The sequence below is a fragment of the Ischnura elegans genome, chromosome 9 (assembly GCF_921293095.1).
Source record: "Ischnura elegans chromosome 9, ioIscEleg1.1, whole genome shotgun sequence".
Taxonomy (NCBI): domain Eukaryota; kingdom Metazoa; phylum Arthropoda; class Insecta; order Odonata; family Coenagrionidae; genus Ischnura; species Ischnura elegans.
The window spans coordinates 104069091-104141179 of record NC_060254.1 but is presented as its reverse complement, the minus strand read 5'-3'; the positions used below and the strand labels follow the sequence as shown (position 1 = coordinate 104141179).

The 72089-nt window shown below is 39.7% G+C and overlaps 2 protein-coding genes and 2 long non-coding RNA genes across 4 annotated transcripts in view; 2 read left to right on the top strand and 2 right to left on the bottom strand.

Moving 5' to 3' along the window:
* The first annotated feature begins 6060 nt into the window (after positions 1-6060).
* Positions 6061-7681, top strand: LOC124165021. Its single transcript, XM_046542259.1, has 3 exons — positions 6061-6400; positions 6492-6714; positions 6825-7681. The coding sequence occupies exons 1-3, from the start codon at positions 6113-6115 to the stop codon at positions 7679-7681; spliced, it is 1368 nt and encodes a 455-aa protein (XP_046398215.1). The 5' UTR covers positions 6061-6112.
* A 15064-nt stretch (positions 7682-22745) lies between these two features.
* LOC124165020 (branchpoint-bridging protein-like) lies at positions 22746-23237 on the top strand. The gene has a single exon (XM_046542258.1). It carries the CDS (start codon positions 22746-22748, stop codon positions 23235-23237), a length of 492 nt encoding a protein of 163 aa, XP_046398214.1.
* Positions 23238-31175: 7938 nt separating this feature from the next.
* On the bottom strand, positions 31176-37736 carry LOC124165160. The gene is made up of 4 exons (XR_006866135.1): positions 37664-37736; positions 36164-36243; positions 34454-34619; positions 31176-31507 (listed from the first exon to the last, which is right to left on the bottom strand). It is a non-coding gene; the product is annotated as an uncharacterized LOC124165160 (long non-coding RNA).
* Positions 37737-68906: 31170 nt separating this feature from the next.
* Positions 68907-72089, bottom strand: part of LOC124165159 — a 7041-nt gene continuing 3858 nt past the window's right edge. Inside the window, exon 2 of the long non-coding RNA XR_006866134.1 lies at positions 68907-69323. This is a non-coding gene — a long non-coding RNA (uncharacterized LOC124165159). The remainder of the gene's footprint in view (positions 69324-72089) is intronic.

Here is a 72089-nt window from a genome sequence, read left to right as displayed (position 1 = left end):
CTGATTCTTAAATCAATATTTCTTTATCTGAAGGTCATAATTTAAGGTAAAAGAATCACAAATTTTTGCCTCCAATATTAGAAAGAGGATGTTCTATTCGCCCTGTGTGTTGCCACCAATCGCGAATTTAAATGGGTTTCCTAAAGTCGCCACTCACGTCGCTGACGGACGTTTTTTTTGCAGTGGTTACATTTCACCTTTCTTACGCGATGCAGTGCTTTCACTCCTAATTCGGCATTTGGGATTTTTCATAAAATGAATTGATGAATGAAGGATCTGATTCTTAAATCAATATTCATTTACCCTAATGTCATAATTTAAGGTAAAAAAATCACAAATTTTTGCCTCGAATATTAGAAAGAGGATCTTCTGTTTGTCCTCTGTGTTGCCACCCATCGCCAATTTAAATGGGTTTACTAAAGTCGCCACTCACGTCGCTGACGGACATATACATTCGAGTTTGATGGGGAAATAAAGCGTAATTAGGAGCATCCACTGAGGTTTACATTCATGATGATGTGATTTATCAAATAGTGCAACTGCAGAGTGATAAACTCTTTGAAATAAAGACACTTAATTTCCATACGGTTTGCTTTGGGGGCTATATATTTTTTGAATTTATCACCATCCTCTTGTTAATAGTGCTTTATGTTTTTGCTCTACATATGCATGCGGGGTGGGATATGCATACTCTTCGTTTATCTATATATGACCCAAGATAAGAAAATAAGCATAGGATTCTATGCTGATGTTTTTTATGTGCTCATGTATTCGCATTTTTAATTGAGTTATATTTAACTAAAAATCACCGTTTGACGGACTAATGATACTTAACTTAAATTCAATCTTTGAAAGCGCTTACTATTCTATTTGAGAATAAACCTAGAAATACCTGGCGGAGTAATCTAAGTTAATAAGAGGACTGTAAATACAGCATATGTTTCGATAGAGAGGTTTTTTAATTTGCTTTTCAAAATGTTTTTAGCAGAATGTGCCTGACTTAAGCTGTTAATTTGATTGAAGAGAAGACATGGTAGTATTCTCGCGTTATAATACAACACATAATTATTAATTTCATTAAAATTCAGGTTTAAACTAAAGAAACAGAATTTTGAGCTGATCATTGGTTAGCGCTCAACTTGGTAACCCTGGAGACCTTCATAACCACTCGAGAGGTGTCTTCATAGACCGTAGGCTCCTTTCCTGCGTTCGCAGATCTAAAAATATTTCATCGCTTCTCTAAATGTTGATAACATCGATTTGTTTAACGCCAACGAGGCGCCAAATAAGGGACAAGTCGTCTCACTACGCATCCTTTTTTACCTTCTACCATCTTCCGATTTACATTATCAAAGATGAACTCCCTCCTAGCAGCGCACGTGGGATGAATTCTGCTGTATTCGAAGCGTGGGAGGAGTAGAAGCGACCGGGAAGGGGATGGGATAGGCTTGCTGCTCTTGTATCCGCGACGCTGCGTGGGCGTTGGAATATTTTCTTCGCAGGCGCGGACTCAAATTAAGCATTTTGTGGCTAAACGGTGGCAGATAGGTCAAAATGCACGAAATTTTTGTCATATAGAGCAGTAACTTGGCAAACGCTTTAGGGAATGACCATAAAATATTATATTGTTCGAATTTTGACCCTCCCCCCCTAAATTGCATTTCAGCAATGGTCAGGGGTTCACCTAGAGGTCTCAAATTTTTCAGGCCTTATTTTTGATCGGTCTCACAACTTTTTTTCATTGGGCCAGATGGATTTGAAAAAATCGATTTTTCCAATCCGCCCTACTGTGTAGTCGATCGGAATAGATACTTCCTCGATCCTTGATAGGCCGTCGGCGACCACATTCTGTTGTCCCGACACATGTCGAATATCGGTAGTAAATTGGGAGATGAAGTCCAGCTGGTTGAATTGGCGGGGTGAACACTTATCCTGACGCTGTTGAAAGGCGTAGGTAATGGGCTTATGATCTGTAAAAATGGTAAAATGTCTTGCCTCAATCATATGCCTGAAATATTTGACACCTTCGTAGATCGCCAGCAATTCCCTATCATATGGACCTTATTTGCCTTTAGCGGAATTTAATTTGCGGGAGAAAAAGCAGAGTGGTTGCCACGTGTTATTGACATACTGCTGCAGAACTGCCCCCATGGCTAGGGTGGAACAGTCGGTTACGACAGCCAACGGTGCATATGGAATGGTGTATGCGAGGAGGGTGCTCGTTGCAAGGTTGTGCTTACAATCCTCGAAGCCCTTGAGTAGCTCCGGCGTCTAGGTGACGGGCTGTGCTCCCTCGATCCTAGGGCCTGATAAGACGGCATGCAGTGGCGCTTGGTGCTCTGCTGCATTGGGCAGGAACCTGTGGTAAAAATTCAAAATGCCCAGAAATCGTCTTAGTTGCTTAATCGTTTTCGGAGGATTTTAATTCTTGATTGCTTCCACCCGGGATTCCAGCGGGCGTGTGCCTCTTCGAGTTCCGGGAGAATTCTTTTCCCCCGCACCACAGCCTCCATGCTCCAGAATTCGTCCAACAACTACGTCACTACATGGCTGAGCAACGCCCAACTACTGCATCACGGTACAGCAACCCTCGGACTTTTGTCTTTAAGGACCTCGCCACAAAAAGTCACGTCTTTCTTCGGCAAAATAGAGTCCGTGCAGCACTGCAGCCTCCTTATCCCGGTCCATTCGAGGTGCTGGAGTGTGAAGGGAAGACCTATCGAATCAACGTCCGTGGGAAACCAGTGAATGTATCCGTGGACCGCCTCAAACCAGCACACTTGCTGTCTGAACTATGTCCAACACCTACCTCTACCCACATTAATATGCAAACAGACGCGGAACAAACATCTCCACCAATCATCACTAGCCGGCCGAAGTGTCCAGCTTCTTCCGTCCGTAGCAACGGTCTCCGGGGGGTGATGAGGCGACCGTCTGGCGGCCTGTAGCAATGATATTCACGCGAAGTCAAAGGCAGCGACTGCTTGGAGGCCCAGTCGACAAGCAGCCGCTTCCCTTGAATATTGTGGAAAGTTCTAGAAGCCTCAGTAACCTTCGCCTGATGATATATAAGCGGCGAGCATTCCACACCAGACTCTCAGTCGCTCGCTCGTTCGCCGTTATTGTACGTGCATGCATAATAATTCTGTTAAGTAAGATTCTGTCATTATCGACCGACACGCTTCATACTTATTTAGGTCAACTGGGTCAATACACAATCTTAGATTTCTATTGGGCTCCTCTGTAATGACTAAGTTACAAATCCACTCCCTCCCAGTGACTTTTTTAATTTTTTCAATATTGTTTTCACAAACTAACCTTTCCAACTCCTCTTCCAGTCGAAACCTTAAGGCCGAGGGTACCCTTCTAGGGGGCCTACAGACAGGTTCGGGTATTTGGGTTGGGTAATGATTGAGCATTTTTGAGGAAAACAACCAAAACCATCAAATACACCTTTGTTTAATTTCAAGAACTCACTCTTAGGAGTTGTTCCCTTCCTTGAGCATACTCTCTTAACCAAATTTAAAGATAGACACCCCGGTAAACCCAACAGGGGTTGGGAATCACAATCTACAATCACAAAATCAAGATGTGCATCCTTCCCTCTATATTTACAACCCATCGTAGCTATTCCCATTGGCTTAACTTTGGCTCAACCGTACGCCTCGAGTAGCATGCTGCAGTCTAGTGGGCCGAACATGAACACTTTCATTCATACTTTTAAATAGCTTTTTAGGCAACAAATTAACCTGGGCCCCAGTATCGAGTTTCATCAGCATTGTTTTACCGTTCAATTCAATCTCTTCGTGCCACTCATTTTCTCTAATGCCCTTACTTTTAGATCCCACCGCACTCACACTGACACTAACAAGGTCGCAATAGATAGATGACGTATCCGAGTCACACTCGTATACATTAATTTGGCGAACCTTGTTAATTCTGCACACAACAGCAAAATAATTCTTTTTGCCCCACTTTGCACACACTTTGCCAAATGCGGGACAATCGCACGTGGCGTGTCTCGAATCACACCGTTGGCAGTGAAACACGTTATATGAGCGCTTTTTTTTTAACTACTCACAGCGTAGCCCTTAAGTGCACTTATATCACTGCTTTGATGCCTTCCTTTTTTCACAACTTCAACAGCAGTACCGCTTTATGTAGCCATTGTTGGCTACTAGATGACCTTTGCCTGGCGTCTGCTCTGCTCTACAGCTCTGCAATGAGCCGCTGCTCTATCAAGGGTCAAATCTTCAATGCGAAGGAGAGCTTCTTGAACCGCTTTATCCCTCACCCCGAAGACAATGCGGTCCCGCAACACAGACTCTTCCTGAGACTCCACCCTGATGAATCGGCAATTGAGGAGCATCCGAAAGTCGGCGAAAAAGTGTTCGAAAATCTCCCTTCCTCCTGTATCCATTGCTTGAACACCTATCGTTCAAAAGTCTCGTTATTTATCGGAGCCACATATAGTTCGAATGCCTTTTTTACTGCTGTGTAGTCTTTCCTCTCCGCTTCTGTAAGCCCGAAGGTCAAAAATAGAGATAATGCAGGCCCGCCAAGGATGTTTAGAAGAACGGCGGCTTTAATGGCATCACTTTCTCCATCTTGCTTCGTGGCAATCAGGAAATTTTCAAACTCACTCATGAAGCTTACCCAGTCTATGTAAGCCCTCGTGCCGTGGAAGCCATCAGGCTGCGGTAGTCTAACATACAAGGCCATTTTCTCCGAGTTCCGTACCTTGGGCTGGCGCGGTCTGACGCTATCTCGCATAAGTCACTAATAATATGTATCTATTACGATAGAATGATTCCACACGACTACACCATGTTGTATTTTTGGTCCAGCAGGGTGATGCGGATTAAAGGAGCAAGCCGGCACTGGATGGCTATGTATTTACTTAATAGCTCATACAAATTATCACTTTACCGTAATGGGGAATAACGGGAGTAACCACCAGTACCAACCTTGGGTCTTTCACCATTTCTCATGGACCGGAAGTCCATAGATACCAACCCAAGGCAGGGATGGGCATGATTCGTCTTCATGAATCACGAATCATGATTCGCGAATCACAAACTGTGATTTGTGATTCGTGATTCGGATCATTTTTTTTTCGTGATTCGTGAACCGTGAGTCGACTCTTTTTTTACTAGTTGAGGTGATTCGTGAGTCGAATATTTGTGATGCAGCTCACGATTCACTGACGAATCACGAATTAATTTCACTGCTGTATACGTACAAGTCAGAAGTGCAACCACTCGGATAATTCAAAAATATATTTTGCACTGTAAATTCGTTCAAATGTGACTTTCAATTGTTTTGAACAAGATGACAAGATAGAAATGAAATTTGAAAATAGCAAGACACAAGTCAAAGAAAATGTCAAGAAGGCAGTCTGGAGAAATGGCCAGTACCAGTAAGTTGTTATTGCAGTTTATGCTTACCTATAATTCTTACTCTACTTTTATTAATCATTTCACTAATTCAAATTCGTAAACACAACAAAGTGATTTTTATAATAGAATTCGTGTCATTTCAGGTGAGGTAAATCATGGTCTTAGTGATAACGTTGCTGAAGGTGGTACCAGTTACCGTGCCCCATCGAATTTAATTTTTGATGGAAAATTTTTCCAAATTGTAAGTCAATCTGAGAAATATATTTCTGCCCAATGTCAGCTTTGCTTGCCTGTAAACAAAGTGGTTGAAGGAGTGGTAGGCAGCACTTCAAATTTTACTCGGCATCTTAAAGTACGAAAAAATGATCAACTTTTTATTGACAACAGTATGATTGATTCCAAATTTATTAAAATAATGCATCATCATTGCTTTTTAGTTGGTTCACAACGCATTACAAAGTTATAACAAATATAAATCACAGAAGAATGCCAAACGGACTGGTGAAATTCAGCAGAAGAAAATTACTAACTTTGTTTCTTCCAAATGCATGAGAGTGAAAATCAATAATGAAATGCTGAACAAAGATATAATGCACTACATTATTCATAGCATGAAGCCTGTCCGCACTGTGGAAGATGAAAATTTTATGCCAATGTTTCAACGTAAGTTTTCTCAGGCCAGCAAGTGGTTAAGGGAATTTATTGATAATACGATGAACTCTGTGATGGTATTTCTCACATTTCTAATGACGTCCTACATCAACTTTTTTCTAATACACTCTGTTTTTACTTTATGTGCTGATGTATTTTATCCTTTGATAGATATTGATCCTTCGGTTCAGATCATGTCAAGGAGAACAATGGGTCGAAAATTAAACCTCATGTTTGAAAATGTAAACCAAAATTTGGCAAGCAAATTTACAGAAATTCAATTTATGACTTCTACTGCAGATATTTGGTCCACGAAACATAGAAGCTTCCTTGGTGTCACAGCTCATTGGGTAAATTGTAAAATAATATTATATAAAGCCTTTTGTGGCCTTAGCGTTATTTATTCATTGATCAAATATGCTAACTGATTTATGTTTCCAGATAAATGATGAAACATTGACTCGTGAAAGTGCTGTTTTATCATGTGTTCGATTTAAAGGTACACATGATTACAAGAATATAGCAGACACTCTACTCAATATTTTCATCAGTTTTGGGTTAAACAATGAGAAAGTTGCCACAATGATTACGGATAATGGGTCTAACTTCGTAAAGGCATTCAAAGAGTTTGGCTGCAGTGAAATAATAAATATAGACAGCGATGGTAATAACTTAAGACAATAATATGATACTATTATTGACGAATTTCTTACAGTACAATTTATGCATAAAAATTCAATGTCTTTGCTGAATCAGTTTTCGTATTGTTTGCAGATTTGCCCATGCATGAAGATGATAGCGACATTGAAGAGCTTTGCATTGATCTGAATTTTGGCTCAATAAATATGGCATGTGAAGATCTAGAAGAAGACAGGTTTTTACCCAAACATTTGCGGTGTTTTTCTCATACATTATCCTTAATTGCAACAACAGATTTAACAAAAATTCTCAAGAACTCTCAATCTTTGGTTAATCGCTTGCACAAATCTGTAATGGCAAAGTGTAGTTATATCTGGAATGCATCACGTAAGCCTAAATCTTCAGAAATTATTACTGAAATTCTTGATTGTAGTCTCGTATACCCTTGCCCTACTCGGTGGAATTCACTGTTTGATGCAGTTTCTCAAATTGTAAAATTGAGGCCAAAAATGAATGATGTGTTACGGAAACTGGACATGAAGCAATTATTCTCTGATACAGAATTTGACTATATGGAAGAATTCATTGCTTGCTTGCGACCAATTGCACAAGCCATTGATGTGCTTCAAAGTGGGAACAGCTGTTTCTATGGACAACTTCTACCCACATTATTTTCAATACGCAAGAAACTTGCGGATCAGCTGGAGAAGCCACTGCTCTATACCTTATATTTAATTCCTGAGTTGTTGACCGCTCTGAACACTCGTTTTGGCAAATATTATAATCTATCTCCAGAAGTGAATGATGCAATACTGGCAGCAGCATTCCACCCTCAGTTCAAAATGCTTTGGTTGCCAAATAATGTGAGTGATATTGATAGTAAGCGAATTACTAACCTGTGCCTAAATTGTTTGGAAGAAGTCAAGAATAATGGCACACCATCTATCCACAGTAATAGTGAAGAGGACTCAGATTTTTATGTTTTAGCGTGAGTGAGTTAGAGTTTGCTTCTTTTATGGCTGATTCAGATAAAACCTTCAAATGTTTTACTCAGGGCTATCCTAATATTCGTAAACTTTTTATTAAATACAATACCCCAATATGTTCTTCTGGTCCAGTGGAGAGACTATTTTCATGGGGTAACTTTATTTTGAAATCAGAAAGATCAAAAATGTCCGACAAGGTGTTTGAGAAGTTAATATTTCTGAAAGGCAATCAACCATATTGCTGTCTCTAATAAGTTTTTTTATATGATATTGTTTTTTCTTGGGTTTCCAGCCGAGTGAGAAAATTCGTGGCTAATGTTTTTCGTAATGTACTCGTTACTTAATGTAACACTCTTCCATCGTCCTCTGAGCAGAAATGAACTGCAGGCCTTCCCTTCTGCGCTTATATAGCTGTTCAATCCGGGGGGCATTGTTGTCATCTTCTGTCCATTATTTTTTAAATTAATGGTTTCTATGAAGAGAATGGAAACAACCATTTCCGGGCCATGTTTTTAAAATTATTTGAAGTTTTTAATTTCATATCCCGAGGCAGTATGCTGAATGCCTTGATAGCAACGTTTGTAATTTTTTTTAATAATAAAAAAATAGATGAATTGATCGCCAACCTATGATTCTAAATTCCTTTTTTCCTCTTACAATTAGGGATATTAATAGAGGTTAATATGTCCAATACGAGTGAATCAATGTATATCATAGGTAGCTCCATGTTGGTTTAAGGACGTGAAGGTAACCCAACTAACGGCATATTTTTGCATTCTTACTTTGCTAGATTTATTTTTTTAATAGTGCGGTTTAGACTAGTACATTATTGCCAACTCTTTTTCATGCATGATATGTAGTGCATGTTTGGTGAGAATTCACCCCCTACCACACACCTTTATTTTGGCTTGCAGGATGTTTATGTACAGAAATTCTGGTAATTTATGATATCCCGTTGATTCACACTGCATCTGCACAAGTTTTAATTAACAGGCGAAATAATTGGTATAGGTTCCCAATTATGGGACCAATGTTCATAATGTGACCATTACTTAGTGTTATTGTAAATCTGAAATGGCACAATGATTTTCCTTAAAATATGATTCGTGATTCGTGAACCGCACGAATCATATTTTAAGGAAAAATCACATGATTCATGATTCGAGATTTGAATCAAATTTCCAGGCGTGAATCGTGATTCGTGCGTCGAATCTAATTTCTTCCATGATTCGTGATTCGCGACTCGAATCAATATTAGGTGATTCGTGCCCAACCCTGACCCAAGGTTAGGTACTTTCTGCTACAAATACAGCCCCTTCTACTTTACTTAGCTTGTTAGGGAGGTCAGTAATATAAATTACAAAAAGAATACGACCATGAGGTACACCACAAGAAGCCTCATTAATTTTAGATCAGCATTGGATACCATAATGGGACACCACAACAGACTGATGCTTGTCTTGAAGATTTTACCCAATGGTTTGCAAATCCGCTAATACCGAGGTGATAAACATTAACTAACAAGGGGAGACCAATTACCTTAAGCTCTGCCTTTTTCAATGCCGTATTTTTTATGGCCTTCGGAATGGTGAACACATCTCTTAACTAGTAGTGGTTCTGCTGAATGGGCCTTAGTTTGGCTGTAATTAATTAATTTTCATGCAATACTTTTCACAAGTTGTAAATAATTCCAAAACATCTCACCCCTCACTGGTCAGGTGGGATAGTGGTAGGGTATGTGACTCCCACCCAGGGGGCTAGGGTTCGGGGCTTTGTTACGGCAGTATATTTTGCTGTCTTCATTGTGATCATGCGACATCATTTTCATTAATTGTAATTGCAGCAAGCATAGACGTGAGACTATTTTTTTATCATCATAATGGCATTTAGGTATTTAAGCAGTGTCATTTCAGTGATCATTCACAGGATCATGTGAGCAAAATAGAACATGTTCTTATTTCTTTCGCGATTATTTCACTTATACACGACGAATGATTTCATTTGCGTGATCATTCAGCATGTTCATTCACCGTGCATAGCAGCCTTAAGAATTTGAGCTACATGGCAGAATACAGAATATATTTAGAACTCACTCACAAATTACAACAAATTAATGGATGATGTCATCAGAAGTTGGGAGAGTTACACCGATGATCCTTATGCTAAGCTAACCACCTATGTAGTTCGTAAGCTGTACTCCCAGCATATTTCCCACAGCCTTTCGAAATCAGCTGTCAATTTAAATTTGTCAGATTCAGATAATAAGTAGAAAAATTCAGATAATAAGAGTTCATCTGATTATTATTCACGTAAAATATACATCTGCCACAATATGGTTCAAGAGTAGTTGTTACAAACACCTTATTAGATAACAAATGAACCAGAATATATATCCACTTTACACAATGTATGCAATGTGTAAAATATTTAAAAAGTGTACAATACTAGCTGATCCAACCAGTGGTGCAGTGAGGGGGCGTTTTGGGGGATAAAACCCCCGCCCAGAGGTCAGAGAAATTTTTAAGTTTAATCCGTTTTACTTAATTGGATTGATATTACCAATAAAATATAGTAGGGATTAATAAGGTACCCCTCACAAAGCCGTAAAACTCACCATTTTGAACCATTTACCTTAAAAATGCGAAATTTAGTAATCTTGCACCTACCGCTTATCCTGGAGGGTATTCCATACCCCCACACACCCCAGTATTAGTTTCACCTAAAACCTCCCCCTCCTGTCTTAATTCCTGGCTGCACCCCTGCATCTGGCAACTGGGAAAGCAAAGGTGTTAGAAGATAAAAAGCAACCTGTATGGTTTTTTTGAAGGGCTATTCGAAATGTTCACTTTAAGCGGTTTTCAGATGTCAGTGCGGTTTCAAGGAACAAATTCACTAAATAGATAATATGTATAGGAGCATCATATATTTTTAAATTTTATAAGCAGTGAAACTTTCATCTTTCATATTATTTTTCTCTTGAAATTGCTATTCTTATTAACTTTTATCCGATTTTTAAGATCCAGAATAGAATACAAATTCATTTCCCAGCATGCAATTTCCTAAATTTTTCCGGGGGAGGACTGGCCCAAGTCCACCGGTAAGGGGAGCCCTTGCCGAGGGCCCCCAACCACCCCTGACCGCCCCTACAAGGAGGGACTAGAAGAGGGGGCCTGAGGGTTACCTCCCAGCAGTAGTGGGGGGTCCGAACTGTTGTATCTAATAACAAGTCGGGATCACGGTACTAAGGGCCGTATTAATAGTCGACCCCCAGGGGTCCCCTAGCTCTAGGCATCCCCTTACAGTCCCCCACGCACGAATCTGGTATTAATAGTCGCTCCCTAGGCTGTAGGGGCCCCCTTGCAGTCCCCTACAATGGGAGCGGAGTGAGCCTCACCTTGCGACATGTGCATGAAGCGGAGAAAACAGGTACTACTGGAATTGTAAGCAGAAAACACAAAGGCCACATTATCTGGTTTTTATTCCGCTACATTACCTCCTCAGTCTCAGTTATCAGTGTTTGCTCCACAACAAATTTGTATCTTGGAGTTTTGGGTCACCAGTGCGAATTAGGTACCTTGACCTACCACTATTCAACTTTGTAGTCTATTATTTTTTTGGCTGTTGCTAGATACCAAAACTTGTTCCAAATCCATTTCCCTTAATAACAGACACCGATTTCCTTATGTTCAGCCATTATCTCATGCTTTCATGATAGGAATTAACGAGTTGAAGGAATGAATTTATATGCAAATTTAAAAAAATGTAAATATATTTTATAAAATTAAAATTTACAAATTAGGGGTCACGTTTCCCACAAAACTATTTCAGTTGTGCTTCAACCAGCTTTCTTGCGGCCACAGCTTGCCTCAGTCTATCTTTTGTTATTTTGTCCTTCTCCAGGGATCTTTTTATCTTCATTTCATACAATCTTCGTAAATAGTTCCTCTCCTCTTCCATCATTTCCAACCTGGCCCTTAACTCCCTCTCAGCAATGTCCATGGAAGTATTGGCTGAAAGCATCCAGGAAGCAATTATAAATTAACAACAATATATCATACATCATTTTGTAGGAAAAAATAAATAAACAGAGCTGAAAGCATGATCATTTTTCAATTTCCTTTAATCACAGAAAATTTAGCACTGTGACTTAAACGACATATTTTTTCGAAAACTTTTACATTAAAATGCCATTAAGATGGTTATAAATTTTATGCTACGCCCTCCCAAAGCTTCTATTTAAATAATTTTCGATAGAATTTGCACTGAGTCCAACGGCTAATATCATTTCAGTTAATAGTGCAATATTACTATCTATCAAAATAATAGCACTATATACCCCAGCTAATTTTCAAGGGATATTAAGGACTATTATTCATTGTCATTAAAATTAGCAAATTCACATCTAATCACACCAAAGAAATTAATACAGTAGTTAGCAAATAATGCAAGAGCAAAAAAAACACTCGAATTTCAGAAACACCGTTTTTCAGGCTCAATAGGCAAATAAATATGCGCCCGTCATCACGTAAAAACTCATACCGTAATACATTCCACATATTACTCCAACCCGCATTACTGGATCCTCTCAGAATGAATGCACACTTTACTTTCTTTACTTCAAATATTCTGTTGCTAAATAGGTACGCTGCAATCTCATTATGAAATCAACAGAAAATGCTGAATCCGGCAAGGCGCGGATGTACTTCAACATTGTATTACCAACTACGTAAAATCAGTTAACGTGCAGATAAATACCTGAAAGAGACATCCCAAACTTACCTTTACTTGCATAGCCTTTTTATTTACCTTTTCAGTTATTTTACATCTCTTCTAACAACATCGCGGTGACAGTTGAACTCACTCCGTACAGCTGGCCACGCCTTCTTCTCCGCCTCGCATTGAACGCTGTCCGTTCTCTTGTTTTCAATGGAACATTTACATTTTTTATCAAATCGCATAATATTTTCTTCTCCGTAGCTGAAAACGAAGCATTTCTTATCACGGCCCTTAGGGCCGTATTAATAGTCGTTCCCCTTAGGGTCCCCTAGGGGCACCCTACCCAAGGGACTCCAAGGGGAATCTTCAACATTGGTATTAATAGTCGTCCCTTTGGAGTCCCCTAGTAAGGAGACTCCGAACGTGGTAACTATGGGCCGTAACGACAACAGAGGTGTTTATTTACATTATTTTATAAGTGTTTTTGTACAAAGAACTTGAGATGGCGGCGCAAAATGCTTCGTTTTTAGCCATGGAGACGAAAATATTGTGCGATTTGATTTTAAAATATAAGGGCCGTATTAATAGTCGTTCCCCTAAGGGTCCCCTAGGGGCACCCTTCCCAAGGGACTTCAAGGGGAATCTTCAACATCGGTATTAATAGTCGTCCCCTTGGACTCCCCTGGTAAGGGGACTCCGAACATGGTAACTATGGGCCGTAACAACAACAAAGGTGTTTATTTACTTTATTTTTATAGGTGTTTTTATACAAAGAACTTGAGATGTCGGCGCGAAATGCTTCGTTTTCAGCTACGGAGAAGAAAATATTATGCGATTTGATTGAAAAATATAAATGTTCCATTGAAAACAAGAGAACGGACAGCGTTCAATGCGAGGCGGAGAAGAAGGCGTGGCCAGCTGTACGGAGTGAGTTCAACTGTCACCGCGATGTTGTTAGAATAAATGTAAAGTAACTGAAAAGGTAAATAAAAAGGCTATGCAAGTAAAGGTAAGTTTAGGATGTCTCTTTCAGGTATTTATCTGCAGTTAACTGATTTTACGTAGTTGGTAATACAATGCTGAAGTACATCCTCGCCTTGCCGGATTCAGCATTTTCTGTCGATTTCATAATGAGATTGCAGCGTACCTATTTAGCAACAGAATATTTGAAGTAATGAAAGTAAAATGTGCATTCATTCTGAGAGGATCCAGTAATGTGGGTTGGAGTAATATGTGGAATGTATTACGGTATGAGTTTTTACGTGCTGACGGGCGCATATTTATTTACCTATTGAGCCTGAAAAACAGTGTTTCTGAAATTCGAGTGTTTTTTTGCTCTTGCATTATTTGCTAACTACTGTATTAATTTCTTTGGTGTGACTAGATGTGAATTTGCAAATTTTAATGACAATTAATAATAGTCCTTAATATCCCTTGAAAATTAGCTGGGGTAAATAGTTCTAGTATTTTGTTAGCTAGTAATATTGAATTATTAACTTAAATGATATTAGCCGTTGGACTCGGTGTAAATTCTATCGAAAATTATTTAAATAGAAGCTTTGGGAGGCTGTGGGATAAAATTTATAACCATCTAAATGACATTTTAATATAAAAGTTTTCGAAAAAGTATGTCGTTTAAGTCACAATGCTACATTTTCTGTGATTTAAAAAAATTGAAAAATGATCACATTTTCAGCTCTGTTTATTTTTTTTACTACAAAATGATGTATGATATATTGTTGTTAATTATAATTACTTCCTGGATGCTTTCAGCCAATACTTCCATGGGTATTGCTGAGAGGGAGTTATGGGCCAGGTTGGAAATGACGGAAGAGGAGAGGAACTATTTACGAAGATTGTATGAAATGAAGATAAAAAGATCCCTGGAGAAGGACAAAATAACAAAAGATAGACTGAGGCAAGCTGTGGCTGCTAGAAAACTAGCGGAAGCACAACTGAAATAGTTTTGTGGGAAACATGACCCCTAATTTGTAAATTTTATTTTTATAAAATATATATTTACATTTTCAAAATTTGCATATAAATTTATTCCTTCAACTCGTTAATTCCTATCATGAAAGCATGAGATAATGGCTGAACATGAGGAAATTGGTGCCTTTATTAAGGGAAATGGATTTGGAACAAGTTTTGGTATGTAGCAACAGCCAACAAACATAATAGACTACAAAGTTGAATAGTGGTAGGTCAAGGTATCTAATTCGCACTGGTGACCAAAAGCTCCAAGATACAAATTTGTTGTCGAGTAAACACTGATAACTGAGACTGAGGAGGTAATGTTGCGGAATAAAAACCAGATAATGTGGCCTTTGTGTTTTAAAGGGTTAAGTAATTGCATTCCCAAAATCGAATAATACAACTAGTACGTAGTTGGATAGATTTCCTGGTTCCGTCTACGCTGTCATTTTGATGGCGACGTTTTAATAACTGTGCTGTAGATGTCCTCAAGCCAGGCTGATATGGAGAGTGCTTCTGATTGCCCGATGTTTATACGGTGGCGCCAGATTGAGGGAGCGCTTGCCCGTCGCTGATTGGTCCCCATACGGAGCAGGGGGGTCCTTCTGGGGTCCAGAAAAAAGCGTTTCCAGGTGCTGGAAAGGGTGTAACCGTCATTCCGATTCATATTTTATGGTCTTTTGGTAATTTACACCGATTCTCTGATTATTCTACTACGATATATTGTACTTCTTTGGCCAAGATTTTTGCTTTATCAAAATTGATTTCATGACCTGTCTCTGACAAGACATGTTGAACAATTTCTGATTTCTCTTCTTGTATATTGTTCAGTGTTCGAGCATGTTCTTTTATTCAGCATTGCATGGCCCTTTTAGTTTGTCCTACGCATGATTTCACACCGATGTATTGAACCTCGTATACACTCTCTAACCTGAGATTCACTAAGGACCGACAAAATGAGGTCGCACCATCTCAAGCAGAGGCCCTCTCACGGCTTCCTTAGGAAACCGGCACCGCTGCAGGAACTCTGTATCTCTAAAAAAATCGAATGGATTTTGCGCATCACGGACGTAAAACTTCTTCAATCTCAGATGTTGGTTCGCCAATCTATCGAGACGACGAACAAAGGCCTCCAGGCTGTCCAATGGACATGTGGACGAGGATGGACACTGTCCATTGGACAGTGTCCATCCTCGTCAAAGATAACCCAAATCACGGGTAAATGGGAAAATATGAACGTATATTCAGCGAAGTGATACACAAGAAAAGGTTGAGATGAAAGGGATATGGTGAAACTAATGAAAATGGGTGAAAACGAAACGATTTTTGGGATGGGCGAAAGAGCAATGTGACAGGGTGAATAAATGGTATGGTATGAATTGATATGGAGGCTAATAAAGGCATAAATGAGTAACTTTTTAACGAGAGCACAACAGCAATGAACGATATGGAATAATCAACAACATGAGGTCAATAAAATACAAAAGCAACTAAAGCTTTCAGTTTACAATTCTAGTAGTACCTGTTTTCTCCGCTTAATACACATGTCGCAAGGTAAGGCTCACTCCGCTCCCATTGTAGGGGACTGCAAGGGGGCCCCTACAGCCTAGGGGACGACTATTAATACCAGATTTGTACGTAGGGGACTGTAAGGGGATACCTAGAGCTAGGGGACCCCAGGGGGCTGACTATTAATACGGCCCTTAGTGTTTCATTTTCATGTATTGATCATGGTGTTGTGGTGTTTCTGTTCTGAGGCACTTGCTGTTTTTTTCCTTTTATGTGTGTCTTTTTCATTGCATTATTTACCCAAAAAAATGTTGGTTAAAAGTTACTCAGTTTTTGTTGTAGTGAAATCTCCATCTTCAAATTGACACTTTCTGGTAGAATCGCCCATATATTTGATTCGTTATGCCGCTCTGTTAAAATGTTATGTTGCATCTAAAGATTTAATAAGTTTGATTTTATCTGCAATATATTATACAGTTAGTCAAAACAAAACCTGTGTTATGACTGACTGTCGATATTTATATTAATATTTTGTTGTGATTTCAACTTTGACCCGATGTCATAATTTTGTTTGTTTTATGAATTAAGGATTCCACAGCCATACAAAAGTATTTGAGTGGTTAATGTATACCTACTTAGATTATGTCATTATGATATATTTTGTGCCTTTTTGAATAAATTTAGAAAAGATTCGTATTTCTATTCTTTTCATTTATATTTCTTCCATTTTAAGGCCTGTAACTCCATAGTGGCTGTTTCATGTGTGATTCATTACACGAATAACAGCTCTATAATCGCTGTGGTAAAAAAGATATTATGTACTTGTGATTGCACAGATTGTTCATTTTGAGTAGCTGTACGCATTCGTAATCCCCAATCTTTATATTTTTGCACTCCCAAGTTTTTCAACAAAGAAATGAACTGTTTTTCAGACGTATGCCACCTAAATATTGACAATAATTCCATCTCAGAACAATTTGGGGATAAGAGGTAGCGTAGCAATGGATACGAATGTGGCGCTACGCTACTGGCAATACGAGTTAGTTATGCAAATGGAAAATAGATGGCGATACGGTGCGACAAAAATCCCCGAAAGAATACCGTTCAGTTGCTTCCCAGTGACTGAAACTCTGATGCCATTCTCCCTTGCAAGTCCAATGCATTTGAACTCCTTCTCCCTTGCTGCATGTGTGCCCCACTGATACTGAACTGGACAATAGGCTCAGGCCAGGCCGAATTTATGACACCACTGCATCTCTCTTGCCGCATGCCTTTACTTCCTTGCCACAGAGCTGCTGCAGCATTGGGCTATCCCCTCTCCCTCATGAATTTGAACTGCTTCTCCCTTGCTGCAAGTGTGCTACCCATCGTAAGTTTTGCCAACATACGGAACCCATGTACCGGACATGTACGCGACCCCTGTTTTCAGCGGCAATGTATTTTTTTGAATTTAGCTTTTGGCAACACGTATACATATCTTTTCCCACGTGTCAAGCTGTCGGTTGCCGTTATTTCTCTCAAGTTGCTAGGAGCGAAAGACGAGTGGTGAGCGTGGGTTTTGGCATAAAAAGATTGATGGCATAAATGTTTTCCCAGTATTTCGACGGTTGTTAACAGCAAGAATTAATCGAAATTAAGGTGAAGGGGAGAATGAGGTCGGTGGTGGTGACTGCAGCCAAAATTGGAGGTAAGCGTTTTAACTTCTCTGATAGCATGTTTAGCCACGAGAAAGTTGACATTGAATTCATGTTTTAATCCAGGCACGTTTAAGGATTTCGAGCTCATTTTTCGGGGGCCATGCAGCCAATAACGAATTCTTCTTTCAATGCCTTGGTGACTGCCCATACGAAAAAATCTGTGCTGCGACTGCACTAAATCTGCACTGTAACTGGACTAAACTCTGTGTTTAGCACAGTCACAGTACACTTTTCTGTACTAGACTGTACTATGGCAGCTAGAATTTGAGAAGAACTGTACTGTAACAGTGCTGGATCACTGTGCTTGAACTGTGCTAGAGCTCAGACTGCACTTTGACTGGGCCGGGTAACATGACTGGAGCTGTACTATGGCTCAAACTGGACTGTGACTGGGTTGGGTAACTGGACTGGAACTGTACTATAGCTCAAACTGGACTGTGACAGGGCTAGAAAACATGACTGGAAGTGTACTGCGGCTAAAAGTGGACTGTGACTGGGCTGGGTAACATGACTGGATCTGTACTATGGCTCAAACCACTGCGACAGGGCTGGACTTAAACTAGTCATTGACAGGAGAAAGTATTTCCTATATTATTTCATATTACGATCAACTATCATTTCCATGAGAATATGAATGCGTAAATTATATAAAAATTTATGCTGACATTACAGCGGCAATGCATAGCTCCAGCTTGCTTATTATTTTGGTAAAGTATGGTCAAAAGAACAAATTCCGCCGATACTCAGCCATCTTTGTTAGACAGCATTGGTGTTTAACTGGTGGTAACATTACTTGTTTACGTGCTCTGAATTCTACGCTGTACGATGGATGCGTCGATGTAAGATCGACGCTAAGAACATGAAGAAGTGAACTTTACTTCAATTACATCAAAATTAGCTACTTAGCCGGGAATTTTTCTTGCGGGTGAAGTGATATCGTCGATTTTGCTGAAATCCGTGTGGTTCGCGATGAATCAACTTTCCACGATTGAATTCGACGACTCGCAATCTACTCCTTGCGAAGCACGAGAGAGTTGAAAAAAGACATATCTTTATTTATACTCTGCTGCTGGAGGTAAGTACTCAACTTCTCTAAAATTAAATTCAGACAAACTTAAACAGTCAAATTTTGAAGTAACACTTTATTAGATATCAGTATGTAATGTTTTTTCCTTTTAATTTCAGGAAGGAAGCCAAAGAGGCAAATGAATTGAGCGGCCATGCCTTAACAAGACTTTCATTTTTATGTTTATAATCATGAGTATATTTGTATTTAATAAATTTCTTTTATTTTCATATCTTATTGTCATTTATTGTGCTCCACGGCGTTAGGACTGAAACTTCATCAACAAAAACTATCGAGGTGGGCATATTTGTGGCAACTAGACAAATAGCACTGAAGTAAATTGTGGTGGTTTTTATGTTGAGTGCCCGTTGATGTGCAGAATAGGATTTGTCAATTTTTCTCATAGAACCTAAGGGCTTCGATAGCAATATTTTTAGTACCATAAACTTTGTTCATATTAAGGAAGTGGAACGTAACAAATTCAGTGAGTGTCTGTTAGGAATATGGTTTATCTTTCCTTTGACTAGTCAACATTCGAATGAGGGTAGTCGTTTTGGCCACTGTTATCTCTTTGCGGTTTTCTGATTGGATCAGGCAACCAATCTTCAAACACCTAAAAAGGGAACTATATATCTCTGCTAATTGGCCTATCTTGATTTAATTCTGCTTCTTGTTTTCAATAAGATATACAGGGAATGCAATAGCCTCATCAAGACTCAATTATTGATTCATGGACAGAGTATTACAGTAAAAACAGTGCTATGGCAGCTGCACTGTGGCTGTGCTATGGCAACTGCACTATGACTGTGCTAAGGCAACTGTACTATGGCAACTCCACTGTGACTGTGCTATGACAACTCCACTGTGACTGTGCTATGGCAACTGCACTCTGACCGTGCTATAACTGTACTGCGATGTTTCAATTCAAGTGCAGTTTAAGAAGAGTCACAGTACAGCCCTTTTAGCACAGTTACAGTGCAGCCTTAGTACAGCCACAGCACAGATTTTTTTGTATGGGTGCCGTCCACTTTTCCTGTCTCATGGATACCCAGGACGAGGAGAATACACCGACCAGTCATCAATGCCGCGGATGCCACGCCATCCGTTAGTCATCCTGCGGAGGACTAATGGACTAACGGTGAGCTCGAGCGGGCTTTCGAGGAAATAAGGAATGCGGGTGGGTATCGCTATAGTGCAATGTATGTATACTGCTTATACTTATTAGTTACTGCTGATAGTTTTGTAAGCTTGCGTGGGTTTCGTTTGGAGTTCACATATAGCCTAAGTAATGAGTCATCACTTCACTTTTCATTGAACTATGTTGCAAAGCGCATGCTTCCTCAGTGATAATTTAAGTTTTGCTTTCTATAATTTGAATGCTTCACATTAATGCACCATATAACTAATAAGCCAAGTAAAGGAGAATTTTTTTATGGGCAATTTGATTTTGAGTTAAGTCGTTTGTGACTCTCATCAGTCATGATTCTTCTCTATTGCAGGAGCATCTAACTTCCATTTATAATATTTTTGTATTTGATTTTAGCAGCTTTTAATTTATTGATGTATTTTCATGTTCTAATAAATTATGCCTTGAAAAATGTTGTGGTCATTGCAGTTACAACTATTGTTTATCGCAATCACCTGTCCACCCTTTATCTTATATCATGCATGCAAAATTGTGGGAGAAACCTGTTATGTGATCCACTGTTGGCTGGGTTACGCAAGTTTTTAATTTACTGTGTTTCATATGATTTCACAAGGGAATTTTAATGGATTGGGTAGAGGAAATGTATTCAGCAAAACAAGGGAGTTTCAGCCTGGCATACAAGGGAGTTTCAGTCTAGCCAGCCAATGGAGTTTCAGTCTAGCTGGTAACCAAGGGAGTTTCAGTCTAGTCTGTAGCCAAGGGAGTTTCAGTGTAGCTAGCCAAGGGAGTTTGTTTAGTCGGCCAAGGCAGTTTCATTGGAGTAGCTGGAGTTCTTAATTGCACTGCTACTGCACTGCCATCCCTCTTCCAAACTCCACTGGTTTGTTTCAATTTCAATGCAGTTTCAGCATAGAAGCAACGCAGTGAGTTTCAAGGTTGTTTCAGCCCAGTTTCAGTCAAGTTTCAAGGGAGAAATTTTTACTTGAGCAGCTAGCACGGTACTCTGCTACCTGCTAGCAGCCTGCGTCATAGCATGTATTGGGCATAGTCCAATACATGGTCTGGAGTGCTCCCGCTTCGGATGCTACTGATTCGTGGTCCACTTTCGCTCCTATTGCTCCCTGAGCTACCCCACTGGATCATAGCTGGAGCGATTGTAGCATTTGTTAGTCGTTTGTTTTACTAGTATCATCTGCACAGATATTAGGTCGTCTGAATAAGGGATTGATATAGCCCCTTCTACTTTACTTAGCTTCTTAGGGAGGTCAGTAATATGAATAACACAAAGAATATGACCATGAGGTACACCGCAAGAAACCTCATTAATTTTAGATCTGCATTAGATACACTAATGGGACACCACAACAGACTGGTGCTTGTCTTGAAGATTTTACCCACTGGTTTGCAAATCCTCTAACACCAAGGTGATAAACTTTAACTAACAAGGGGAGACCACGCACCTTAAGCTCCACCGTTTTCTATGCCTTTATTTAATGGCCTTTGGAATGGTGAACATATCTCTGAACTAGTAGTGTTTCTGTTGAATGGGCCTTAGTTGAGTCCATCCTTGGAACCGAGTATCGAGAACCAAGAAGCGATGGGGGAGAACTGGACCAGTACCAATCACTGAAAAAATTTAAGAACCGACTCATCCTTATAAAATATGGTTTCATTATTGATGAGGATGAATTTATTTCCAAGTATTTACTTTGATTTACAAGTGTTTATAACTTTTCCATTAACTTGAATCAGAGGATTTGGAATTCGTTGAAGGAAACAAATGAAACATGAGCTACAACCTTTTTTTTCCGATTAATAATCACATAAAATATGCATCTGCCACAATATGGTTCAAGAGTAGTTGTTACCAACACCTTATAAGATAACACATGAACCAGAATATATATCTACTGTACACAATGTGTGAAATATTTACAAAGTATACAATACTAGCTGATCCAACCAGTGGGGCAGAGAGGGGGGGGGGGGGGGGTTTGGGGGATAAACCCCCCCCCCCCCCAGAGCTCAGAGAAATTTTTAAGTTTAATCCGTTATACTTGATTGGATTGATAGTACTGTAGGAGACCGGATGCTGGCTCTTCATATTGAAGGAACCTACCTAAGCATCCCACGCTCTCTCCGTTCTTTTCCTCTGCTTGCACCTTACCTGCACATCCCTCTGGTTTCCGGTCGCTCCTTTCCCACCAATAGGTACTGCAACATCAGCGACCTACGAGCCTCACACGCCACGGCGATGGCAACGAATCGGAGAGGTGAATACCGATCACGTGGGGACGCCTAAGGTGGACTTGGGAGTCTAAGCAGCTTGGCAGCAGGGAGTCAAGTGCGAGATGTAGAGAGAGCAACATCAAGTTGGGGATCAATAAAAGAATGGTCTTTATCTCACAAAATCTTTCAATTCTGTTCCCTGTACTTCCTCTGACGGACCAGTAGCGGTCGTAAATCTTACATTGGTGTCAGAAGTGTCGGATTTTAGTCAGAGGAGGATACATATCAGAAGATAAGACCATGTCTTCTCGAATCAGTTTAGGTGGACGAGAGGTGGAGCTCCAGCAGGCCATGAACGAACTGTGCGAACGACTCCGCGTGGTCGAAACGGAAAATAAGAGGCTGAAGAATAACAGCGCGGCAACCGCGACAGAAACTTGACCACAGCTCGCATATTTCACGGCGGTTGGCGAGTTTTCGGGAAAAGTCGAGGAGGATGTCGACGCCTTCTTTTCAAAGTTGGAGGGAATCGCAGATCTCGGTGGATGGTCCGATGCCGATAGATTGCGAGTCGCTAAGCTGCGTATGCTCGGAGACGCTAATATTTTCATTCGTAGTAAAGACGAATGCCGCGAGGCAGACTCGTACGAAGTTTTTAAGGCTCTCGTTACGGCGCGATACCGCTCCAAAAAGAGCGCGCGGTTTTTCCGGGAGGTGTTGTCGAACCTCCGCATGTCACCGGGCGAAGGCATTGAGGCATTCGCTGACCGAGTGCGGGCGATAAATGCGCGAACCTACTCCACTGAGGGCCCAGCAGAACGAGTGGCGGAGCGACGTGTCGAGGCGGATCAGCGGGCGCTCGACACGTTCCTACGTGGGCTAACTGGGGAGGTTGGCCATCAGTGTCGACTGACTGCCCCTGAGACCTTCGATGCTGCCATCGCTAACGCCATCCGGATCCAGGAGACTGAGAGGAGGCCGGCGGAGGGACTTAGGGATGGACCACCCGCCCGCCGAGTATTCCATGCCCCTAGCCAGCGCGTCTGTTTCAACTGCGGGCAGCCCGGTCACCTTTCCAAGCAGTGCAGCCGAGGAAGGCGCTGTTTTATCTGCGGAGGGGGAGATCATCTGGCCCGTGATTGTAGGAGCCGCAGCGGGGTCCAACAGGCGGGAGATTTAAACGGCGCTGGGGCCGGAAGAGCCGCCGAATCCGGCCCCTGGTAAGTGTAATCCTACCTCGTGTGGGCAGTAGGGGGGATTCATGCGATTTGGTGGCAGTAGTTAATATTTTAGGAAGAAAATGTAAAATGCTTATAGACACGGGGGCTCAGATTTCCCTAATCAGGCGCGCTGTATGTGGAACAGACAAAATCAGAGCACCTGCGGTCAGAATTTTGGGTATTGCTGGGGGAAAAATGTGGAATTACGGGGAGAAAGAAGTGACCTTTTTTGTGGGGGCAGTGAAGTATGATGTAAATATGCAAGTGGTTGAGCGAGTTGCAGAATTTGACGGGATTTTAGGCTTGGATTTTCTTAAGAAATATGGGGCATCAATTGATGTGAGTGGGAGTAAACTTTTTGTTGGCAAAAATAGTTGGCCATTAACAGGGGAACTAGTAGAGAAGAAACAGGACCTGAAGGACGAGATTAGCCCTAATAAGAAGGACAGTAGTTCTAAAAGACACGAAAAAACTATTAAAAATGTAGAGTTGAGGTTAGCAAATCCTATATCTGTGCCGCCGCGTAGCGAAAAAATAATTAGAACAACAATTGTAAGTGAAACCTCCTTTCAGGGTCGCGAAGTTATTGTGGAACCCATAATTCCGGATGTTGAGGGGTGTGCCGTGGCTCGTAGTTTGAGCAGCGTAGGCGAAGATAACTCTGTTATCTTTCAAGTGGCGAATTTTGGGACAGAGGAATTAAATTTCCCAAAGGGGACGTTATTGGCTACGGTAGACGAGCTAGTTACAGGGTTGGCGGGCGAAAGTGATGTGGTAAGAGTTGGCCAATTAGGGACGATAGAAAATGTCACCGATAAATTAAATTTTGCTGACAAGCTAAGTCACCTATCGCCTGATGAGGTGAATGTGTTGAGGCCTGTTCTGGAGGAGTTTTGTGACCTTTTTAGTCATAAGGAAAATCTACCTGCGACAGATATCGCGTACCACCACATACCTACTAATGAGGTAAAGCCCATATATCGTCGCCCATACCGCACTCCGTACCATCAGAAGCCATTGGTAGAGAAATTTGTGCAAGAGCAACTTGAGGCTGGGATAATTACTCCTAGTGAAAGCCCATGGGCATCACCAGTCGTTATCGTGCCCAAGAAATCCACAGATGGGAAGCCGGATTTTAGATTTTGTGTAGATTTTCGGCAATTGAACTCCATCACAACACCCGATGTCTATCCGATTCCAAATATCGTCGATACTCTTGATTATTTGGGGGGGTGTAAATATTTCACGACCTTAGACATGACCAGCGGGTATCATCAAATACCCATGCACCCTGAATCGCAGCCTAAAACCGGTTTCGTTGTCGAGAGTGGGCACTACGAATACACTAGAATGCCATTTGGTTTGCGAAATGCCCCTGCTACCTTTCAGCGAATGATGGACGGAGTGCTCCGCGGATTAAAACCCTTACAGTGTTTAGTATATTTAGATGATGTTATTGTATTCAGTAGCGGAATTAAAGAACACTCCGAGAGATTGAGACGAGTTTTCGAAAAATTGAGGGAATCAAAACTTTCATTAAAATTTGAAAAATGCCACTTTGCCTTAGAACAGGTAAATTATCTCGGCCATATTATTTCGAAAAAGGGTGTGCGGCCCGACCCGGGAAAGATTGATGCGGTGAAAAACTTCCCAACCCCAACGAATGTGAAAGAGTTGCAATCTTTTCTCGGTCTAGCCAACTATTACCGACGCTTTGTCGATCGATACGCCGAGCTGGCCAGGCCCCTTACAAGGCTTTTGAAGAAGGGGACAGCGTTTATCTGGGGACCGGAGTGTCAACACGCAATGGGTGTTTTGAAGGATGCACTGACTTGTAGCCCTGTGCTTGTATACCCTGATTTTAACAAACCCTTTATTCTCTCCACGGATGCAAGTAATTTTGCGCTTGGGGCCGTCTTATCACAAGAGGTCGCGGGAGAGGAGCATCCAATAGCCTATGCATCTCGGCAACTAAATACCGCGGAAATCAATTATTCCACGACTGAAAAAGAATTGCTGGCGATCATTTGGAGTGTTCAGCATTGGAGGCCTTATTTATTTGGGAAAAATTTTAAAATTGTGACAGATCACGCAGCATTGAAATGGCTTTTCAGTATGAAGGACCCCTCTAGTAGGTTGATGCGATGGACGTTAAAGCTCGGCGAATATAACTATTCCGTTGTTCACAAACCGGGGAAGAAACATTTGAACGCGGATTGTTTGAGTCGTAAAGTGAGGCTCGTCGACACCATATTTGATGATGACGTAGCAAAAATGCAAGTAAGGGATATGCAGTGTAAACAGTGGCGTTCATCACAAGGTTTCGAAGAAAAGGGAGGGTTTTTATACAAAGATACGCGTAATGGATTGAAACTAGTGGTTCCGGAGATAATGAGATTAGATGTTTTCAGACAGTATCATGAGCACCCTTTGTTTGGCCACGCAGGTGCGCAGTCAACATTCAATAGAATAGAATCTCTCTATTGGTGGCCTAAAATGCGAGCGCATGTTGAAAGGTTGGTGAAAGAGTGTGTGTCATGCAATCGCCGTAGCCCGTATGGTAGAACGAGAGCGCCTTTGCAGAAGCTACCTGAAGCCGAAGCCCCTTTTGATTTCGTAGCGGTCGATGTGGTAGGACCCCTACCCGTGACGGAGAGTGGAAACAGATACATTCTCTCCATATTAGATCATTTTTCGCGGTATTTGGTCATGGTCCCCTTGGCGGATCAGTCGGCAGTGACTGTAGCTGAGGCTTTCGTGAATAGGTGGGTTTTGAAATTTGGAGTGCCAAGTAAGCTTTTGAGCGATCAGGGATCTAATTTTATGTCTGAACTGTTTACAAATATGTGTAAATTACTGAAGATTACGAAGTTACGCACAACACCCTTCCATCCGGAATGCAATGGGAGAATTGAGAGGGTTCATCGAACAATTGCGGTTATGATTAGCCATTACGTAAACTCTAAAAACAATAGCTGGCATGTATTACTCCAATATGCAACTACAGCATATAATAGTAGCACGCATAGTAGTACAACATGTTCGCCACATGAAGTTGTATTCGGGTTTCCAATGAAAACCCCTTTCGAGTGTTTGGACAGAGAGAGTAAAAAGATTGTCGGCGATTATGTTACGGGTCTTCGGAAAATCCTGATGGATCTGAGGTCGAACTGCCGCAATAGTTGTAGGAGTGCGCAGAGAACACGAGAGATTCAGTACAATAAAAAATGCAGGGATGTGAAGTACATGTGTGGGCAGTATGTGTATTTGAGTGATGCCCAAATTAAGTCAGGCCGAGTTAAGAAGTTTCATTGCCCATGGAGGGGGCCATACGAAGTGATTGAAGTTCTCTCGGACACAAATGTGCGGCTGAAGCTTCCCTTTCGAAATGTTGTTGTACACAAAAATAGGCTTAAACCATATCATGGTACTTCCCCTCCCACTTCAACTAGCAGATTCCAGGAGCGACGTCGAGGGCGCCCACGGAAAACCCAGACGATGGAGGACGAAGGAGCCAGCTGTGCGCCCTGTCCAAGTGTGGAAGACCCCCCCTGTTTTCCCCTTCCCAGTGTTGTTTATCCCTCCACCTCATCAGTGCCCCCAGCGAGTCCCCTGACCAGCGAGAGTGGTAATCTGGAAGAGTACGCACATCCCAGAGAAGACCGCGAAGAGGATACCAACGTCCTTGCTTCCCCATTCCGTGCGCAAGCACATTCCGCGGAAGGCCGCGGAGACTGCGGGAGCACCGACGCAGACGACAATTCCCTTATCTCACCAACCCTCCCCGCGCGCTCTCCCTACCCTTTGAGGTCGCGAGCGGCTGGCCAAGCCGGACCACGCTCAGAGAACGAGGACGTTAGTGTAAATGTGCCAGCAGAAAGTGTGGTGAACGAGGAGAGAGCCGAAGGTGCATATAACCTACGACCACGTAATAATAAAAAATAAATTGTGTCTTGTGAGATTGAACATTGTTTAATGAAATTTTGTTGATGCTGGGTTTATTAGTATTTAATCTTTGTATTGTTGATCAAGGGTCGGAATGATTATGTATTACGGGATTGTATGATTTTTACAGACGTTTTATTGAGTATTGGGTTTATTGTGGTATTTCATCTTGAATGTCTTCTAAAAAAAAAAATTGTCCACTGTGTGTCCAATTTTGTTTTGCGGGAAGGCGATGTAGGAGACCGGATGCTGGCTCTTCATATTGAAGGAACCTACCTAAGCATCCCACGCTCTCTCCGTTCTTTTCCTCTGCTTGCACCTTACCTGCACATCCCTCTGGTTTCCGGTCGCTCCTTTCCCACCAATAGGTACTGCAACATCAGCGACCTACGAGCCTCACATGCCACGGCGATGGCAACGAATCGGAGAGGTGAATACCGATCACGTGGGGACGCCTAAGGTGGACTTGGGAGTCTAAGCAGCTTGGCAGCAGGGAGTCAAGTGCGAGATGTAGAGAGAGCAACATCAAGTTGGGGATCAATAAAAGAATGGTCTTTATCTCACAAAATCTTTCAATTCTGTTCCCTGTACTTCCTCTGACGGACCAGTAGCGGTCGTAAATCTTACAGTACCAATAAAATAGCGTAGAGATTAATAAGGTAACCCCTCACAAAGCCGTAAAACTCACCATTTTAAACCATTTATCTTAAAATTCCGCAATTTACTAATCTTGCCTCTACCGCTTATCCTGGTGGGTATACCACACACCCCGGTTTTTGTTGCACCTAAACCTCCCCCGGCCTTAATTCCTGGCTGCACCCCTGCATCTGGCAACAGGGCAAGCAAAGGTGTTAGAAGATGAAAAGCAACCTGTATGGTTTTTTTGAAGGATTATTCGAAATGGTTGCTTTACGTGGTTTTCAGATGTCAGTGCGGTCTCATGGAACAAATTCACTAAATAGATAATATAGGAGAATCATATATTTTTAAATTTTATAAGCAGTGAAAATTTCATCTTCCATGTTATTTTTCTTACAAAATTGCTATTTTTATTTTATTTTTATCCGATTTTTTAGATCCAGAATAGAATCAAAATCCATTTCCCAGCATGCAATTTCCTAAATTTTTCCGGGGGAGGACTGGCCTGAGTCCACCGGTAAGGAAAGCCCTTGCCAAAGGCCCCCAACCACCCCTGACCGCCCCTACAAGGAGGGACTAGAAGAGGGGGTAACCTCCCAGCAGTAGTGGGGGGTCGGAACAAAATTATAATTCATCTAGTGTAAAATTGATACCTCTGTACCACAGTTGGGGTCTATATCCTATCTACACCCTGGATCCGCCGCTGACTGTCATCCCCTCTTACGTTCATCTGCCCTTCTCTGCAAAAGCTAATAGTTTCAAGAAGTGCATGTGAAAGTCTTGGAATGGGGTACGATAGAATCATCTATTTCGGGGTGGGGAGATTGTTTCGGAGGCTCTCCTTGAAAGTTACAGCCGTGAAAGTGGAAACCATTGGTTGTAGCCAGTGCTGAGGAAGGGTAACAAGGTCCAAGCTGCCCCCTTATGCAGTGGCGCAGCGAGGGGGGGTTTTGTAGGATAAAGCCCCCCCCCCCCAGAGCTCACACAAATATTTAATTTTAATCCATTTTACGTAATTAGATTAGGATTACTTATAGGATAGTGTCAGGATTAATCAAATATCCCTCAGAAAACTGTAAAACTCACCATTTTGAACCATTATTCTTAAAAATTTTCTGGAGGAGGGCCCCGGCTAATCCCGCTTACCGTGGCAGGTTGTGCAATACCCCCACACCCATAAGTATTATTTGTGCCTAAACCCCCCCCCCCCCCAGCCTTAATTCTTAGCAGCGACCCTGCCTTTATTAACTTCTGAGATATCAAGTGAATCCTTTCACCAAGAAAACTCCGAATAAAAACCATCAAATTAGGATTTAAAGAATTTAAAAATAGTTCTGCTACGGCCTTAGAGAATGATTTTTTTCTCTTGAAAGTGTGGCAGCTTTTTAAATTATTTGATATCTTGGTAAATTCATTATTATGAAGATTGTCTTATTTCAATAGCCGCTTAAAATTTCTATCAGATGCAGCAACTGTGACGTAACATTTGGGTTTCACATACCCTTGGTCATGATGTAGTAATCCTGGTTTTTCTATGATATGTGAACATAAAAACTGAAATCGCAGGTTGCCTGTAATGATTTGCAGTCATAGGCGGATCCAGTGGGGGGCACGTGCCCCCCCACCCCTTAAGGCCCCTCAAAAATATGCAAGATTTTTAATACGGTCCCATTGTCATGTGATCGTTTTGTTTTACGAGGTATCCTGGTGTCCTCTCCCCCAGAGAGAAATCCTGGATCCACCCCTGTTTGGAGTTAATTAGAACTGCATGGTGCTCTCCAGCGCTTGGAATTCTGACCTCGAGATAGTCTACGACCGAATTTAACATCATACATATGTTGGTGTTATTTTTTGGCACTTTGCCTCAACTTTCAATTGGTAGTATCGAAAGTAGTAATACAACGACCACTAGCACGATTAAGAATGACCTTCGATTTATATTTCAGTATGTTTGAAAAATCGGCGAGGAGAAAAACCTGGTTTATCGTAAACTTAGACCATATAAGCAAGTACACCTGCCGTTCGGGCGGAATGCTGTGGCCAACATCGCACGGTGGGGAAGTGAGGGGGATGAGGGAGCGTGTGACGTGCTTGAGATTTAACGCTCATCCGCTGCAAAGTCGCTGAAAAGTGAAGATATTGGGCGTGCAAAATGATTATAGACTTAAAAAAGATATTTTTGCAATGAACTAAGGCATCTTATAGCCTTGACTGTGTGCAAAAAGTCACTTAAAACCAGATTAAGCAAGAATCGATTGTATTAAACACATTGATTAAGAATGTCATATGTAAACATGTGCGTACCCAGTGAGGGGCAGCTGCCCCCCCTAGAAGCAAAAATTGCAAAAGTCTTTAAGCAAAATCTACTGAAATTGAAACGAAAGTATTCAACAAAATAATATTCAAATTCCAAATTCGAGTTCAAGAAATCTGCTATTCGACCCATTTCTAATAGTAACGCCAGAAATATACGACTTTACGTTTCTGACCATGGAGACAAATGATGGAATTATCTATCAGAGATTTTTCTATGCCAACAAATGAATGCCATAAATGTATATCTGGCACCTTGCTCCTTGGGAGAAGAACATCCCTCTACCCCTCCTCATACATTACGTCTCTTTATGGCAATCGAAAGCAAACCAATGCCCCCAGGATCAGGGTTTTAAACCAGGGAGCCCAAATAACCTTGGAGTCCTAGATAATGTGGAATCCCTGCTGAGAGGGTCCCTTGGGACTAAGTCCAGCAGTCATTCTAAGGAGAGAACTCAGCCCTCCCGAAAAGTTTAAATTCTCCCAATAAATCAGGCTTATTTCATTGTGAAAGTTTATTTGTTACTCATTTATATTTACTTCATTTGTGGAACTTATCATAATGGAAGCTAGATTTTATAATTTAATCACTGATTTCTTTGAATATATGGAACAAATTGGAATAGTGTTGTAGTAACTATGAGTTGCATAATTTTAAAAGAAGTAATTTATATTATTTCATCTTAATTTGAAGCGATTCCATGGTGCCTTACTGTCATGTCTTGTAAATTTTACTCTATTTATGTTAATAAAATTTTTTCATGTTATCTACCATCATTCTTTACCATTATGATATCGGTACACATTTAAATGCGTCTTTGGAAACGTATAAGAGAGAATTCGGCCACCTCTCTCCTCCTCCCTGGGTTCCTCCCTCTCTCTCCCATGGCTCAGCCAAGAGTGTGCAGATGCAGCAGTGAGTTCATTCAGCTGAGGGAGAAGCTTCAGATATGCTCAATGGAAGATTTTGAAGCTGTCTCTCTCTCTCTCTCTCATGCAATCACTGTTTTTTAAGAATGTGAAAAGTGGCCGTGTAGTGTAGACACGCAGGCAGAAATTTGCTTGGGATAGTTGGTGCTTTTGTGGTAAGGGGGTAGCCTATACTGATATTTGTCGATGACAATTATGCACTCTCAAATCAAACCACCACAAACAATCTTTTTCTGTGCCAGACTGGAACCTGGGAGGAAGACTTCTTGCCACTCATCACCTTCTCCATGATCCTCATTGGGAAAAAGTGACAATGCCATTCACAGAAGACATTCTTGCTTGATGCACTGTTGTAAGCACAGACAATCTTCATTGATTCAGCCATGAGTATGTACTTCCAACTGATTCACAGGCGTAAATGGATCATTCATCTGAGTTTCAGTCATTCTACGAGAAAATTAAATGGAGAAATAAGATCTCTCTCACTTATTTCTATGACTAATACAATTTGAACACAAGCGTACCCAGCAAAGGGCAGGGTGGGGCAGCTCCCCCCCCCCCCCCCTTCCACTTAGAAACAAGAGTCGCAGAAGTCTTTGAGCAAAATCAGTGCTGAATTGAAACAAAAGCATTCAAAAAATTTTCTTTAAACCCACGAAAAATGATATATATTAGTTTAAGATGTGTTACTAAAATAAAACTATTTTTTCAAGGAAATAATTTCATAAATCCCATTGCTGCTCCCCCCTCAGACCTCGGCTTGTCCCCCCCTAGTTATGATCCTGGGTACTCGCTTGAATTTTAATGTGTACCTAAACAAATAAAAACAAAATTGTAATGGATGTTTTACAATGGCACTTTTATTAACCCTTTAACGGTCAAAAGGCTTGCGATTTGAAAAAAGTTACAAAATTTGGCGGGGTGCATAATGTATATTTTATATGATTGAATCAAAATTTTTTTTCCATATTTTTATTCCAAAATGTTTTTTTTACAATAAACTTTTACAAATTATGATATTTTGTAAGCGTAATATGTCCTCTATATTTTTATCTACAGCCTTCATCTTTTGCTGAATGATTTTTTATTATTTTATAAATAAATAACTGCCAACAATTTTTTCTTCCTTAGTTTTTTGTTGCAAATTTAACATTGAAATTATCGCAGTATCACGCGTTGAGGGTTACATTTCGTTCAAGGGGCAATCATTACTCCACCTTATACATTATGGTGCAATGATAAGCCTTTCTGTGCTGATTCTTTCTGATAAAAATATAAACGAATTATTTTAGATAAAATGTTCTATTGGGGGGAGTGAAGGAACTATTATATCCTGCATTTACAAAATTCTTTACAATAAAAAAAAAATGAATTTTCACTCCTGAAAATTATATAATTTTGCACATCATGACTTGTGAAATTGACTGAAACAGTCCTTACACAGTGCCACATTGCATTCTTTACATATTACGTTGCTCCTTTTCTCTTTCTTTTTAGTACTACAACTTTCACATCTTCGATATGTTTCAATTTTTTCAGGCATATGCAAACCTACATTCATAAGTTGAATTGTGTTTTTTACTGTTGCAGCACCGGTTGAGCTTCTTCGCTTTTTCGCGTAGCCTTTCAATGGCATATAATCTGACTTTTTCTTAGAAAAATAGTTGCCAATTAGTCCATTCACCAATTTTGACCTATAATTTAGATGACTCAAGTGTTTTTGCCCCTTATTCTTCAGTATTTCTGTATTGTTATATACAATAAAGTTATTCACTATGGCACAGTCAAAAAATAGTGAAAAAATTTGACCCACCATCGACGTGATTTTTTCCCGATACAATATGTTGATAGGTATTGATCAAACCTATCTACTCCACCCATATACTTATTGTAATCCACAATAGCCTCTGTGCATGGCACTTCTTCATGGTTGCCAATTCTATGTCTCCTCAGAATTTTAGTAGGATGTACTGGATTGTGCATTGTACTATGTACTACATTATATGCCTAATCATCTCTGATTTCCAGTAGTGCAAGCTCTATTTCTCTTGCCGATAAATTTTCCATGGCTAAAATTTGAGGATTCATTTCTTCATAATACGAAACAAAGTAATGTAGAACTGCGTGTCAACAACAAAATTATGAAAAGACTTTGGCTATTGACATGTAAAAAACATGAACGTACCTCTTTGAAAACAATCCCCTATTTTCTAATATCTCTATTCCAACTGTGCAGCAGAGGTTTTGCTCTTTGTGAGTTTCTGAAAAATGCTACTGCAAAATGAGCCTACTGAGAAATGTCCTTTTCGTAGCTACGATCTCAGAAGAACACAAACTAGACAAATTTAGTGTTTGAATGATAATTAGCAGAGCCTGAATATTCTTCAAGTCGACCACTGTTGAGTGCAAGCGATACAATGTAAATAATTGGAGTTTCATTTCACCCCCTCGTATATAGTTACGATTTCCTCTCCAGCTCTACATTTGTCAACAGCTGGTAACGAGTAAGCGGTTCACCTAGCTGAAAAAAGAGCCCGTCTCGCCTGCTGGTCTAGTCTATCACATGAAAAAAAAACTGGCGTCACAATTTGACGGAGTCCGGGAAGGAGAGACTACCCAAGAGCTGCGCTAATCGCAATAGTTACGTAATAGTTGCAACAATTGTTATTTGAGCTATTGCACATTATAATAGAATAATTGAAAAGGATGAAATAACTTGAGTTGTGATACAATGACAATAACTACAACTTGTAAATATTCGTAAAAATATTTATAAAATAAACTAATAATTATTATAAATAAAAAATATAAAATGAATAAAAGAAAACGTAATTGAATGGGATTCATTTTATAAGTGACAATTACTAAAACAGTGGAATATATAAATACCAATTTTATCGCGCAAAAAAACTCAGAAATAGGATTTTGAGGAAAAAAGATGAGAATAAGGGATTTTAAATACTTGCAAGATGCTCCTGTCTAATTAATAACTTTTAAAATACATTTAAATGAATTTTACAAAGACAGAGAGACAAACAAAGGATAACAATCAGTGCTTACATGAGGAAGCAAAGAAATCATATACTGTAGCAGGGGGTAGGAAATTATTATCCCAATGACCTATAAAGGGTTAAACAGATTATTTGAAACCAAAAATTGTATATAGTAATTGTAATTTACAAAAAAGAAATAACAAATACGTATCATAAAACAAAAGAGAGCCAAAAAGATCTCGCCATGACCTTAGGGTAAAGAGAAGGGAGAGCCTTGAAAGTGAGCAAAGATTATATCATGCGTATTACTCTATACAAATTATTTTCATAATATAAAATAAAGTTTAACCTTGGACTTTGATTCTGAAATTTGTCCGTTTTATTTGATTTTCACACTCACCCCTTTGCTTATCCTCATTTCTCAAAAGACTTCTTTGCTTCAACATGTTTCTATTCCATGGTCCAAGATCCTCATCCACCACACTTTCCAGGGGCAGTCTGGCCGGGTCGGCTGATAGGTGACAGCCAAGGGCCCTGAGCTAATGGGCCCATCACAATGCTCGCGTCTGTTGTGAAGCGTACGTGAATGGTGTAATAGAAAACTCAGATTACTCAAACATAAGATTTTTTGTAAAATTTATAATTCTAGGTTTTCATTAGTTGCTTTATTTATAAAGTAATGACAAAAATTATATAAAAAACAAATGAAGGTGTCAGAAGATTAAAGATAACTTGATGCTTATTTGAAAGGATTATTCCAAGGGTTATTTTATAGGTTTCTTTAAGATTTCAGTGCAGTTTTAAGGAAAAAATACTCTTAATACATAATAGAACCATAAAAAGGTTTTAATTTTTGTAAGCAGTGGACTTCTCACTTTTTGTGCTGCTTTCGGTATGAAATTGCTATTTTTCATTATCGTTTATATTATTTTTTAGAGCCAGAATAGCATGGACATGCATTTTCCTAAAATTTTCTGAAGTAGGACCCCTGAATCCTCCAGGAGAAGGGCCCCATAGTGAACCCTAGCCGAGGGCCCCCAGTCACACTAAACTGCCCCTGGCACTTTCTCCCTTTAGGATCAACCTTGCTGGTCTATTCCATGTGTCATACAGTTCATCAATGTATTCTTTCCACTTATTCTGCATCATTCTATTATTTGGACAAATTGCTTCATTCTTAAACCTAATTTGCAGCATAGCCAGTCCTCCTTTAATACCAGATAGTGACACAGACTGGCTTATGATTCCCCTAACTCTTCTTCCCTCTCCAAGCTAAATCATTAATCTACCCAAACCTTCTCCTGTCTTTTCTCATCTACCCACCCATCCTTTGCTCTTAAATTATCTTAATGATATCTTCAGCAATCCACAGTTTCCTTGTCCTATGCCTTTCCATGTTCTCAATAAATATTTTTCAGTTGCATTTATTATTCCTTTTAATATTTTGCTACTGATGCCATAAATATCTGACAGTACGTTTCTTGACCCAGGAGATGAAAGCCAGAAATATTCAATGGAGAATTTCCTAATCAGATGAATAAATGCCGTAAGTATCCAGCTCCTTAATCTCTCCCTTTTTTTAAAGAAAGCACCAATAAGAATTCCACCAATGGATTCAAACCCCAATTCAGGAAACGTGGGTAAGCTCAATGCAAATAATAGAGACTTTGAAATGGATAGCTTGAGGCATCACTAGGTGACATAGCTTCAAGTTGAATCAAAAAAACCTTGTAGATTTCAAATAAATGATTTCAATATTGACCAGTTTCATCGCTGTTCGTCAGTGTGTGTTACAAAGACTGGATACAGTAAGATTAAGACCTTATATGCACGTACAATGATATAGTAGACGAAGAAGGGTGGTCAAGGTGGGTAATGCTAGAGGGAGAGATTGGTGGTCCTTAAGTTATTCAGAGTTACAAAAACCTCTTACTAGAAACTCTTTCCAGCAAACAAAAGCTATCATAGCACAAATCAGCTACTGGGGGAATTTGTCTACCACAGAAGTGTATGATTTTGAATGTGTATGTATTTTTTTATGGTTGGTAGTGAGGCTGACGTATGAAAAATGTATATCTAGAAAAAAGAATTATAAAAACAGATCCCATACCATTTTGATGATCTGTTGAAGGCCAGGGGCAGGTGTCATTCCCCGAATGTCGCCTTTAGACGCATAGTCAGCTATTATGGCTGAAAAACAATTTAAATGATATTCATTAGGAGCCAGCTTACATATGATCTACCCTTATTATCATGTATGTTAATGCTCCTTGCATGTATAATAGTATGATAAATTGTATATGCCATTGGCCCTTAATCTGGCCTGTGTTGGGCCGCCAAGACACCCTCCTATTCCGAAATTGACGAATTTTACAGTCAGAATACCAATATTGACCAGTCGCTTGATGTCAATCATGTCCCATTCAACAGCATAATTAACACTGTCTTGAGTAAAAAAAAAAAATTTAATTTAATATGATTCAATCTCGTAAGATTCAATTCAATCTCAAGAGGATGAGGATATAAATTTCAAAATTAATTATTGTATTCCACACCCCCAGACTCCCCTGCAGTCCTCCCCCTGAATACTCCTGGCACCCTCTGGCCATGGCCAACCACTGTCGTAAGATGGCGCCCAGCACAGGCCTGCCTTTAACCCTTTCGCACCAGACATCATGTGTGGCCGACGGGCATTTTCATACGCAGAAGACCTGACGTCAGGTATAGCTATCACAGATTTTTCAATGCAGACGACCGGATATATTGGCTCTGGCCGATGCGAGGGAAGGGAAGTGACCACTGAGGTAGCCATTGTTGGATGCATTCAGGCCCAGCCTGAGACCCAGCTTAGCGAGTCCTTAGGGCCACTCCTTAGCAACTATAAGCCGGACCCTTCAACTCATTTATGATCATCCTCTCTGTAGGAATCCGTTGCGAGGTGGTCATATTGTCAATAGTTTTTTCAATGGTATATTTTGTGCATACTACATCTTTTTTAATGCTTTGAAATGAATTCTTCGTTTTGATCCGAGGTTAAGTAATTTGTAAACAAAATTTAAGCGTTAAAAATGACAGACTTACATACCTACTTAAAGCCTTATTACCTTAAAATTATTTACAAACTTTGTTTTTATTAACTCAAGAAACCCGTTTAAAATTCCACAATGCTTAAAAAATACTAGTTATTCTTTTAGAAGAGTAAATTATTGAAAATCAAATACAGTGTTTGGTTGAAAAAACACTGGTAACGCAGTAAGTTGACCATGGATTCGTGCTATGATAGGGATAGAGGGTGTGGTCCAGTGGGTGGGGTAAGGGACGGACGCTAATCGCTGGGCTTTGAGCTGGGTGCCAAAACAGAGGGACAAAAATACCCAGGCAACTCACCCCCAAAACAGAGCTCAATACAGAGAGGTTTGAAATATTCTAATGCTACTTGTAGCACGAAAATGTTTTCCTATTCTAGCCGCCAGTGCGAAAGGGTTAAATGAAGATAATAGGTATTCTTGGAAATTAACATGTGCATTGAGGAAATGTTTTTTGAATGAAATGACACTAGTACATAAAAAATTTATATTCAGAAAAATCAAAACAAAAATAGATCTCATACCATTTTGATGATCATCTGGAGGCTAGGGGCAGCTGTCTTTGCCCAAAATTCACACATAGTCAGGTGTTATGGCTGAAAATCAATTTACATGATATTCATTAGGAACCATCTTAAAATGTTATTTGAATGATCCACCCTTATCATTATGTATGTTGTTGCTCCTGGAATTTGTTATAATAAGTATGATAAATTGCAAGTGCCAATTGTAGCAGAAAGTACCTAACCTTGGGTTGGTATCTAAGGACTTTCCGTCGATGGGAAATGGTTAAAGACCCAAGGTTGGTACTGGTGGTTACTTCCGGTATTCCCCATTACGGGAAAGTGATATGTAATGTCAAATTAATGCCTCGTATGGTATGAACTATCAAATAAATACATAGCCATCCAGTGCCAGCTTGCTCATTTAATCTCTATCACCCTCCTGGGCTAAAAATACAACAACAATGACCCTTAAATAAAGACAATAGGTACCTACTCTTGGACATTAATGTGTGCCTTGAGGAAACATTTTTCATGAAAGCATTTGTGTTGTTGTTTTTCTTTTCAATTCCATGTATTGAATCATTTTTTATTTCAAATTTTCGTAAATTAAAATCAATGGTGATGCAATCAAGAAATTCCCTGCAGATATTATTAGTGTTATTTTAAAGCACATCAGAAAAAATATGCTTTGTTAATGACAATATTTAGGGCTATTTTTACTGCATTCAAATCAAATGTTCCTCCAAACAAAACAGCATGTATGTATTTCCTTGTTAGTGTTTCTCATATTAGCATTGGCGGATCTAAGGGGCTGGGGGTAGGGTATGTGTACCCTATGAGCCTTAAAAAATATGCAAGATTTTTAATAATGTCCCATTACCATTGAATTCCTTTTGTATTACGAGGTATCCTAGTGCCCCACCCCCAAAAATAAAATCCTGGGTACGGCCTTTCTTGTGCACCCCAGAAAGAAAAATCTGGATCTGCCCCTTCATACTTAGTACATATTTACACTATTATCCAACTAGACCATGTAAAATTACTTTTGATAGGTTCTCAAAGTATTCAGAAATATTTTAATAAGAATATCTTTTTTTTGTTCAGATTTCAAAATTCATTATCATCTCGAAATTCAAAATCATTCATTACTTGTCCCAAAAGTTTCTTGGTACATATCTTGGCTGAAATGTCTTTTTAATGTTAAATCACAGGTTTGACAAACATACATATATTTAAAGATGAAACATTGAAATGTCTTGGCTGTTGTTTAAATTAAGTTTTCATTAAAAATTTGAGTGTACCAATATATTTTCTAACGCTCACAGGGCATGGTTGCACGTAATTTGTTGCAGTAAAGAAAAAAAATCATTAACATCCTGCCCTGCAATCTATGACATTACTGTGATACGACATCTGCTGTCATCTCAAAAAAGGTAAAAATGAGTGATTGGTCAAATCCAAAATTTTAAGAAATCCGAATGCAAAAAGAATCTTTCACCAATTTGAATCAAATCTTGAATCCATAATCACAAAATCTATATAAAAAATTTAAAGTCAACATGCATGCATATTCTACTCCAGTAGAAATTTTTCATGAGCCACCAACAGTGAAGTGAGCAAATTCACTCCCAGGTCCCTCATTTGCCCACAAAGAGCACTTTTGCGGCTCTTATCAAATAAACTGTTATAAAAAAATCCAGAAAGCACAACTAAGGTCAGGACACCTAGGTAAAATATATGTAAATAAAAGAGAAAGTGCATCATTGTGAGTTATAAATACAGGAAGACCTTGGCCTTATGTATACAATGAGTTATTAGAGGAAGAAAGCTGGCCATGGCAGGTAAGCTAAGAAGGGGTGTGACCATGGTGGTCATCAAGTTATTCAGAGTTACAAAACCTCTTACTAGAAACTCTTTCTAGTAAACAAAAGCTATCATAGCATATCTCAGTTTCTGGAGGAAGTAGTCTGCCACAGAAGTATATGATTTTCAATATTTATGTATGTATTTGTTTGTGGTCAGTAGAGAGGCTAATGTAGAAAAAATTTATATCTAGAAAAAAGGAAACAGAAACAGATCCCATACCATTTTGATGATCTGCTGGAGGCCAGGGGCAGGTGTCATTCCCCACATTTGGCGATAAGACGCATAGTCAGGTGTTATGGCTGAAAAACAATTCAAATGATATTCATTAGGAGCCAGCTTAATCCTTCCAAGATGGTGGAGTTCTCTCCTTAGCATGAGTGCTTGACTGAGCCTCAAGCAAATCTTCCATCCCCTCTGTACGGAGCATGTACGCAGGGCATTCATTAAGAAGGGTCTCGCAGATAATCACACACACTCAGCACCAACCTTTTTCGAACCTTCCTAGTGCGGACTCTGCATTATCTCACCGTGCGTAGTTGATCTCCCTCTTTTCGGGGTTTATAACCATACCAGCGACATTGGTTTGTGGTCAACTCATGCTTTGTTTATATGATTTAGCTACATGGATAATTGCTGCATGCTTGTAAATTGCAAACTTTGAATCGAATTCCTCATTTTATTCTGAGATTTGTCTAATTTAAAACGGAATTCTACTGTCAATACTGACGGATTCAATGATTCAACAATTTCCATCTTGATGCTTCTACTGAAATCCAGATATAAGTTAATATTAAAGCTAGACTTTTGTTTAAAAGTTGTAAATGCTGCTCCAAAGACAAACTTCAATTCTTAGTTTATATTTTTTGAGAAATGAACAAATATTTATTTCGAAAATGGATGGAAGGAACAATTGCATGACCTAAGTCCCTTACCACGAAGGTGGGTAATATAAGACGAGGGATCCGGGTACCTGCTCCAGGATTTCGAGGGTATGGCCTAAGTCCAGCTGTGTTGGGTCCTGAAATTAAGACTTTGCAAACCTTTGTCTGTCATAAAAGGCGGAGTACAAGGAATCGTGTAATTTCGGCATTTGGCCTGTTTAGGAAAATCTCTGACAAAAATTTTTGGCTTTCATCTCCTAGGCCAAGAAACGTCCTCCTGCATATTTTTGTCATAAGTAGCGATCAAAGAGTTAAAATGTATTTTGGATGATCTACCCTTATTATTATACATATATGATATTGCTCCTGGTATTTTTCATATAAAGTATGATACATTTTATGTGCCATTCACCTTTAAAGGAAGGAAAAAGGTATTCTTGGAAATTAAATGGTGCATTGAGTAAGTTACAAAAACCTCTTACTAGAAACTCTTTCTAGCAAAAAATAGCTATCATGGCATAAATCAGTTTGTGGAGGAATTCGTCTACCACAGAAGTGTATGATTTTAAATGGGTATGTATTTGTTTTTTTTGCATGAAATGAGACCAATATACAAAAAATATGTACCTAGAAAAATGAAAGCAAAACAGATCTCATACCATTTTGACGATCTGCCAGAGGCTGGGGGCAGTGGCAGCGCGTGCGTATACGCATGTTAGCAAGTGCACACCCAAAGATGAATGAATTATAAAAGAAAACTATTCCTTTGCAACGAGAAGGATAAAAATCCTGTTTGCATATGCAAGAAACATGAAGCTCCGAACGCTACAGCTATCTCCTTTTCGAATTCACCGCTCTACAAGGGTGAGATCCCGTGGCATCGCGTCGGGCGCATATTCGGTTTATGCGATCGCTTGCAGGTGCTCGGGCGGGACGAAGTATGCGGGGGGGTATGTGCAGTTCAAATGGATGATGGGAGCAGACTCAAAACGATGCGAGTGCGCAAGCGCATATTTTTGGTGAGTGACTCGCAGGTAGTGTAGTGGTGTAGCCGCCACCTACACTACCTGCTCACAGGATCCTAGTCCGTCTACAGAGCCATCTGTATGGCCGTTTTCTACACTACTTCCTCATAGGGTGTAAGGAAAGGAGAATGAATTTCACCTACCGTCACTTGTAAAGGTGTGTTTAGAATAATTATTTTCATGCATGCTAATATTATTTCTGTTCATGCAATTTTAAGGGTAGAATATACCAGTGATATATTTTGCTTGCTATGTGTTCTATTACGACGAAATATGATGCTCATGGATTAGTATTAACATAATATAATTAAAACATCCTATATCTGCTCTAATGCACACCCTAGATAAATTACCAGCAGCCGCCACTGGGCTAGGGGCAGGGGTCATTCCCCAAATTATACATTGGACTCTTTCCAGTCATGTGTTATGGCTGGAAAATCAATTTACATGATATTATTTAGAAATCAGCTTAACACGTTCCCTGCCACGCGCCGCCATAGGGCGTCTCACATAACTTCAAATTCGAGTTAGTGAGACGCCATATGGCGTCTCGCATAGCTGCTGGACGCTACTAGTGAGACGCCAATGGGCGTCAAAGTAGCGTTTTCCTTGAATCATCAAGCGATGTATAGAACTTGAAATTTAAGCTACATTTCCTTATGCACTGACGAGACAATGTTATCTTCTGTGAAGGGAGGGTATTGGTAACACATTTCAGCTCGAATTTCATTTTTTTTTCGTCTTCGGTTTCTCATGTTTTTTTCGAGAGTGCCATTTTTCAATGGCTATATCATTCTATGCTTCAAGTGGAAGCTCGAGGTATTATATCTCCACACAATGTTTCAAATTACATTTGCAGAGCTTTTTTCGTTTTTTTTTCCTTCCCTCACTTGTCCCTCGTACCTAACCGAGTTTGGAGCGTATCAGTATACCAAATGTATTCTCTGTGTCTGTGCCTTCGATACGGAAGTGATAACCAGTTTAGTGAATATATCATGTGTACTCCGTCACGCATTATTGGGGGAAAAAGACGTTTTAACGAAGAAGAAATTGAGCATATGTTTCATTCTGACAATTCGGCTTCCACCAACGACCTTGAAGGATTTTCTGAAGGAGACACCGCTAATTCAGGGTGTCTGAGGAGTCGTATGAATCCTCAGAGTCAGGTAATCTTTCTTCTTCTAATACAGGTATGATTCCTTATTCCATTTTTTTATTCACAATCTAATAACTCCTGCTCAGTGGCGCCGACTCCATGGGGCCTGAGGGGGACCGAGCCCCCCCAAAAATTCGTTACAGATGTGAGGAAAAAATGTTCATGCTTGTCAATTTTCCCCGGAGTGTCCAGATATAGCGATTCGAGTGATCAGGGTTCTAATGTCGATCATATGACTATTCTAAAATGCTTAAAAAACATAAAATTCACTACTTATAAAATTTACAGAGACAGGGTCCCCGGTTTGGGCCCCCCCAATATTTTTTGTAAGTCGGCACCCCTACTCCTGCTGTAATGTTTAGATACTTCTAGTGATTTGATTCATCCCACGCTTATGGAAAGAAATGTTGTGAGATAAGTCTCATTTTGTGGGTACCATTAGGAAAAATAGGAAAGGGCTGTTAAGAGAAATAACGACTGCTAACTTAAAGAAAGGCATTTCAGTGCTATGAAAAACTTGTGGAGCAACGGTAAAGAAATGAAAAGATCAGCGTGACGTATTCATGATCTCCACCACCATCAGATAGGAAATAATCCCAACGGGGAAAGAAACCGAAGAGGGCCATGGTTACTAAGCCAAAGATGGTGTTTGAGTACATTAAAATAAAGGGAGGAATTGACATTGCTGAGACCCTTTCGTTGTATCACTGCACCCATCGAAGAAAAGTAAGGTGGTACCACAAGGTGGCCGATGATGCTCTTTTTGGGACTTGCATTGTTAATGCTTTTATACTGTGGAATGAAACACGGAATCCAGGTGCCCACATGATCTCTCTCCAGTAGTTAAGACGATAAATTATAGAAGAATGGCTGCATATTCTTCGGGATTCCGTTGATAGGGTCTAAAAAAATTGACGCACTACCTGGTAAATACAAATAACACTGAAGGAAGCCTTCGAAGTCTGGTAATTTAGAGGATAAAATTATCATAATATAAAATCAAGAATTAGTATTTTTCGCACTATTAGATATTAGCGCTGTTTCTTCATTTTAGAAAAGCCCGTGTTGGCTGTCGTGGATGTTACAAATCATTCTTGCAGACGATGAGTCGCAAAGTTGCCCTCAGTAAAGCCAAACGTGTTTCTACAAAATTTATGATCTCTCCGGATCAGCCGTACCCAAGCCTCCCAAGTATAAATCATTGCACTAATCATCTCCAGATACGATAGCAAATATTATTAAAAGCATAATCAACAATTAAAATTTGTTTTAACAGTATTTTCAACCATAGCTTTTGAGTGTACACTAAAACGTTGGAACGAAGATCCAATGGCCTGAGCCGCCAAATGGCGTCTCATCAAATTTTAGGCATTGTCAAAAGTGGGGAGACGCCCTATGGCGTCGCACGTGACTAAAGTTACAATCGATAGCGCATCACATAATGAGTCCAAATATACCGAGAAATATTAGTAACACCCGGAGATAGGCTCAATATCGTTATTGCCGTTTGGTAATAGGTTCGAAAATATTCGCCTGGCACACGCGGAATGACAGTAGAATTCGGGCCCGGCAGCGAACGTGTTAAATTGAACTATGGATGATCTACCCTTATTATTACTTATATTATTGCTCCTGGAATTTTTTATAAATAGTATGATAAATTGCTTATGCCAAATGGCCTATAAATAGATGTCGGTGAAAGTGGTTATATTTTTTGCTAAAATTCGTTTTAGAACCATATGATTTCGGTGATATAAAAAATCTTGGCAGTGTAATGTGTACCTAGAAAATGCTAAAAAAATTTCATGTTTATAGGCCTTTATTTTATGTACACGTTGTTTATAGGCCTTTATTTATTGTACACGTTTCATGAGTACTTATACTTTAATCAAGCATTCTGCATAACATTTAACACAATTTCGTTATTACAAAATTTCTGATAAAACTAAATGAAGGATACGGTTCAAGTTGTATTGGTTCAAGGTAAATGAATAGTTCAAGTATGTAGTCTTGGCAAATACGATCAGCAATTGGCAAATCCCCACTCCCTAATATATGTATATACGTAGAGTGCCATTCCAGAATGTTTGGATTGTCAAGTTTCTCTACAATAATTTAAGCCTTAAAAAATGCTTCAGCAGTAGCAACAACAAGCTCCTCCTCCGCTTTCTTTTACTGAGTGACTATGTGTTTAAATTCATTAATTGCAAACTTTGCAAAGTAATACTCTGTCTTTCGCATAAAATCCTTCTGAGCTAAATTCACTTGGCCTGGAATCAGCAGTATCACTAACTTTTGGAATTTTAAAATTCCTTTCCTGAGAGAGGGATCTGCTTTTCCCGTACAAAGGGTTCCAAGCAGTGATATTTTCTGAGTCAGTGTGCGAATCCTGGTCGCTCTGAGTGCAGCTGTTTGTCTGTGGGATTTTTTCGGTTAATCAACTTTTTCCGATGTAGCGAAAAAGTGTAATGGCTGACTGCCGGGAGCAACGTGCAGTTGTGAAGTTTTTTTTTTTTTGTGGGGGAAAACTCCCGCAGAAACTCTAGTGATGCTTAAAACTGCTATTGGGAATAGTATTCTAAGTAAAACACTTGTCTACGACCGGTTTTCGCATTTCTAGAACGGATAGATGTCGATTGATGACCATCCTCGTTCAGAGCACCCGTCAACATCAAGAACGGACGGCAATGTTGCAAAATCCACTCCCTCATTCAAGAAGATCGTTGCCGAACCATAGAAGAACTTTATAGGTATTTTGCAGAGGTTAAGGGAAACTATCCGGAGAAAAAGGGCTGATCTTTGGCACACAGGTGATTGGTTCTTCCACCATGACAACGTACCCGCCCACACCGCAATGTCCATGAAGTGGTTTTTGACAAAAAAAGGCATCACGCCAATCGTTCACCCCCACTTTTCACCAGATATTGCCACCTGTTACTCTCTCTACTTCCTAGACTGAAAAGGGATATGAACGGAAAACGTTTTGGGACGGTAGGTGAAGTAAAACAAAAATCGGTGAAAGGCTTAAAGAACATTGATTTAAGTGAATTAAAAAATTGTTTTGAAGTGTCAAAGTAACGATTAGATGAATGAATGTGTTGCAGTCAATGAGGATTTCTTAGAAGGTGATAAAAATTTGTTGAGAAAATATTAATTAATGAAAAAGTTATAGCGAACTTCACGATATTTTTGGCTCCCCCCTCCAACTAGACCATGCACAATTACATTATGATGGGAACTCTTAAGTTTGCAGAAAATTTTTCATTATGAGTGCCTACTTTAGGTCATATTTCAAAACTCATTATCATCTTGAATTTCAAAACTATTCATTTCTTATCCCTAAAAGGTGTCTTAGTATGTGGGCTGGAATGTCTTTTTGAATGTCACATTATGGGTTTTACAGACATATGTATCTAATAATGAAGCATTGAAAACTCCAAGTAAATTTTTAAATAAAGTTCACTTTAAAACTTCATTGCACTAACATGCTATTATACTAATATGTTTTCTAACGCTCACAGGGAATGGTTGCATGTAACTGGCTCTCCTAGATTTTAGTGACAAGGAGAAACAGTGGCATTAACCAGGACCTACGTCACCCTGGACTTCCCAGGCAACTGCCCAGGGTGAACGTAGCTAGTGGGCAACCAAACGCCCAAACAGCAAAATTAAATTGTTTTCCAATTTTAAAATTAAATTTTTTGTATGCTACCTCCTTGTGTGAATTTATTATTATACATACTTGCAGAAGGAAAGCTAGACTTAGTGAAAAAAAAGTTTCATGGTTATTATCCATGTATATAATAAGAACATATCACTGCAGCTCATATTATGTTGGTTCTTGTAAAATATAAGTCTATTAAACTATTTGGATTAAAATGTTCATATTACCTCAAAAAATCCTCTTAGGTATTTCTTTTTAACAAAAAAAGTACACTGCATTATACACAAAAGAGGTGATGCTACACAATGGCTCAGGGAGGGGTCAGGCTTTGGAGGATAAATGCCCTTCACCCAGAATTCAGAGAAATTTTTTAATTCAATTCATTTTACTTAATTGGATTGATATTAATTATGGAAAAGTGTAAGGATTGATAGAATATCCCTCAGAAAGCCGTAAACCTCACCATTTTGAACCATTTATCATAAAATTTTTTGGGGGAGGACCCAGCACCACCCATTTATAATGGCAGGCATTCCATACCCTCCAGATCCCCCAGTATTGATCGACCCCTCTAAAATTCCCCTATCCTTAATTCCAAGCTGCACCCCTTTCCCTGGACCACTTAATTGGTATAATTGAGGGGTATTCCATACCAATTCCCCCTTAGTAAAGCGACACAACAGCAGTTTGCTCTGTGTTTTCCCTTGAGCTGGCCCTGGCATTGATGTACAAATCATTCATATTTTGACCATAACAAAGAGTGTTATCCACAAGCATTCTTATTCTTTTCCAAATCCAATCAAATCCCCATTACGATATTCGAGTCCTCGAATTTTGAGGATTTCATGGATTTTAGGGAGTTGGCAGATTTTAAAGCATACAAGCCTAAAAAGTCTCTAAGTCTGGATTTGCAGACTTTATAGTTGTGTTCACTAGAGTTTCCTCGTGTTCACCCATCCCTATTTCCTTTGATGCCAAACGCCGGGTGGAATCAATGAGCATTTTCACATGCAAACGACCTGATGCCAGCTATAGCTGACATGGGGGAAGGACGGTGACTGGTGAGATAGCTGTGGTCGTATGCATTCTGGCCCTGCCAGAGACCCAACTTAGGGAGACCTTAGGGCCACTGCACCGTAATTAAGCCCGACCCTCCCCTTATGGGATCTGCTTTTATCCCACTCCACAATGTTGATTGTAATGCATTTACGTACATGAGTAGGCAAAAAATGTCTTGTGAACGCATAACTCAGCTAAAAGGTTTGCGCCGAGTGCATTTAAATGGGTTTATTATAGTATCCTTTGTGTTATGTTTTCACTTAGGGCGTGTCAAGAGGTGTGCCTACGCGGCAGGATGACCAGCCACAGAAATTGCATGATGTCGTACATGTGACATAAAACAAGCTAATGCAAAAACAACAAGAAAAAGGACAGGTGGGATACAACAAGAAGAGGAACTAAGGCGTTTTGGTAGGATGAGAAGTACTTGTGCACTAACTTGGGTAGCAATCTGTGCAGCCATGGTAATGCGCATAGCAGACAGACAAATAGACATCCACTTCTAAATATATGTAGAAGATGGTTAGCTAGATTTATAAAATCCCTTCTTACCTTTTATAGGAGGAATAGGGCAGGGGCGCAGCTAAGGACAAAGGCTGGGGGGTGGGTTTAGGCGCAACTATAATACTTTGGGGTGTGGGGGTATTGCATAACCGCCTTAAGATTAATGGTGTAAAATGGCGACCATTACGGTTTTCTGAGGGATATGTGATTAATCCTAATACTATTCCATAAGTAATACAAATCCATTAAGTAAAATGGATTAAACTTAAAAATTTCTCTGAGCTCTGGAGGGGTTTTATCCCCCACGCTGCGCCTCTGGAATAGGGGATGCTCAATTGAGTATTGAGTTTAATTCTCAATTGAATTGCGGTGGAATGATTAGAATGGTAGAATGTATTTCAATCTTGTTACAATCTAAGAGTGAGGGATCGATACTTATTCTAGGAATTAAGGTACAGCAATTCCAATGGAAAACCTTGAAAATGTCATATACCTCTGGGTGGTTGGCCGCCGACATGCCAGGGAGTTGGCCTTGATGTTATGGCCCTGAAATAGTGAAGGCATATAATTGTAGATAAACCTCATTTATTGATGAAAATTAGAACTGTGTGACATCTTAAGATAACAGAAAAAATGTTACTCTAGACCTAATGCTGTGCGTTTTGAATGTAATTACAACTATTATCCTAAGTTATTACAAGCTTTTCCAAGAAAACTTTACTTTTTTTTAGAATAATGGTGTTTTTAGGGAGGGTACTTGCATTCAGAAATGTACTATACTTGTTTGTGCAGAATATCACTTATGTTTGAATGGTGGTAGGAATGGATCCAGATTGCAGGGGGAGGCCCTCCTTTACATTGGGAGGGATCAAAAGATCTGGGATTCTACCATTTCAATTCTTTTGGCATTTGCATGAGGTGGAAATCTCTCTAGTTCACGTCCACACCAATACTTCTAGGCATACAAACATGTGATACATTCACTTACCTCTTGAGGTGGGACTTTGGGCCTCGCCGCGGGTCGCAGGTGGTTTCAATGGTCGTAAAACCTCCCATCCCCATCAGGATGGTTCCGCGACGTTCTCAGTTCCAGGGCCTGGCGGACAAGATCTTCCATCCTTCGCTCTATGACCCCCACCATCCAGTCAATTTCGTTTATGATAGACGCTATATCCAGAATTATGATGCTATAGCGTTGCATGAATTCTTCAATTGATGGACGGTGGAGGTCGGGCCCTGGAAACTCTTCCACCTCTGCCAGCTCCCTGGCAGGGCCCTGTCGTTCAACGTCGAGCTCTTCTACTAGGCCTTCTTCTCCCGGAGGAGGAGAGGCGGGCGTTGATGGTCGGCCCGCCTCCAGGGGTGATGGAGCTGTGTCTATTGGCATCTCTGCTGTTGGCTGTAATACCACGTCAGCCCCTGGAGTCTCCAACTCCTCCGGGATAGGGCCCTCGGCGGCCAATTCCTCCACCTCTTTGCGTCCTAGGCATCTGCCTATTATAGAGAGGAATCCTTCTTGATCACACATAAATTTGGGCCCATTTCATTCCCACCCCATAGATTTTGCTATCAAAATGGATTTGTTAATGACACTTGTAGACTATGCAGGATAGAGAAATATCGTTTAATTTGATTGTATAATTAGAAGAATTGGAGAAGAAGCATTCACCTGGGTTCTTCATGGGGAATATAAGTGAACAGGTCAACACTTGGGCATTAGGGACCCAAAGTGTCTTATATGTGTAACACCTAGTGAGGTTATCAAGGCTCTATATCACCCTTGCAATGCCAAGGACCCATCTACTTCACTTGGGAATCAATTCAGTTAAGATCCCGTACTAACTTACAAAAATTCCATAGCTCTAAAATAAAAATTTTCATTTCAAATATTAAAATATTTGCTTCACTGTTTTTTTCTTTTTGGACAAACTTTCAGTGAACTGTGCTGAGAGTACTACTTCAGTGTTTTCCTATAAAGGGGCTAATATGGCTTATTGTCAGTGTTTAAAAAATTATTTGTATCCGTTATTCTTGCTAGTCGTTCATTAATATCCCTTCACTTAGAAATTATTGGGAAGATTTTTGCAAAGGAATGTGTTTATCTAGATATCTCATCGACCGGAGAAAAAATTCCCAGCAAACGCCACAAAAAATCATCATGTGCATCGTTAATGTTCGATTCATGATAAATATGATCTTCATGTCCGGTTTTTGACTTTGAAGGAGTAATACAATGCAACGGAATTGCTGGAGACTTACCGGAAAGGAAATCGATTAAATAATTCATGACTACGATAAATTTCCGCCAGGAAAATTGAGGCTGGGAAATAACACCTTCATACGGGGCTCTAGCAATCTCTTCCTTGAGTAAATTTACCCGAAAACCAAGGAAAATGCGAATTTCCTGGACATAAAATTATTTTTGAGAGAACCAGATCCTGGTTGCTAAGCAGCTATCTCTGTGGGATGTATTTGAACAAAAAATGGGAAAAATATATATTCTTAAGGGCGTATTACACGATATAATAAAGTTTAGAAGTTGTTTTGTTACTCACGTATGGTATTACCCATATTGAAAACTGTTTCCTCAAAAAACTGGCGTTTTTATGCGTATGCACTGTTGCTACGAGTACCTTTTACAAGGATTACAGGCATATTAACGCACTCCTAGCAACGTGCGGCTATCGTATTCTGAGGGCATTGTTGTGCGGAAAAGCATGCGGCTGTGCATATATATATATATATTATAATTCATTTCATTCCAAATATGTATACTGTTCTAAGAATCAATAAAGTGCCGTATTTTCAAATTAGTACAAGTATTTTCGCTGAAATTATCTACATGGAGTGGCGGTGGCCGGTAATTTTCATGCGGGTATTTTTTTTCTGCGTGAATTTTTATCGCCACGGACTAGAGTTGATTTTTTCGATCTTTTTTGATTTAGTGGGGTTAATTTATACACATATAATTTTCCGTCGTCTAAATATTAGTGCGCTGCCAGTTTTGGCTGCATTAATTTTCGGATTTCCAATTTGTTTGTTCACGCCCTCTACTTAGTTCACCCCTTCAATAGTTCAAGGAGGATATTGTACGCGGAAGAAAAGAAAAACATGGAAAATTTATGCGTGTAACTTAAAAAAAATTAAATTTGGAGCATAGAAATCATGACAATTCATCTCGATAAAGGTGAATATAAGCTATTTATTCTGATTAAATATGAAAATGTTTGTAACCGAATAAAATCTTCATTTGCAGGTTATATCGGCGTGTTTAAGTGTCCAATAATACCCTTTTCACACGGGTAAATTGACGTCGTATTTGTCTTCAATCTTTTCAATCAGTGTCGCCGTTTCGTCATTAATATGAACAATCGTGCCCGTCAAATAAATTTCTTCCGCTGTCTTTTTCGGCTTCATACCGAAGAACAACGAAGGTAGTGTTGGTAGGGTTTCTCAGCCATACGATAACGAGGAATAATATTGCATTAGAAAATGGATAAATAGGAAACTAAAGAAGTGAGTAGGATCTTCATGAAACTGAGGCATTTCATCAAGTAAGCACTGTTTATTTCCTCCAGAAAAAGGAGTTAATAACGTTTACTCGCTTTATTGACCTATAAATATTATCACCACGACTAATTCTACAGAAAATAGGATTTGTTAAAAATATCAACCGGTTTGATAGGGAGTAGTTTTGTTGAATGAACTTAATATTTGATGCAAATAATGAAGCCCTTGTTCTAATATATCAAGCGTTCTTGGTAAATTTAATAAAAAATTACGATATTTCATAATTTGGTCAATTTTACGAAAGAGTTTGATAAAAATAACTGCCTAAAAATTAAAATAAAGTCACATATGCCGCGTGTCGTAATGGAGATTGCGCCGACGTTTCGCGACCGACTGCCGGTCACTTCTTCAAGGGAATGATGCTGGGATATATGTTTTTGCTGCCTTTTTTATTTCGGGTGAGAGGGGAGGGCGGAGGGTGTGAAGAGTGGGGACTGGAGGGGGAAGATAACGAAATATTGCGGATGACTGGATTCCAAGTACTGCCGATTCTCAATCCGGCATCTCTGTGTTAGTTGCTCTTGTTCTTCTTTATTTCTAATGCGGATGAGTCGGGCTTTAAAATTAGTGATGAGCGGAACTGTGATTTTCGGATCACTTCGTTACCTGTGACTGCTACTCATCAGTAACGGTGATTCTTAACTGTGATTGCGATCACCGAGGTGAATCACTCTTAAAAGTCATCGTTGATTTGTGGCGCTGCTATTCCTGCTACTTTGTCCAATTCCAAGTAATGAGCTCTCCTATATAGGAACAAATAAACTTATAGAAAATTGTAAAATTAGGCAAAATATTTTTTTTTGAGGAAATAGTTCTGATTCCGAGTTTATATTACAATAATTAAGTAAATTTGATGTGGTAAAAGAATTGATAAGGGGCAATCATTTTTTAATACATATTTATAAACAAACCATCATAATTCAAAGCTTTAGCTGTATATTTCGCACAGAATGTCTTATTTATCATACAAGATGAATAAGACATCCTTATTTTACTGTTGGTAGCATCATGGTAGCTGCCGAAGCTAACTTCACCGTATTCACAGTCGCAGTGATAGCGAGTATTTGTTGATTTAGTCAGCGGCAGTGATCGGCTACTTCTCTTCAATCACAGGTTGCGATATATCGCGTATCACTTGGTAGCAGCCAGAGCTATCTTCACCGATTCCAGTGATTGAATCACCGATCACAGTGATTTCGAATATTGAATCACCGACAGTGACTGCTACTTTTCAGTAACGGTGATTCATTCACAGTTAGCGATATATCGCTCATCACTATTTAAAATGTTTTACCCTCGCGATGACTCTTGATTTTTCGAAGTTGATCGCATTTCTGGTGGTCCGTTGTCGTAACCACTTAAGACGTAGGATAGATTTCAGCTTAATAGTTTCTGAAGATAGATTCTTCGGGGCACTCAGCCGGATCGAACGTCCAATTAGAGAGGTCATCACTGCGTGTTATAGGGTGGTTTCCTATTATTTTTTATTGCATTAATCGAAAGATTTTTACTCCTGGAGTACGCATTTCACGCTTTTAGATTTTTGAATGACGAAATCTTTTTTTCCGCGATTAAACGAAAAGTGAAAAATTTTTAAGCGCGCGAAAACGCGACGGCTAAGTAGGAATGATGGGAAAAGTCCGTGTGACGTATTTCTGGTTCCAGCTGTCGGCGTGTGAGGTGACCTTTGGGCGAGGCTTGAGCGCTGATACTGCGCAGGCTGCTATTAGGTACCTGAGCACCCTGCTAGCAGGTAGCGCTTGGATTAAATAATGATTTTTAATACCTTATCAAACGAAGGAAACTTTCCGACCATAGCCAGTTTTAACAGTTGATTATTAAGACATGTTTCCCTGAGCTCTGTGCCTCATGCATGCGTTAGTAATCTCAGACAATGTAAAACTCCTACCTATTCGTATAGAAACTAGGTCCCTGTGAAGTCACGTGGAGTGGAATCGAATGGGCGCCAATCTGGCCTTTTTCAAATGAGGTTAAAATTGATCGTTGCCATTCGTCTAAACTGGGATTTCTAAAACCAAATGCTTTGTATTTGATGAATACACAAATGGTGGGTAAGGAATCGCAATCAATGCATTTCGTTTTCCTTGCTGAAAGAAACTACCCAATTGAGCAGGGTGGTGATGAGAACTGGCATGGAGATACCGAAGTGTTGTCATCGGTTTTCTATACACGGCGTGGCCTAGGCTTCCATTGTCATGCTTCTTCACCAAGACGTCGAGAAATGGCAGTTTTCCTGATTTTTCTATCTCCATGGTGAATTTAATGTTGTTATTAAGGGTATTTAAATATTCAAAAAATTCTTCTAACTTCCATCGACCATGCGTCCAAATGAAGAAAGTGTCGTCTATGTACTGTAGCCAAATTTTGGGTATATGCGCTGCATTTTTGAATGCCACTGTTTCCAAGTGTTCCATATAAATATTCACCACCGCGGTGCTCCCATCTCTCCAGCGGTGCACCGCTGGAGAGATGGGAGATCCCATCGCCGCCCCTAAAACTTGTTCGTAAAAATTGTTTCGCCATCGGAAGAATGTGCTGTGCAGGCAAATTGATGTCAGAGAAGCGATGCTCTTGTCTAACTTTTCTTCTATTAATGAAATCTTCTCGGGAAATCAGCCGGGTGATGATGGCCATTGCTGCCAACGTTTCGATGGCCTTCTCTGCCATCGTCTTCAGGGCGAATTCGTCCATTCGCCCTGAAGACGATGGCAGAGAAGGCCATCGAAACGTTGGCAGCAATGGTTATCATCACCCGGCTGATTTCCCGAGAAGATTTCATCAACAGCATCCGCCGGGAAAGAACCAAATCTTTCTTTCTTCTATTAGTTTGACCGCCTCTTTTCCAGGTATATTCGTGAAGAGTGACGTGACGTCAAAGCTGACGAGAATGTCCTCCGGGTTCACCCGTACGTCCATAATGATTTGTAGGAAATGCTGTGAGTTCTTTACGTACGATTGGGCTTCCTCTACTTTAGGTATTAGAATTTTTGCTAAATATTTGGCCAGCTTGTACGGTGGGGCGTCTATGGCGCTAACGATAGGTCTTAGCGGTAGGTATATCTTCCTTATGTATTTTGGGTAACCCATAAATACGCTTCTGAGGTGATTTTCATCGAAGATATGCCTAATTTCACGGAAGTACTTGCTTGTTTGGTAGCAGTCGTGCTTCCCGAAGGAGTGTTTTTTCTCCACTTTTTTATTCCTTTCACTGAAACTTACGTTTAACTTCTAATTTTATGATTTTCAATGAGGACAATGTAATCTGAGAGGAAATATTTCATATGCGCACTCTACGCCGTTTCTACCATCCATTAGTTAGTAGTTTTTTATTTAGTAATTTTTATCGAATTGCTGTGATCATTTTGAAAAAAAATTTTCAACTGTTTTGATCATTGGTCATCATCACCGAAATATACAGTGCTCCATATGAGCCGAAAAGTTTTAATAATTTAATCAGAATTTGATATTCCTGACTAATTTTTTTTCAGTTTAGTCGTAACGAGGAATATTTGTTGATTTTCGTAAAATTCCTTTAGCCCACGACAACAGCAGACAATTTGGTGTTTGGCAGGGGGTGATCACTCAATATCATGAAGCATGAAAGAGGATTTCCACATGAACACCACACGATCATAAAAACGTTACGCATACTAACAAATTATGCTACCATATCCATGGAAAGGTAAAACTTGACAACTATTTGTGGACGTTGTCAGCTAGATCACGCAAAACATACTGTGAGAGTTACGAGACAATTTCAGAAACATGCATTAAGAATAGATATGTTAGTAGGCTACATTACAAATAACCTATTAGTAAGTTCTAACGCTGCCATTATAGTCTCTTATCGATCGTGTAAAAAACAACATTCTGAATCTAACTGTTGTACATTCCATATCTCTTCATTTTTTTATGATCTGATCTATCGTAGTACCCGCACAGACCACTGAAGAGCCTCGCAGGGTACTATACCGACGTATCATCATTCAAACCAGGCTAAAGTCTAAAAACCTATCAATAAGTCCTAACTCTGCCGTTATTGTCTCTATCAGGCTCTCTAGTGTCTATCTGTTCTACACACTATCTCTTATTTTACTCTTGAGATCAAATTTGTTGCAGGGGAAGTGACATTTATTAGTGAACAATGTAGACTACGTAGGTATGTGACATCTCGATAGGTATGTAGGGCCCTTTGTCTCTTCTCCCTCTCCCCTCCCGACTTCGCCGACGCTCTTGAATACCTCCCCCTAACCACAGCTCCACCCAACGACGCGCAAACCGAACCTGTCCCGACCGCCTTCATGACGCACTCGGACTCAAATCCAGGAAAAATATTTTACTCTTCTTTGGGATATTTGTGCTAGGCAACCTTTTCTGCGGTCCTTAGTGTTTCCTCACCCTCCATTACCCCTCCTGTGCTGTAAGTAAGAAGCAGTGGATCACTTCGGCTTTATCCCCACATTCCTCATTATGTTATGCGAAGTTTTAGTCTCACAGTAGTTCGGTTAGCGTCGAGAGATGGACGCTATGTCGCTTAAGAGTACTGGTAAGTTAAATACTGGTTACTAACCTAATAGTCCATGCTATTTAATATTTTGTATTAAATAATAGTTTTTGACTTGGTTCAAACTTTTCGTGTTTTGTTAACTATTTTCAAAATCTGGCTCCAGGGGCAAGGTCCGATTACATGATATGTTATCACGAACAAGTTTGGACGCACGAATTTGTTCACGCATTTACATGTTTTTCGTTCAATTAGAACGTGCGGAAATTTACATGAGCTTGTACCAGTTAGAGTGAAATGAAATTAGGTCTTTAAAATTGGCCTAAGGAGGTGCGCATTGCATGCATTTCCGCTGTCACATTTCCTTCTTGTCATATGAATAAAGGTATAATGTCCTTAATATAATTTTTTATGCTATAGTTTAAAGGGTATTTCTTCATTTTCTTTATTTTATTGCTTACAAACGGTGCAGTAAATAATTCAATCCGTTAAATGAAAGTACAAGTCTAACATAAAGGTTTCAACGATCCCTTTCAAGCTTTTGTCTTGAACTTTGGAGTATTATCATCGGTCATACTGCGCAAAGTATGCATGCCTCGTGGAAATAATGAGAAACTTCGTGCTATGTTACTCAACGCCAGTAGCAAGTGATCATCCAGCTGTGCAGTGAAGTGAAAGTGTCAATAGTTCATAAAAAATCATTGTAATTGCGTGTTGTATGTGAAGTGTTGGTGAATATAAGTATTTTGGAGAATCGCTGTTGTAAAGCTGAGCTCTGCCGCCCATGGACCCGGGAGCAAATAAAAGTTAGGGAGTATTCTCGCAGTTTCATCGATATATAGATTAAACATTTTTGCTGAAAATTATTTAAAACAAATAAGTTTTAGCCCCCACTTTTATGTTGAATAGATGAATTTATTGATGTAGGGTGGCGTCTTTTTGAAAATCCAATGTTTTCTTTGCATGCTGGTTCTAGCGTTATTCGTAATATCACAGGATCAATTAAAAAAATCGATTTTCAGATTAGGTCAATAGATATTAAATGCAATTATTGACCATTTACTATGGTGTAACACTCCTACCAATTTTAATAAGCTCGATTTAGGCATTATTGGAATACTTTTAATTTGACAGCTCACACGGTTAAGCAATCATGCGTCATTCAGTTTAAACTCCAATAAAATGTGTGTATGTTAAATCCACATGTAACAGGTACCGTACAAGCCACCACTAGGGTGAGTGGCACGGGGTGATTTCATACCAATAATATTGAACGAAAAGTTAGCTTAATAAAAGAGTCGTGTATGAATTGTAACGTGCCAGGAAATGCATTCAGATAGCTAATATTGAGAATTATTAGAAATTGTTATCTCAGATACGGAGCCTATTTCATGCAGTCCACGTCAATGTATCATAGAGCTAAACTAGCGCAGGTATTACGCGGAAAAACGATATCTTAAATCTATCGGTTCCGTAATCTCTGTACCTAATCTTATCCTAGTGATCGCTTCTACTATAATAATTAGGCTTTCTCGAAATATCTCTAACAACAGGCAAATAGTATTCTACCTGAAATTATCGCAAATCATTTGATCTTAGGTTTGCCCTTCAATCGCTTTGACTTTCTGAATTGACGTGCTGGCAAAATTATTCAGGCAGTATGTATTTAGCGAAATTAGGTAGAGAGAGAGAAATATGAAAATGACTGAGTCACCACGTGGAAGAAGTGGGTCGGAGTGAGAAACGCATTTGGTCTTCGGCAGTAGATAAGCTTTTTCCCCTTCCCACTGCGATGTTGACACATGGACGTTCAAACCTACGCGAAGCAATGATAGCGGCGAGCAGGACCCTATTTGACCGCAACTATTATCTATCTCTCTCCTGAATTACATGACTTGCGAGGGCGTTCCACTAACGCTCGTCCGAATATATGTATTATAGATTATGGTTAGAGATACGTGAAAATCGCACTTTTATTTTTATTTTATCGCACTTTCAATAACAGTTTATCGCATTTTCTAGCGTCTATTTTTTATTTTCAATTTTCATAATTTTCAAGGTAGATGAGGATAAATGTAGTGAAACATAATTATATGAAAAATACAGAATATTTTATATAATTATGTTGTAGAACAATAATAAATAGAGGAATAAGACATAAATAGCTTGTCCGCGCCCACTTGTAGTTCGCGGCCACGCAGAGTCCCAGCCAACTAGCAGATGTCCAGTCGCTCACATGCGTCAAGCGGTGAGTGTCGGCGGAGCATTTAAGCTGCGCTCGGCACAAGATGTACGAATTTTGCCGGTACGCTTATAACGAGTTTAGATTTTAGGGGGTACGCCGTACCGGCCCAACTACAGCACTGGTTTTAATAGGGGTTGTACCTATTTTCCGACATATTACTAGCTAGAATCTGAAGCTTTTCTTTTGCTAGGTATGATGTAAAGTTCATTTATACTTTTCCACATAAATATTTATCTGAAATTGAGTCAACATAATTCATTGGACCCATGATAACTGATGATGTTGCAGTGCATTGAAACATGTTGACTCATTTTTAAATAAATATTTATTTGGAAAAATGCAAGGTTCCTTAACTTCATATCCTACAATATATTTCCACAAGTATCAGCCTTCACCATTCATATCAAGTATTCCCTTGAATTGGAATTTACCCTTGATAGATCCTTTGTATACAGTCAACCGTATACCGGCAACACAAGCCATACATTACGTTAATTCAAGATTCCTGCCCGGTCCCAGACTTATAAAAAAGTGTAAATGTTAATAGAATATCCCTCAGAAGGCCGTAAAACTCACCATTTTGAACCATTTATCTGAATAAATTTCTTAGGGAGGGCCCCCGCACCTCCCACTAACCCTGGCGGATATTCCACCCCCTCGGACCCCCCATTGTTTTGCCCCCCCCCCCTAGCCTTAATTCCTCGCTGCGCCCCTGGATCCAGCAAACTCCACACTGCCGTTATCGTCATTGAGCAGTTTACATACGCTACGTGCTAATGAAAAGCGGCTGTGGTGATTTTAATAATTTTTGAGCACATTATTATAAAATAAGAAGAAGAAATCGATAAGACTACAAAAGTTAGTAATAGAATGGCTTGTGAGAAAAATATTTTTTAAATTTAACTTACATATTGTAGATTGTTAGACCAGGGCACATATACGCGGATTTAAAAAAATGAATTTTCCAATGTTTAACATAAGAAATTTTAGACATCGTGGTCTTATAAAGCATTTCGCCGGCCTCGGTAACTTCCTCGCCTGCCAAACAAGAGGTCGCCGGTTGAGTCCCGCCTGGTAACGGTTTCCCCTGTCTAGGGCATGGTTGTTCGTGTACGTTTACTTGTTAAATTAGTGGTATTCCTCTGATTTTTGTGTTTTTAACCATAAAAAATTTGTTTAGGTCCAAGTCTATTGCGTAAACTTGCCCCGTTCTTGGGGCTAGTTTACACAACGCTAGACCAATGCTTGACTGATGCTCAAAAGCTTGTTAGAACAGCCACAAAAGAGCACCATTAACACTCTCAGCCCGAAGGTAACAATTTTAACTTTGCTGTGGTCCAATTTTTTTTCATCATTTAGACTTAGAAGTGTTACATTTTATCAAAAGTCATTGCGCACAAAAGTTTTTGTTATTTAAGATTTTTTTGGCGTCATCTATAGATGACACTCAGATTTGGCGAAGGGAAAATGCTGCGGCGCTCACAGTATTTTTACGTTAATCGCCCGTGGCCAACTTTTTTAAGAATTTTTTTCAAACCATTTCACATTTTTTTTCTGTAGAGTTGATTTAAAAGGTTATCGATCATACATTTGGGCCTCTTTTGTTTTTAGTATGGCATTTTTTTATGTTCCATGCTTCTATTATTATTTTTTATTAAAATATTTTATTCATATGATGATTCATGTTTTACCTATCTCTGGTGAGATTAAGCAGCATTAATTTCTCGCTGCTTCCTATCCAAGACTATGCATTGCGTCTTAGTAGTGTTTATAAATAAATTGCATTCATTCTATCAAGAGGGAACTCGCCGTGCTTTTGTCAAGTCAGCGGTGACTCGGATGAGCGGTTTCTGACTTGTGGAGCCGCAGATCGTGCTATTTATGCCCCAATGTTCATTTGGGAACGGAAAAATATAGTTAGTACGAACACATGTCCTATTTGTACCAACTCCGTACCTTCCAAAGAGAGGACATAATCTACAAGTCCCCCGTCACGCACTTGAGAACTTGGTTCATTTACGGTCTTGTCCACCCTAATCCATCGGGCCAAAACAATTTGTGATTCGTAGACTCTCCCCAAGGAGTTAGCTTTATCTAAAGAAGACCTTCCGGCAGAATGGCCACGACGAAAGGGAAATTTCCAGGGAAATTTCCATTTTCGCCCACCTTCAAAACTTAGAAACCAACTCGTGACGGCCAAGGATCCCTGCGACCTTATGACACCAGGGGTCTACCAGATTCCATGTGAATGCGGCCAGGTACTTACATGTCGGTTAGACAGGCAGGACTATATCACGCTCCGAAGTATCATGCGATCATGTAAGCCACCGTCATCGCGCGTATCACATATGTACGAGTGCGCGAGGGTGGTATCATTGAGAAATCTGAAGAGCCAATGAAATCTTTCGACACATCCCTGCCCGAGAATTCTAAAGGCGTCTTCCACCTCCGCCATTAACCTATTCTCTTGTGGCGTACCGAGATACAGGAATAACTTCAAGCCCTTCTGCCATTACCTCTTGTTTCTGCCTCTGGTACAGAAAGTGCATAGTGCGATTGACTGGGACCGTGAAAAAGATGCCATGAGCTATTATATCATTTGTCTCACAGTTTTTTTCCCCATCACTTGAGGAATCGATGGAAAAATCAATTCGAGGTAATTTTTAAGCAACTGTTTCTTTTATCGTGACATAATAATTTATTTTAAATAAATGGAACTACTGCTTTATTGAAGGCACATTTGATAGTCAATCTGATAGGAAACACTTAAGTGGATTTCATTCCTTTTCTTGTTTGGGATTTGGAAATTAAGATTGGTGTAGAGTAAGTTCTGTTAATAGATGTCACTAGGATATTTTTAGTAACACAATCAGTTATTGCTAAGTTATCCCTTTGTTAGGTAGTCAAAATAAGTTTTCTTTTTCTTGAAATTAATTATCACATTCCCCGTTAAAAAAAACTTAATGACAGTCTTAAAAAACATGGTACCACACTAAGAATGATATGCAAAAATTAAAAAATATTAGAATTACCTTCTTTTGATTTAATCATCAAAATATATCCAATATTGAAACAGTCCTCGATCGCCTAGGCGAAAGAAGGTGGTTTTTTCTGTTTGATCTGGCTCTGTCGGAGGGGCGGTGCCATCAGGCTTTGTTGGAGGTGCGGTGTTTTCAGGCTCCGGGGGAGGGCCTGCACCCTAATTATGTAACTGTGAGAAGGGTGAGAGCGATGTCGTTGCCAGGGGCAACGCGATTCCCACGACGGAAGGTGATATTGTAACTTGTAAGCACCCCTGCTGGAATAGCAATTCCATCAACGCTGTCGGTAGGAAATTATACTCAAACATCCGCAATAAACAATTTTCAATTTTTGCCCAGGCCCAAGCAACTCATTACGCTCTCCACGTTCATGCGTTGTAATTGACTTTGGCCTCTCTTTCAATCTTATTACAAAAGTTCCCTTCTTTTTCTCGCCTTCGATTGTCCATTCCTTTACCTCTCTTCATTTACCCCTCAGGTTCGGTTTCTCTCTTCCTATCTCGCCCCGACCGCTAGGGAGGGAAAGGGGAGTGGGGTAGAAAAAGGCAACTCCCCTCCCAACTTCACCAGCGACGACTCCTAGGAGAAATTTGATACTCATGATAAATTAGATACGGGTCGCTGGAACAGAGGACGCAGTCGGAGTTGATATGTGACACCTAAGTGACGGCGTGCCAATTAAATAGTAGAAGCTGGTAGAAGCCAACTTCTGGGGGCCGTGTTCCTCTCTCATGCGCTGAAAAAATAGGCCTGTGAATTGGGGCGGATCGGAAAAAAATCGATCTTTTTCAAATCCATCTGGCCCATTGAAAAAAAGTTGTGGGACCGATCAAAAATAAGGCCTGAAAATTTTGAGACCTGTAGGTGAACCCCCGGCCCTCGCTCAAATGCCATTTAGGGGGGGCAGGGTGTCTAATCAAAAAAATTAATATTTTATGATCGATTCCTTTTATTATGATTTTGCATAGTTACGCTCCTTCAGGATAAATTTCGTGCATTTTGGCGTATCTGTCACCGTCAAGCCACAAAATGCCAAATTTGAGTGCGCGCCCGCGAAGAAAATATTCCAACGCCCACGCACCGCGGCGGGACCTGCTAGCAGGGTACTCTACGCTACCGCCATGCTCGGCAGGAAGCAGCTTGCATCGTAGCGGCGTTCATAGCCTTGCACCCAGGTGGCCTTACATAGCAGCAACCAGACGTCACACGGGCTTCTCCCAGGATTGATACTTAGCCGTCGCGTTTTCGCGCGCTTGAAAATTTTCACTTTTCATTTAATCGCGAAAAATAGATATCGTCATTTAAAAATATAAAAGTGTGAAATACGTACTCCAGGAGTAATAATCTTTCGATTTTGGCAATAAAAAAATAAAAGGAAACCACCCTATTGAACGGTACATTTGAATACTTTTCAATTGAAAAAATTTACATATATTCAAATTCATGGGGGATGAGTTTTTGGGTTTCCAGCCGGTTCCAAGGGTTTATCAGATCATTCACCCTGAAGATGATTGCAGACTTCGCCTTCGAAACGACGGTGCTGAAAAACCCTTGGACCCGGACAGGGGTGCCGACTTACAAAAATATTGTGGGGGCCCAAAACGGGGATATTGCCCCAGGAAATTTTATAAGTAGCGAGTTCTTAGTTTTTTAAGCATTTTAGAAGAGTCATATGATCAGCATTAGAACCCTGATAACTCGAATCCTGATATCTGGACACTCCGGGGAAAATCAACAAGCCTGGCACATTTTTTCTTCACACCCATTACCAATTTTTGAGGGGGTTCGGCCCCCTCAGGCCCCATGGAGTCGGCGCCACTGGACCCGGGTGGAAACCCGAGAACTCATCCTCCAGTCTATTACCCGGGAAAACCTTAGGTCCTTCATACAAATTCATCTTATATGGTTAACTTATTACTAGGTCTTTTATGTATAAATATTTTTATATTATGTCTATTAAAATTAAATTCTAAATTTCACGAATCCTGAATCTCTTTCAATAAGTAAAATATGCAAACAGAAATTAAAGATAAAATCTTTTTAGAAGCAGTGTTGTAAAAACTTTAAATGGGCTTTTCCACACCTTCCATCACTTCTAGCACTCATGAATAGTTATCGAAAAGCTGTATTTTATTGCCATGATTATCAGAACAACAGCTGTACCATGAGAGCCACATCTTTTATCACTTCCAAAAATTTTAAATAGTCATATTAACGTCACTGATTAACAGAACCACAAATTTCACCAGTTCAACAACGTTGAATAGTTAACGAAAAGAAAAAAAACTTTTCCGTGATTAGCGATACCAATTTCAACAACAAATATCTCAAACGTCTTCATTTAAGAAAGACTTCTTGAACATACTAATTAATATAATTCTGGTTTTGCATTAAGCCAACATAAAACGTGTTTTTCACAACAGAAACATGTCACTCATGTTTATACAAGAACACGGGGATTCCACTTCACACAAACAAACCTGCGTGATACACACTGTCCCGACAATGCTTGTAGTTTCTTGTCGGCGATGCACAGCGGGCTGAAATCGAAAAAAGCTGGAAAAAAACTCAAAATCGATTAGTGCATTTTTTTGACGCAAACCGTTTTTCATAGGTAAATTTTTTTGTTGAAGTTGAACAAATTACGCAAAAATTGCCCTCATCGAATTTTTTCCGAAATTCAGCGTGTTAAAACTAATGCCATACTTTTGTATTAATTTAATAGAAACCAAAATTTACAATGTCATCATGCGGTTTAATATTGTTAATTTTTGGCAATTTTCACGACCCAGTTGTATTATTTGTGGCCGATAGGATACAAATTGAAGGACTCTGTTTTTCGTCGAAGTTTTGTGTTCGTGTAGGATTATAAAAAAAGGATCACCAAGTTACCTCGAGATATTTACACCGCATATACAACAAAACATATAGAGTATGATACCAAAAGGAGAATTGCGACCACCTGCGACGCCGAAATAAAGATCGATTTTCGATCGTGCGGCACAGCTCGCAGCTCGCTGTTGGCCACGGGGAATATCGTGCTCGACAGATGTTGGACTTTGAATCTTTTAAAGCAGATTAATTGTATAAAAGCTATAATATTTTAGTACCACACTTCATTTCCATTTCATACAACCTAATTTCTTCGCTGTCTTGCGATATTTATCGTTGGTACGATACAAAATGGCGGACCGTGTTTTTCGTCGAAATTTTGTGTTCATGTAGATTATAAAAAAAAGGATCACCGAGTTACCTCGAGATATTTACGTTGAATTACATCAAACGTTTTAGAGTGTCCATCCAAAAAAATCAACTACGACCGTTAGCATCAAACAAAATGAAAATCGATGTTTTGCCCCGCACGTAGTCTGCGGTAGCTCCGCGATGGTATGGCGAAACAAAGAATCGTTCACCAGTGTGTCAAATACAACGAAAAACCATGCATAAATTCGTGAGGCGCATTCAAGTTTTTAAACCTCAAGTTTAAATGGGATTTATCATTGCAAACAATAAATTATAATACCTATTAGCCCTATAATTATAGATATTTTGGGCAGCATGAAATATACGTTTTCATTTTCTCAATAACGAATACTACAAAGAGTTCTTTCCTCCCGTCGGTCTCTAAATGTGTTTCACACACTTCGCATAAAAGGGGTTTAGAAAAGTCGCCACTCGACTAGCTAACGAACAAATTGATCCGAGTTTCAGGGGTAAATAAGATGTAATTAGGGTATTAACATTCATGATTATACGATATGTCAAATTAATAACTTTTCAATGCTATTCCCCATAATTACAAACATTATACTACATATTATTAAGAAAAAAAATGATCGCATTCCACTCATCCCCGGGCCGCGGACATTTTTGAAAACCGATTAAAATGCTACCGAAGTGGTAACAGCAATCAGCCTCCTATGCGATGGAATTGGGCCTCCTCTATGCAGTGTCCTTGGTCTCCATAATTCAATCGAGGTTCATCTCAGGGCTCTGACATTCGCCCATTCAGGGAAGGGGGTGGGAATTGCTATCCCTAGGACACCTTCTGCTCCGAGCATTGTTGTTAGCGGGGGGTGGTGTCCGCAAGCTTCACTCTTTATTGAAACCCCGGACTCTTCGAATAGATTTCCAATGCTCCACCCTCTGGCACTCCAAGCCTCCCTTTAGTCACGCAATAAAGTAATCTTTAGTTTTCAATTTTTACCTTGTCCGATTTTGTTAGTTCTCTTAACCCTTAAACAGCGGAGTTTTTTTTCGGAGTTTTATTTTGTTTTTCCGTTAAAAACTGCTTAATTACCTCCCAAGGATTCAGATAAACACTTAGTTGTAAAATTCTGTCGATTCGTTCTTGCTAGAGGGGGTGTGCCCATATGGGCACGCTAGCCGTTCCGGCCACCGGTCTGCATTCTGCAGAAGAATCGCTAGAACCATCATAATTCTTATTTTTACTGCGTGATACGCCATATATTTTCGCACTTACCTATAAAACTTCTTTTGTTTGGCAATTTGAAGTAATTTCAAATCATTATACTATATTTTTTCGGTTTAAACATTTTTTGGCTGTCCAAAGATCTTAGCAGTATAAAACTCAGATTTGAAAACAGTTATTCAATAAAAAAACACGTTATCGATGAGTTTATTTGCAAAATTAGTCTTATATTGCTGGTAGAGTCTTTGAATAATATATATTGGGTTTTCAATTGCCGAGTATGATAGTTAGAATTTCATTGAAGGCAAAGACCTGGGCACTTAGCCTGAGTCTGAGCGCGCGCGGGAAGAATATTCTTCATAAGAACATCGGCGTCTGATGAAACGGGACAAATTGGTTATCCCTGCCATCATACCTTATGTCATCAGACTTTCTATTATTAGTTGCCTTTGATAGGGAATATTAAATACGACCACCAGGTCTGGGAAAGGTACATCTTCGTTACAAAAACACTTGTGCAATCTCTCGCCTAAAGGTTTACTGCGGTATATTTGAACCAGAATTTTTCATATAAATGCAGGCATTTACGATGACGGCATCAAGGAAATAGCTTGATGTGGACCATCACCATTTTTTCCTCTGATAACATTCCTGTACCTGTTGATATTTTGATCCGTGAGATCAGTTCCGCCTATCTAAACATTGTAGCTAGAGACCACTGCTGGCTGCCTAACTTGTGCCATTTTTGAGGTAACACGCGGGAATATCGTGACCTTTCTGCGTGGGTGTACACATTGGCAAGGTGACTTGACAGTCACTACCGAAAAGTCACTATCTAATAACAACAATATTTCCTTTTTTCACCCGTGCGAAAGCATGGGAGCAGCGGGGCTGCTTAGCTAGCTTATTTTTCGACCTTTGAGTATCCTTTTTCTCAGAACTGTTCCAGTACCCTCACATCCTTGAGATTTTAACTGACTTATAAGAGGAAAGCTAGTAAACCAATTCTCAAAATAAACGGAAAAGATTTATCGCTTACTCTAGTAAATTGTCCAACATGATAAGCTAATACGAAGAGCATTTACCTACGAATTTATGGTAGTTATTTTTTCTTCAGCACTCAGTCCCTGCTATATGCTGAATTCCACCAAGTAATCTTGAGGATCATTCAAGCACTATATTTTAAAGCCGAAACTCATAGGTTCACCCCGCATAAACTGTTTGCAGCCATGATTGCCAAAATATTTTATCATGGATTCATCAAGTTTTAGCGTTCTCATCCACCCTTCCACCATGCCCATGATTGTTGGGTATGTATACCAGTGGTAGAAAATAGCCGTATCATTCTTCATACTAGATAGTTGAGCAAAGTATAGCGCAAGCACCATGAATAAAAGGTTGAATAATATAAAACGTATTTTTTGTACTAAAAATTAATGGAAATATTCCAAAAAAATACAGAAACAAATATTGAAGTCGTTAAAATCGAGTGACATAAGAAAAAAATGAAAGATTGACAGCAACTTAGCGTTTTACATCGAAATTATTTGATAACAGACCCAATAATGACGGTTGTAGTGAAGGACACCAGCCAAAAAAGACACCCCCGGCTACCGGCTAGCGTGCCCATATGGGATCACCCAAAAATAAATTCAAATTCCTTGTTTCATACGAAAGATATCACAATGCTGGCAAAAGAAACTGAAGTTGACAACATTCATTATGAGGATAAGATTAAATACTTAGCCGAGTATAAAAATAAAAAGGAAAAAAAATCGCATTTTCTGAAGACACTTCGCCATTTTTCCTCTTTTGTCACCTCGAACAGAGTGAGTAAGAATACCTATCCTGCCACAGTCAGCTGCTGGTATAAATGCTGGCCGTAAGCACACGAACCGAATAAAGTGATACATTGTAATCATTTTTGGCGAAAACAGCATGTTCTATAATGTTTGGGTCGGAATTTATACGAAATTATTTAGACCAATGCAGCTGTGCCCATATGGGCACGCTAGCCGTTCAAGGGTTAAGGGGGATTTGTCATAAATACTAAAACGATTAAATTTCATTTTAAAATCCAAATTCAAACTGCATCGAAAGAGCCTGCCTGAAATAACCTGGCAACCTACTTATCTCGGTTAATGCATTTGACCCTCAGGTGTTATGGAGCTTTATGGTTTGGATCAAACGATAATAGCTTTCCAGGAAAAGATAAGTGATTTCAATGCTATAATTGGAGAAAATACCTTTGATTCGATGGTTCAACCTCATGTGCACTCACGATGGACATGTTGTTCGTGTTAATTTCATCTTTTCAATGCTTCTTCTTGAAGGTCACTTTCCTTCACAATTCTGATTTAAAATGTGATGACATTTTAAAATATGATAGCTTTGCTGCTCTTTTATTATAATTGAAGATCATGAAATTGTCTCACATAGTTGTCATTTACACAGAACATAAGCCTTCTTTGCTGACAAAAATTATAGAGTGGCATAAAAAAGGATATTGTTAGCCTTATATGTTTCATTTGTGGCACTTATTGGGTGATACGGTTTTTACCCGGGAATTCCTAGATAATTTCCTCGGTTGCTGTCTGCGGGGATTACCCTACTCAACGGGTGTTAGAGAGTGAATCTGTTAAAGTAAACGATTGATATAAAACCTATAACTAGATACAAACCCTTTTTTGTGAGCTACGTTTTTAAACAAATTTCACAATTAGAAACCTACTACACTAAAGGCGGGGTTCTCAAACAATTGTACGACATGCATTGAGTTTATGAGTTTTACTAGGGCGAAGAGGATGTTTATAATTTATTCTTAAGGTAACACTCTGGGGTCTGGCTGATGTGATAACTATAGTGGCTTCATACTCTGTGTTACCGGATACAGAACTAGTTATACACAGTTATATTACCGGATGCTATAATATAGTTATATGTTCTACCGGATACAAGTACTGGGAGGCGGAGATTTTTCAAAGATTGCATCTTGCCTGCCGTAGCACTTTGGGGAGGGCGTTTGGAACACATCACTCTGTTCTTGGGATGGTATGTCAAGCCGCCATTACAAGGCCTATCTCTAATGTTCTATAACGTTACCATAAAGGCTAATAGGATAGAAAAACTTTATCCTTACCTCTTAAATCTCTCTGCTGCTGCGGCTCCATAGACGCTGATGTTTTGTCTTTATTTATTAATAAATTATTGTTATACATTTAATGTGCTAAAATCAAATAAGTAATTCTGATGGATGGTTAAAAAATGCTAATGGTACAAATTTTGGCATCGACATAAATTATTGCATTACAATATTTTACAGCAAAGTTGGGCATTGCCCCAAAATTAAGCCATGAACCTCATTTAATAAGTTATAATAGATAAGTACATCAAGATCCTCGCTACAGTATCTATTCGTCGTCAAGCCTTGTCAATAAGTCATAACTATTTAATACATGCATTAATGACCATGTGGCAGACATAGTTAAATAAAAATCATCTGGAACTCTCTTCATCCGTGATGCCTTGTGATCTCGTATTCGTCCGAAACTTTAGGGAAGCCGATAAAACCTCCAAAGAGACCACCGTGTCCTCATCAGGGCTGGTGAATAGATGACGTAGAGTGTCCGTTGTGTTGTATTGCGAAGCTGTCTAGTTGTCCTTTGCATTGTTGGTACAGCGGATTTCATGGTGATGCTGTTTGTGAGGTGCTGTGTTTTAAATAAATCGGAATTAGTCCACTACAATATAGCATAACAAATTTACCGCTTTACGGGAAAATTGCAAGCGTTACACCGAATTTTAAAAAGGGAAACAGACATAACCCAGGCATCTACCGTCCAATTTCATTAACGTCGAATATAGGCAATAGACTTGATCATACCGTCTTGAGAAATATCATGACTTTCTTGGACAGAGGTAAATTCCTCCATTTTTGTCAGCACGGATTCCGAGAAGATGGATTATGCGAAACACAGCTCGCGCTCTTTCTTCATTATTTCCTAAAATCTGGTGAATCGAAAAGACAAGTTGACGCAATATTTATAGATTTTATGAAAGCTTTCGACACGGTACCTCACTACAAACTTTTATAAAATTACAGTCAGGCCGATTACACGAAACACTGCAAACTGGATGCGCGACTTTCTCAGTGATTGTAAACAAAAAGTAGTTCTTGACGTAATAAGCTCTGATGCAGTAAAAGTTACATCATGTGTTCCACAAGGAAGCGTAATCGGCACCCTTTTATTCATTGTATACGTTAATGATCTCTGCTCCCGCATTAGCAATAAAATAAGGTTATCTGCTGGCGACGTTGTCATCTATCGCGAAATTAGTGATCACTCTGACTATGAAATTCTATCATCGGACTTAAACAACGTTCATTTGTGGAGCCAAGAGTGGGAGCTCGAAGGAAACCTGAGCAAATGCATGACGGTACATTTCTTGCGGAATTCGTCCAACTATAACCATGTTCATGCAGTGGATGGTATTAACATAAAGGCATTAGACGAAGTGAAGTACCTGGGAGTTACGTCCAACCTCTCGTGGGGAACAAATATAAGGAATATTCGCGGCATAGCCATGAAGAATATAGGATTCGTAGAGCGTATTGTGGGAAGATTTTCGGATGACAAAGTGAAAGAAAGGTGCTATTTCGCTCTCGTCCGACCGCACCTTGAATATGCAGCGAGCGTATGGGATTCGGTGCAGAATGTGTTGAGGTTCCGTAATGAAAGATCGACTTATCTCAACATGAATTTATTTGTTGCTTCTTCGCAGCGCAGAACAAGACAAGGCTCATACAGGGAATAATCACGATAAAAACCCAGTCAGCCAAAAAAAAAAGAGCAATGAAAAACGTAAAACAAGTCAAATCAGCAATTGAAAACTTTTACATTTTCTACAACACTCCCCCAAAAAGTTTACATCGCTGTAACAAAAGAAATACATCAAATATCAATAACATCTCTTTTGCTCAAAATGACTCTTACTTCATCAGTAGCAAAATTAAAAGAAAACCCTTACATTCCAAATAAATAATTCACATTCAACTTCAAATTAAAGTTCACACATGCCCAATAAAGAACGCAAATTTTTAAATGGTACTCTTGGAACAGGCTTAGTAAAAACATCTGCAACTTGATTTTTACTTGGAACATACTCAATTGATAATTGTCCTTTTTGGAGTTGTTCACGAACAAAATGATAACGTACCTCAATGTGCTTCGACCTCTTGTGAAATTCAGGGTTTTTAGCAAGCTTAATAGAACTAATGTTATCACAGAACAACACCGGGGGACACTTTAATGGGGAAATTTCGTCAAAGAGTCTCTTCAACCAGACAGCATCTTTTGCGGCTTCACTAGCAGCAATGTACTCAGCCTCTGTGGTTGACAGCGACACACACTGTTGCCGCCTGCTGGCCCAGGTGATGGCACCACCACTATGCATAAACACAATGCCACTGACTGACCGCCGCGTAGTGGGGTCGCTGGCATAATCAGCATCACTGTAACCAACTAGTTCCCCACCATTCTCAGATGAACTGTAGAGAATCCCCTGTGACATTGAACCCTGCAAATACTTCAAAATCCGTTTAACTAAACCCCAATGTCTTACCTCTGGGTTATCAAGGAATTGGGATGCATAGTTCACCGAGAATGCTATATCTGGCCTAGTAGCAACAGCCAGATACAACAGGCAGCCCACAGCCTCTCGATAAGGTGCACTTGTTTTCTCAGCATCCTTCCTTTCCTCTTCTTTCAAATACTGTTCAATTGGTGTAGAAACTGGATTTGCTTCAGCCATATTGAACCGCTGCAGCACCTCTTTCACATAAGAACTTTGGTTTATGAAGATTGAACCATCTGTTTTTTGAGTTATGTGTAAGTTCAAGAAGTATCCCACTGGTTCACTAGTGATTTTAAACTCCATTTCTAAACGTTGCATAAATTCAGTAATTTTATGTTTATTTGATGCTACCACAAGTCCATCATCAACGTAAATGACCACTATCAGTTTGTCATGGCAATTTGTCCCATAAAATAAGCAAGGATCTGCTTCACTCTCACACAGTCCAAAGTCCTTAAGAACTTCCTTAAAGCACTTATTCCAACACCGGGGGGATTGCTTTAGCCCATATAAACTTTTGTGAAGCTTGCAGACCCTGCCAGTGCCATCATCATACCCCTCTGGCTGCTTCATGAATATTTCTTCGTCAAGAACCCCATTGAGAAAAGCAGTTTTAACATCAAATTGTGCCAAATGCATGTGTTCCTTGGCAGCAATACTTAATACAGCTCGTATAGTATCGAGCCGGGCAACAGGGCTAAAAGTTTCACTATAATCTACTCCTTCTCGCTGGCTAAACCCTCGCACTACAAGTCGAGCCCTGTATCTATTAATGTGACCATCACCTGCACGTTTTACTTTGTAAACCCATCGATTAGAGATGGATTTGCGATTACCTGGTA

Coding starts and splice junctions, on each gene's coding strand:
- LOC124165021 (XM_046542259.1), top strand. CDS start 6,113: ATGAACTCTGTGATGGTATTTCTCACATTTCTAATGACGTCCTACATC. Junction 6,401..6,491: donor TTGGTGTCACAGCTCATTGG/GTAAATTGTAAA, acceptor TTATGTTTCCAG/ATAAATGATGAAACATTGAC. Junction 6,715..6,824: donor AATAAATATAGACAGCGATG/GTAATAACTTAA, acceptor TATTGTTTGCAG/ATTTGCCCATGCATGAAGAT.
- LOC124165020 (XM_046542258.1), top strand. CDS start 22,746: ATGTCACCGGGCGAAGGCATTGAGGCATTCGCTGACCGAGTGCGGGCG.